General features: G+C 46.5%; 2 protein-coding genes and 4 long non-coding RNA genes across 6 annotated transcripts; all 6 read right to left on the bottom strand.

Annotated features, from left to right (window-relative positions):
* Positions 1 to 8,752: 8,752 nt before the first annotated feature.
* Positions 8,753 to 13,236, bottom strand: LOC120838090. Its single transcript, XR_005715034.3, has 3 exons — positions 13,019 to 13,236; positions 9,675 to 9,797; positions 8,753 to 9,292 (listed from the first exon to the last, which is right to left on the bottom strand). It is a non-coding gene; the product is annotated as an uncharacterized LOC120838090 (long non-coding RNA).
* A 1,227-nt stretch (positions 13,237 to 14,463) lies between these two features.
* LOC120838092 (atherin-like) lies at positions 14,464 to 22,098 on the bottom strand. Its single transcript, XM_040207847.1, has 8 exons — positions 22,074 to 22,098; positions 21,796 to 22,026; positions 18,963 to 19,034; positions 18,830 to 18,892; positions 18,716 to 18,757; positions 18,581 to 18,643; positions 17,399 to 17,446; positions 14,464 to 14,546 (listed from the first exon to the last, which is right to left on the bottom strand). Exons 1-8 carry the CDS (start codon positions 22,096 to 22,098, stop codon positions 14,464 to 14,466), a joined length of 627 nt encoding a protein of 208 aa, XP_040063781.1.
* Positions 22,099 to 22,385: 287 nt separating this feature from the next.
* Positions 22,386 to 25,416, bottom strand: LOC121834709. Its single transcript, XR_006077319.1, has 2 exons — positions 25,073 to 25,416; positions 22,386 to 22,489 (listed from the first exon to the last, which is right to left on the bottom strand). It is a non-coding gene; the product is annotated as an uncharacterized LOC121834709 (long non-coding RNA).
* A 19,003-nt stretch (positions 25,417 to 44,419) lies between these two features.
* On the bottom strand, positions 44,420 to 48,902 carry LOC120838089. The gene is made up of 3 exons (XR_005715033.3): positions 48,685 to 48,902; positions 45,342 to 45,464; positions 44,420 to 44,959 (listed from the first exon to the last, which is right to left on the bottom strand). It is a non-coding gene; the product is annotated as an uncharacterized LOC120838089 (long non-coding RNA).
* A 1,229-nt stretch (positions 48,903 to 50,131) lies between these two features.
* LOC120838091 (atherin-like) lies at positions 50,132 to 57,765 on the bottom strand. The gene is made up of 8 exons (XM_040207846.1): positions 57,741 to 57,765; positions 57,463 to 57,693; positions 54,630 to 54,701; positions 54,497 to 54,559; positions 54,383 to 54,424; positions 54,248 to 54,310; positions 53,066 to 53,113; positions 50,132 to 50,214 (listed from the first exon to the last, which is right to left on the bottom strand). Exons 1-8 carry the CDS (start codon positions 57,763 to 57,765, stop codon positions 50,132 to 50,134), a joined length of 627 nt encoding a protein of 208 aa, XP_040063780.1.
* Positions 57,766 to 58,052: 287 nt separating this feature from the next.
* LOC121834708 lies at positions 58,053 to 61,088 on the bottom strand. The gene is made up of 2 exons (XR_006077318.1): positions 60,745 to 61,088; positions 58,053 to 58,156 (listed from the first exon to the last, which is right to left on the bottom strand). It is a non-coding gene; the product is annotated as an uncharacterized LOC121834708 (long non-coding RNA).
* Positions 61,089 to 71,467: the final 10,379 nt, after the last annotated feature.

Below are 71,467 nucleotides of genomic sequence, written 5' to 3'. Positions count from 1 at the left end.
GCCTGACGAGAGACGTTTGGCGCGGTTTTACTCGTTCACCGTGACCACGATCTCGGCTATTGCCTCGGTGAAAGCGAATTATTGGAGAGAGCACGGCCTGACGAGAGACGTTCGGCGCGGTTTTATTCGTTCACCGTGACCACGATCTCGTCTATTGCCTCGGTGAAAGCGAATTATTGGAGAGAGCACGGCCTGACGAGAGACGTTCGGCGCGGTTTTATTCGTTCACCGTGACCACGATCTCGGCTATTGCCTCGGTGAAAGCGAATTATTGGAGAGAACACGGCCTGACGAGAGACGTTTGGCGCGGTTTTACTCGTTCACCGTGACCACGATCTCGGCTATTGCCTCGGTGAAAGCGAATTATTGGAGAGAGCACGGCCTGACGAGAGACGTTCGGCGCGGTTTTATTCGTTCACCGTGACCACGATCTCGGCTATTGCCTCGGTGAAAGCGAATTATTGGAGAGAGCACGGCCTGACGAGAGACGTTCGGCGCGGTTTTATTCGTTCACCGTGACCACGATCTCGGCTATTGCCTCGGTGAAAGCGAATTATTGGAGAGAGCACGGCCTGACGAGAGGCGTTTAGCGCGGTTTTATTCGTTCACCGTGACCACGATCTCGGCTATTGCCTCGGTGAAAGCGAATTATTGGAGAGAGCACGGCCTGACGAGAGACGTTCGGCGCGGTTTTATTCGTTCACCGTGACCACGATCTCGGCTATTGCCTCGGTGAAAGCGAATTATTGGAGAGAGCACGGCCTGACGAGAGACGTTCGGCGCGGTTTTATTCGTTCACCGTGACCACGATCTCGGGTATTGCCTCGGTGAAAGCGAATTATTGGAGAGAGCACGGCCTGACGAGAGACGTTTGGCGCGGTTTTATTCGTTCACCGTGACCACGATCTCGGCTATTGCCTCGGTGAAAGCGAATTATTGGAGAGAGCACGGCCTGACGAGAGACGTTCGGCGCGGTTTTATTCGTTCACCGTGACCACGATCTCGGCTATTGCCTCGGTGAAAGTGAATTATTGGAGAGAGCACGGCCTGACGAGAGACGTTCGGCGCGGTTTTATTCGTTCACCGTGACCACGATCTCGGCTATTGCCTCGGTGAAAGCGAATTATTGGAGAGAGCACGGCCTGACGAGAGACGTTCGGCGCGGTTTTATTCGTTCACCGTGACCACGATCTCGGCTATTGCCTCGGTGAAAGCGAATTATTGGAGAGAGCACGGCCTGACGAGAGACGTTTGGCGCGGTTTTATTCGTTCACCGTGACCACGATCTCGGCTATTGCCTCGGTGAAAGCGAATTATTGGAGAGAGCACGGCCTGAGGAGAGACGTTTGGCGCGGTTTTATTCGTTCACCGTGACCACGATCTCGGCTATTGCCTCGGTGAAAGCGAATTATTGGAGAGAGCACGGCCTGACGAGAGACGTTCGGCGCGGTTTTATTCGTTCACCGTGACCACGATCTCGGCTATTGCCTCGGTGAAAGCGAATTATTGGAGAGAGCACGGCCTGACGAGAGACGTTCGGCGCGGTTTTATTCGTTCACCGTGACCACGATCTCGGCTATTGCCTCGGTGAAAGCGAATTATTGGAGAGAGCACGGCCTGACGAGAGACGTTTGGCGCGGTTTTATTCGTTCACCGTGACCACGATCTCGGCTATTGCCTCGGTGAAAGCGAATTATTGGAGAGAGCACGGCCTGACGAGAGACGTTCGGCGCGGTTTTATTCGTTCACCGTGACCACGATCTCGGCTATTGCCTCGGTGAAAGCGAATTATTGGAGAGAGCACGGCCTGACGAGAGACGTTCGGCGCGGTTTTATTCGTTCACCGTGACCACGATCTCGGCTATTGCCTCGGTGAAAGCGAATTATTGGAGAGAGCACGGCCTGACGAGAGACGTTTGGCGCGGTTTTATTCGTTCACCGTGACCACGATCTCGGCTATTGCCTCGGTGAAAGCGAATTATTGGAGAGAGCACGGCCTGACGAGAGACGTTTGGCGCGGTTTTATTCGTTCACCGTGACCACGATCTCGGCTATTGCCTCGGTGAAAGCGAATTATTGGAGAGAGCACGGCCTGACGAGAGACGTTCGGCGCGGTTTTATTCGTTCACCGTGACCACGATCTCGGCTATTGCCTCGGTGAAAGCGAATTATTGGAGAGAGCACGGCCTGACGAGAGACGTTTGGCGCGGTTTTATTCGTTCACCGTGACCACGATCTCGGCTATTGCCTCGGTGAAAGCGAATTATTGGAGAGAGCACGGCCTGACGAGAGACGTTCGGCGCGGTTTTATTCGTTCACCGTGACCACCATCTCGGCTATTGCCTCGGTGAAAGCGAAATATTGGTGAGAGCACGGCCTGACGAGAGACGTTCGGCACGGTTTTATTCGTTCACCGTGACCACGATCTCGGCTATTGCCTCGGTGAAAGCGAATTATTGGAGAGAGCACGGCCTGACGAGAGACGTTTGGCGCGGTTTTATTCGTTCACCGTGACCACGATCTCGGCTATTGCCTCGGTGAAAGCGAATTATTGGAGAGAGCACGGCCTGACGAGAGACGTTCGGCGCGGTTTTATTCGTTCACCGTGACCACGATCTCGGCTATTGCCTCGGTGAAAGTGAATTATTGGAGAGAGCACGGCCTGACGAGAGACGTTCGGCGCGGTTTTATTCGTTCACCGTGACCACGATCTCGGCTATTGCCTCGGTGAAAGCGAATTATTGGAGAGAGCACGGCCTGACGAGAGACGTTCGGCGCGGTTTTATTCGTTCACCGTGACCACGATCTCGGCTATTGCCTCGGTGAAAGCGAATTATTGGAGAGAGCACGGCCTGACGAGAGACGTTTGGCGCGGTTTTATTCGTTCACCGTGACCACGATCTCCTCGGCTATTGCCTCGGTGAAAGCGAATAATTGGAGAGAGCACGGCCTGACGAGAGACGTTGGGCGCGGTTTTATTCGTTCACCGTGACCACGATCTCGGCTATTGCCTCGGTGAAAGCGAATTATTGGAGAGAGCACGGCCTGACGAGAGACGTTCGGCGCGGGTTTTATTCGTTCACCGTGACCACGATCTCGGCTATTGCCTCGGTGAAAGCGAATTATTGGAGAGAGCACGGCCTGACGAGAGACGTTCGGCGCGGTTTTATTCGTTCACCGTGACCACGATCTCGGCTATTGCCTCGGTGAAAGCGAATTATTGGAGAGAGCACGGCCTGACGAGAGACGTTCGGCGCGGTTTTATTCGTTCACCGTGACCACGATCTCGGCTATTGCCTCGGTGAGAGCGAATTATTGGAGAGAGCACGGCCTGACGAGAGACGTTTGGCGCGGTTTTTATTCGTTCACCGTGACCACGATCTCGGCTATTGCCTCGGTGAAAGCGAATTATTGGAGAGAGCACGGCCTGACGAGAGACGTTTGGCGCGGTTTTATTCGTTCACCGTGACCACGATCTCGGCTATTGCCTCGGTGAAAGCGAATTATTGGAGAGAGCACGGCCTGACGAGAGACGTTCGGCGCGGTTTTATTCGTTCACCGTGACCACGATCTCGGCTATTGCCTCGGTGAAAGCGAATTATTGGAGAGAGCACGGCCTGACGAGAGACGTTCGGCGCGGTTTTATTCGTTCACCGTGACCACGATCTCGGCTATTGCCTCGGTGAAAGCGAATTATTGGAGAGAGCATGGCCTGACGAGAGACGTTTGGCGCGGTTTTATTCGTTCACCGTGACCACGATCTCGGCTATTGCCTCGGTGAAAGCGAATTATTGGAGAGAGCACGGCCTGACGAGAGACGTTTCTTCGCGGTTTTATTCGTTCACCGTGACCACGATCTCGGCTATTGCCTCGGTGAAAGCGAATTATTGGAGAGAGCACGGCCTGACGAGAGACGTTTGGCGCGGTTTTATTCGTTCACCGTGACCACGATCTCGGCTATTTCCTCGGTGAAAGCGAATTATTGGAGAGAGCACGGCCTGACGAGAGACGTTCGGCGCGGTTTTATTCGTTCACCGTGACCACGATCTAGGCTATTGCCTCGGTGAAAGCGAATTATTGGAGAGAGCACGGCCTGACGAGAGACGTTTGGCGCGGTTTTATTCGTTCACCCTGACCACGATCTCGGCTATTGCCTCGGTGAAAGCGAATTATAGGAGAGAGCACGGCCTGACGAGAGACGTTTGGCGCGGTTTTATTCGTTCACCGCGACCACGATCTCGGCTATTGCCTCGGTGAAAGCGAATTATTGGAGAGAGCACGGCCTGACGAGAGACGTTTGGCGCGGTTTTATTCGTTCACCGTGACCACGATCTCGGCTATTGCCTCGGTGAAAGCGAATTATTGGAGAGAGCACGGCCTGACGAGAGACGTTTGGCGCGGTTTTATTCGTTCACCGTGACCACGATCTCGGCTATTGCCTCGGTGAAAGCGAATTATTGGAGAGAGCACGGCCTAACGAGAGACGTTTGGCGCGGTTTTATTCGTTCACCGTGACCACGATCTTGGCTATTGCCTCGGTGAAAGCGAATTATTGGAGAGAGCACGGCCTGACGAGAGACGTTCGGCGCGGTTTTATTCGTTCACCGTGACCACGATCTCGGCTATTGCCTCGGTGAAAGCGAATTATTGGAGAGAGCACGGCCTGACGAGAGACGTTCGGCGCGGTTTTATTCGTTCACCGTGACCACGATCTCGGCTATTGCCTCGGTGAAAGCGAATTATTGGAGAGAGCACGGCCTGACGAGAGACGTTTGGCGCGGTTTTATTCGTTCACCGTGACCACGATCTCGGCTATTGCCTCGGTGAAAGCGAATTATTGGAGAGAGCACGGCCTGACGAGAGACGTTTGGCGCGGTTTTTATTCCTTCACCGTGACCACGATCTCGGCTATTGCCTCGGTGAAAGCGAATTATTGGAGAGAGCACGGCCTGACGAGAGACGTTTGGCGCGGTTTTATTCGTTCACCGTGACCACGATCTCGGCTATTGCCTCGGTGAAAGCGAATTATTGGAGAGAGCACGGCCTGACGACAGACGTTCGGCGCGGTTTTATTCGTTCACCGTGACCACGATCTCGGCTATTGCCTCGGTGAAAGCGAATTATTGGAGAGAGCACGGCCTGACGAGAGACGTTTGGCGCGGTTTTATTCGTTCACCGTGACCACGATCTCGGCTATTGCCTCGGTGAAAGCGAATTATTGGAGAGAGCACGGCCTGACGAGAGACGTTCGGCGCGGTTTTATTCGTTCACCGTGACCACGATCTCGGCTATTGCCTCGGTGAAAGCGAATTATTGGAGAGAGCACGGCCTGACGAGAGACGTTTGGCGCGGTTTTATTCGTTCACCGTGACCACGATCTCGGCTATTGCCTCGGTGAAAGCGAATTATTGGAGAGAGCACGGCCTGACGAGAGACGTTCGGCGCGGTTTTATTCGTTCACCGTGACCACGATCTCGGCTATTGCCTCGGTGAAAGCGAATTATTGGAGAGAGCACGGCCTGACGAGAGACGTTCGGCGCGGTTTTATTCGTTCACCGTGACCACGATCTCGGCTATTGCCTCGGTGAAAGCGAATTATTGGAGAGAGCACGGCCTGACGAGAGACGTTCGGCGCGGTTTTATTCGTTCACCGTGACCACGATCTCGGCTATTGCCTCGGTGAAAGCGAATTATTGGAGAGAGCACGGCCTGACGAGAGACGTTCGGCGCGGTTTTATTCGTTCACCGTGACCACGATCTCGGCTATTGCCTCGGTGAAAGCGAATTATTGGAGAGAGCACGGCCTGACGAGAGACGTTTGGCGCGGTTTTATTCGTTCACCGTGACCACGATCTCGGCTATTGCCTCGGTGAAGGCGAATTATTGGAGAGAGCACGGCCTGACGAGAGACGTTTGGCGCGGTTTTATTCGTTCACCGTGACCACGATCTCGGCTATTGCCTCGGTGAAAGCGAATTATTGGAGAGAGCACGGCCTGACGAGAGACGTTTGGCGCGGTTTTATTCGTTCACCGTGACCACGATCTCGGCTATTGCCTCGGTGAAAGCGAATTATTGGAGAGAGCACGGCCTGACGAGAGACGTTTGGCGCGGTTATATTCGTTCACCGTGACCACGATCTCGGCTATTGCCTCGGTGAAAGCGAATTATTGGAGAGAGCACGGCCTGACGAGAGACGTTCGCGCGGTTTTATTCGTTCACCGTGACCACGATCTCGGCTATTGCCTCGGTGAAGGCGAATTATTGGAGAGAGCACGGCCTGACGAGAGACGTTCGGCGCGGTTTTATTCGTTCACCGTGACCACGATCTCGGCTATTGCCTCGGTGAAAGCGAATTATTGGAGAGAGCACGGCCTGACGAGAGACGTTCGGCGCGGTTTTATTCGTTCACCGTGACCACGATCTCGGCTATTGCCTCGGTGAAAGCGAATTATTGGAGAGAGCACGGCCTGACGAGAGACGTTTGGCGCGGTTTTATTCGTTCACCGTGACCACGATCTCGGCTATTGCCTCGGTGAAAGCGAATTATTGGAGAGAGCACGGCCTGACGAGAGACGTTTGGCGCGGTTTTATTCGTTCACCGTGACCACGATCTCGGCTATTGCCTCGGTGAAAGCGAATTATTGGAGAGAGCACGGCCTGACGAGAGACGTTTGGCGCGGTTTTATTCGTTCACCGTGACCACGATCTCGGCTATTGCCTCGGTGAAAGCGAATTATTGGAGAGAGCACGGCCTGACGAGAGACGTTCGGCGCGGTTTTATTCGTTCACCGTGACCACGATCTCGGCTATTGCCTCGGTGAAAGCGAATTATTGGAGAGAGCACGGCCTGACGAGAGACGTTCGGCGCGGTTTTATTCGTTCACCGTGACCACGATCTCGGCTATTGCCTCGGTGAAAGCGAATTATTGGAGAGAGCACGGCCTGAAGAGAGACGTTTGGCGCGGTTTTATTTGTTCACCGTGACCACGATCTCGGCTATTGCCTCGGTGAAAGCGAATTATTGGAAAGAGCACGGCCTGACGAGAGACGTTTGGCGCCGTTTTATTCGTTCACCGTGACCACGATCTCGGCTATTGCCTCGGTGAAAGCGAATTATTGGAGAGAGCACGGCCTGACGAGAGACGTTCGGCGCGGTTTTATTCGTTCACCGTGACCACGATCTCGGCTATTGCCTCGGTGAAAGCGAATTATTGGAGAGAGCACGGCCTGACGAGAGACGTTTGGCGCGGTTTTATTCGTTCACCGTGACCACGATCTCGGCTATTGCCTCGGTGAAAGCGAATTATTGGAGAGAGCACGGCCTGACGAGAGACGTTCGGCGCGGTTTTATTCGTTCACCGTGACCACGATCTCGGCTATTGCCTCGGTGAAAGCGAATTATTGGAGAGAGCACGGCCTGACGAGAGACGTTTGGCGCGGTTTTATTCGTTCACCGTGACCACGATCTCGGCTATTGCCTCGGTGAAAGCGAATTATTGGAGAGAGCACGGCCTGACGAGAGACGTTTGGCGCCGTTTTATTCGTTCACCGTGACCACGATCTCGGCTATTGCCTCGGTGAAAGCGAATTATTGGAGAGAGCACGGCCTGACGAGAGACGTTCGGCGCCGTTTTATTCGTTCACCGTGACCACGATCTCGGCTGTTGCCTCGGTGAAAGCGAATTATTGGAGAGAGCACGGCCTGACGAGAGACGTTCGGCGCCGTTTTATTCGTTCACCGTGCCCACGATCTCGGCTATTGCCTCGGTGAAAGCGAATTATTGGAGAGAGCACGGCCTGACGAGAGACGTTTGGCGCGGTTTTATTCGTTCACCGTGACCACGATCTCGGCTATTGCCTCGGTGAAAGCGAATTATTGGAGAGAGCACGGCCTGACGAGAGACGTTTGGCGCCGTTTTATTCGTTCACCGTGACCACGATCTCGGCTATTGCCTCGGTGAAAGCGAATTATTGGAGAGAGCACGGCCTGACGAGAGACGTTCGGCGCGGTCTTATTCGTTCACCGTGACCACGATCTCGGCTATTGCCTCGGTGAAAGCGAATTATTGGAGAGAGCACGGCCTGACGAGAGACGTTTGGCGCCGTTTTATTCGTTCACCGTGACCACGATCTCGGCTATTGCCTCTTTAAAGCGAATTATTGGAGAGAGCACGGCCTGACGAGAGACCCCTATCGAAAAGACCATCAGGAAAATCCTGATGGTCTGATGGTCTGATGGAGTCGTATTTTGGGACGGCTAATGGTCTGATGGTTTGATGGTTTGATGGTCTGATGGTCTGATGGTTTGATGGTTTGATGGTTTGATGGTTTGATGGTTTGATGGCTTGATGGTTTGATGGTGTGATGGTTTGATGGTTTGATGGTTTGATGGTTTGATGGTGTGATGGTTTGATGGTCTGATGGTCTGATGGTCGAATAACCTGTCGTATTTTGGGACGTCCATTTTTAATAATTGGATTATTGTGGTTTGATGGCTAATTTGAAACATTGAAGTTCGAGTTGGCCACCACTTAAACAAATGGTTGAGTGCAAAGCACGACAATATGTGAATGCATAATGTGGAAATTTAATTACGCCATGTTTGGAGCGTGACGAAATGCATGTCCCACTTAGAATTGAATTATATTGTCCACTGCACACTAGTAATCACCAGCCTGATGTATGAGTACGGCAAATGCAGCTACTAATAAGAATAAAGTCAAACAAGCTGCGTTGCTTTGATATGTTTATTATGAAATTATGACATTATACATTGCTTTGCTGGGAGCATATGGTACAGAAAAACCACAACATTTGAGGAAGTAACATCGTGACTAATATGAGTTGAAATGCCATGACGCGTGGCATGGGGTACTATCAGCACCACCTGTCAGATTTTTCAGCGAACCTCAGTGTTTGCTGAGGTTTAGGCAGATTGCTGATTGCACTCATTGCACCACTATGAGCTAGATTTTGACACGGAACGGCATAGTGGTGCAATGAGCGCAAGCGATTTGTCTCCACCTCAGCGCATGCTGAGGTTTACTGAACAATCCGAGAGACAACTCTCATAGTATCGTGCGCCACGCGTAGTGGCATTTCAGCTCGTATTGGCTGCAATAATACATTTGTTCCATTTCAACAGTATTTCCAATATATAACTTAAGCTAAATTAATATAAAAAAAACGGTGAAAAGGCTGCATCGAGTGCAAGCGATGGCAGACCTGCAGCAGCATGAGCAGTCCGTGGCGGGACCATACGTTGGGGCAGGACAGGGCAAAGGGATGAGCCTGGACATATCAAGGGCAATTTAGTGACCAATGAGACCAAACACAGGAAGATTATTGACATACGTCAACAAAAGAGTGGGCCGAGAGACGACAGAGGGACAGTAAGAGTGACATGCTTCATTGTAATTGTGTTACCATGCAACGTTTTGGGGATTAATTGAGCACAGCCTGACGGAGTAGCAATAGCAATCAAGCAACCCACAGCCTTTTCAAGTGGTCAGCTGATCAACACACTACTTTAAAGTTGTTTGCATAAATATTTAGAGATATATTAACCTCTAAATAATTTATCTATACCATAATTTAAAATAATTGCTTGTAAACTTGAGACCCAAAATAGTATGTTACTTAATTAAGAAAGTTATACTATACAAGCACATACCTTTTTAGCGATTTCTCCTCAGATCCGACAGCTTTTCGGACAGGTACCGGCGCATCTTCTGGTGCCGGGCTGCCCTTTCAGCCTGGCGGTACCCCCTCTCCCTTAGGTATAGCCAAAAGCAGCCTGGAATATGGAAAATCCAGGGTAATAATTCTTTGCAGTGCTCAGACCTAAAGGAATTTTGAACCAAAATTTGGACTTCAGAATACAGAGCAGGAGCTGTAGGCGGGACGCTACAATCCCTACAACACTACTAGTAAGGCAACATTTCGAATGGATGGCCGTATTTTTAGAAAAAGAGGTTGAGATTGAATGAGGCCGACGAGGCACGTGATGTGAAGATATCTCGTTTCCTCCTTTCTTCGCTTTGCCCCCTCAAAGCGGCGAGGCGGAGAAGACGCGAGGCCATTCCCTCTCTTTCTTGGAAAAACAAGACGTAAACATATCTGTCAAATGCGCCTCTTTTTTTTTTTTAAATACGGTCATCCATTCGAGATATCTCTGTCTGAGTGATGTTTTGGTGTTCGTAGCATCCTGTTGCACGCTTTTGCCGCCGTGTTTTGCGGAATCCAGATTTTTGTTCAGCATCCCTTTAAAACATTGTAGAACACCATACACACAGGCTGGAGGGTCATAGTTTAAGAAGACCAAGTGTAAATTAGTCTCAATGGAAGCAGTTAACTGGCAGCTGGCACCTTAGAATTTAGACAGTTCAGAGATTACCATAAAAGCAAAAGTACCGCAGCATCCTGATGCATGTTCCACTCCCACCCTGGCTTTCGTTAGATTCTTTTAAGCACAAAACAGGTAACCCATGTCTATAAATCTCACTGCTAGGCCAGTGACTTTGTAAGAAACAGGAGCTGCAACTGGAGATAAGTAGACAATGAACACTGAAAACTGCTTACATTTGGTCCTCATCTCTCGCTGTGGTAACAGCTTAGACAGGCCACAGAATTTAAAAATAGAATTATGAACAGCAGAAACAACCAGTGCAGTTCTATATAAAAACAATCTTTCACATTCCTTAAAAGATCGTCCATTCATGGCCTGGCTACAATATTTATAACCCTTTTTGGTAGCACTCTATGAGGTAGTCTACCTTATATGTTCACCTAACTTTAAATTTTAAGTTAGGTTACCCTCAGGATATTATAGCTGCTTGTTTTTGCTTAACCTTCTAAAAGACTCCAAATCATTATTTCTTTACTTAACCAATATAACAATCTGAGATCTCCATAACAAAGCAATCCTTAGGTTCGGAGTCACTTGAACAAAAAAGAGAAACTGATGGTTTAAATGAGTTCAGAACATTTACCCCCTACAGTTGGCATACATCATAAAAAGTGCATTTAACACCACGAATATACATGTCAGCAAGTCGATTATGACCATAAGAAAATTAAATGCAAATGCTAAGAGGAACAGTTTATGTTGCTTTTCTTCCCTGAAACTAATAGCCAATATAAGTGAATACCTTTCGTAGCGTAGGCTATTAAAAACAAGGGAATGTTTGTTCCTGCATTTTTGCACATTTCTCTTTTAGTTCAACATGCTGCTTTGAATTTTAATCTGATGCATGTGTCCCCACTAAGAAAAATAAGTAGATAAAGCAAAACAAACAAGTTTTCATAATGCCGAAGTTAAATTCCTCTAGGAATTAATTGGTGCTTTTCGAAAAAATGTGCTTGCACAAGAAGTTACACAAAGTCCAGAATGTAGCTTAGAGTAAATCTTAAAGGGGCACGGAAACGGAATTCCAGAGCTCATTTGCTAGCTTGGATATGGGCTAAGTTGCAGTATCACCTTGAAAACAACAATCTTTCGTTGAAAGGCACGAGAAAACTAAATTTAAAGCTAGTTAAACAGTCTTTCAATGTGCACCTGGTGGATGCCCCCAAAGCTTCGTTGGGAAGTAATCTAGCAAGGTTAGAGATCTTGTGACATAGTGGTGACATAACAGAAACCGCTACGTAGCTGCACTACACATCGGAGCAGCGCCGCTCTTTGGAGGTAACTCAACTGTTGGAGTAATCTCGCCCTGAACACGATGACCTAGACATGACTTATCTCACACGTGGGCGCTTAGTTGGCTTAGTCCACGTTGGTCCATGCAAAGCCCAAAGGTGTTTCAAATGGCTAGGCTGTAGCATGTTTACACCACCATGCAACCGAACCGCAACTTTGCCGGATAACCCACGACGCATCGCACACTCCGTTGACTTCTCTTCGAGCGCTTGCTCGAGTTTGCGGCTTAGAACGAAAAATAAAACCATCTTTTCAAAATAAAAATGTGCAATTATTATTTACGGTTATTATCTGTTATGTTTGACTTTCATTCTTGGCAGGTCACACGTCCGGGTGTTAGCGGACAACCTACTAGAGTAAAATCTCGGTGATACTAATTGGTATGAATTTCAGAATGAAATGAATTCACAAATTCCCCGGTCAAAGCGCAATGCATACAACGTGAAAATTTTCTGGTATTCCAAATACCTCGACATGCTGCAACCACTGATATGAATGCATGCCCCGCATCTGATAATGGTAAGGAGGCCACAATCGGTGACTGTAAGCTCCCAAGGCTCCGGGCAGCTGATTGCCGGCTGCTGCCAGGGATCAGCCGCACTTTGTTTACTCAAAGACGTGAGCTCAAAATTAAATGCGTTTTACAATCGGACACAAAAACTAAAACTAAACAAAATGCTAAAAGAACTGTGCAAAGTGGCCAGCCCCATCACCATCAACACATGCTTCAAATCAAATCCAATCTGAATCCAAATTCGCTGTTTTGTTTTTGCGATCTTGTGGAATCGTGGTTCAACCTTGGAAAAGCAAAACCAATTTTACTTTAAGGTTACCTCTAAAAAAAGTGATCGCACTGGCAAAAAGAGAAAACCGAGTGGTGTTGGTCGTGTCTTCGGTGTGGTCCACGGTGACATGCGAGCTTGGTTGGAAAGACAAAGGAACCGAATATCGAGAGTGTTCGATGTAGGGCTTCAATAGCACCCAGTGTGGGCACTTTCGAGTATGTGAGTTTGATAACATGCTTTCTATGAGGTGTATGTTGTTCAGCCGTCATATTTTATCTGCGCAGTAGAATCGGCACCAATTTTTTTAATATTCATGGGTTGAATATAACTGTGTGTTACTATCGGGGGCATGTTAGAATCGTGCAAATTACATACAAGATATTTTCTGCCATAAATAAATCCATGGTAATGCATTCCTTGTGCTTCAAAATATAAATTTCATTTCGCTTTTGTTGATACGAATTTAGCATGAAATATTTTACGCGACCCCGCGAGGATTGTATCAAGATTTTAAACAAAATGCTTGCTTACCTGAGAGAGCCTGCACCTTGTGCGGAGTAAGTGGGGCAAATGCTTTTTCTTGCCCCGCTGCTTTTGCTTTGTTTGAGAGGGTGCCGGTCACTGACTTCTCTAAAAGCACTTCCACTGGCCAAATGGAAGAGGCCGTGATTTTACAAAACATAGAGTCGCTCTCCGCTTTCTGCATCTCCATCCAGGATTCTTGATTGATGTAGACTCCTTGCCCAGCATGGATCTGCAATAAACAAAACCGAGAAAGTTTTACACATACCAGTCGAGTTGACACAAAGTAGTCCTGTATTCTCCAAGAAGGTGCATCTAAAAAGCACTAAATAATTACAGGTATAAAATTTAGGCCTTTAAATTTAAAACAGTACTACCTTTAAATTCTCATCCACATGGGCATCTGCAAAGTTGATGAGCCCACAAAGCTTCATGTCACTTGCATCAAACAGGTATGTAACCCCTAGTTGCATCATGTGAGCGTGACAATAAAACATTTGCAGGCCCTGGCTATAACTACAATTAAGAGCCTGGCTACAATAATGTTTTAAAGGCTTATGGTAGCAATCAATTCAATCTACTGTGCGTACACCACCCTGTTCTTTTAATGTACCGCATTAACTCGTGTAAGGGCCGCACTATTTTTTCCCGGTTTGAGGGCAAATTTTCTATGTGCAGCCCCATACACGGATTAAAAAAAATAAAAAAATATCTGTATCCACATTCCGAAATGAACGTACATGAGCACACTCGGCTGCACTGGTCAGAAACGCCTTCACTCCGGAATTCAAACTCAATCGTCAGTCGGATTTAATTAGTTTACATACTGCGCAATACGCATCTTTTTTTTTTTCCCGTACTTGATAGCATGCGCGGCAACTTTTGACTTCAATCCCGTATGACTGTTGAAGTGGTACTTGCCCATAGCTCTCAGATTGCGCGAAAAGGCAGACAAATTGCGACACTTTGACACAAATCGAAAAACAAAAGGAAACCTCCGCAAAGCATACAGTGGTGTTCGAAAACTTAGTGCACGCGCGAGCCGAGCCCGCTAAATCCCCATTCCTCGCGCTTGCCACGGAACCTGACATATCCTTTATCTTTTCTCAACGGCTTGCTGCAACACAAACGCATCCCATTTGTGCCGCCGACCATGATCGAGGTCGACAGCCATTATGCCATACGGTGATACGGATGAGTGGAGAGCAGATATCAGAGATGCGGACACGTGCTGCTATGTGCTCCGGCAGAGGCTAGTGCCACCTAGCGATACAAATTCATAGAAAACGTGGCATTACAGTCGGCACGCCTCAAAAACAAGGGGGTGCGGTGCATACGCAAATAATTTCAGTAATTCTTTTTTTTTTGCAATGCTTTGTTCTAAATATGGGGGTGCGGCCCTGACACGCGATTATACGGTATACCACACATTGCATGGAACTGCGAAAAAATTTTTATTTTACCATTTCTTCCTCATTTTGGAGGCCGATGGTGTGATCCACGATCTCGTTCTTAGCAAGGCCGTCCACCTCAGCAACTGAAAAACAATTTCACATTAACTAAAGTTATGACAGTGTAAAGCTTTTGAATTTGAACATTAATACAAATGCAAACAGGATCATGTTAGTATTCAGATTTTTCTATACTCTAGGAGCTTGAAGAAACTCTTTGCAAGAGCTTCACTAGTGGAACACGCAGTAAAACATCTAGTAGAACCCCGATAATTCATCTTGGTTGGTTTGAAATTTGTATAATTATATACATATATATCTATAATTTGCAATATTTCCATGGTTCCGTAACTTTTCATGAAAAACGTTCAGCCTTTCCACTCTCGTGAAGAGGGAAGACCAGCGGAGCTGCACTCGATACACTGCTGCAACGCGCACGCGCCCGTTTCCCGATTCTTCTTGTCCGACACGCCGCCGATCGTGGATACGTCTCCGTTGACCCAGAGTCGGTTGCACTAAAGCCTGTCTATCCTGGGAAAAGTGGCGCCATTCATTGTTGCAGAAATGCTCGAGGCATGTGCCGCACCCACTTCTGAGAAATTCATGGCGTTTGAAATCTAACTCAGTGCTGCGCTGTGCCACCATGATCTTCCCAAGGGCTGCACGTGCCTCGTGTATCGATGCACCTTGCGCTACTTTCGAAACATGAAGGAGCTTTAGGTCGCACACGGTGCACGAGACGCCAGACGGGTAATCCACGGACTCCCTCTGGAACATCACCGTCGCGCCCGGCAACTGTTTTGCCGGCGTGGAGTGCAGTCGTCGCCGGGCCTCGCACTTGCGTTTGGCCTCCGTGGCACGATCGTCATCCGTGGTGTTGGCCTGCCCACGCCCTTTACATCGCTGGTTTTGTTCTCGGCGGCGGCTTTCCAGGCAAGCGATGTGCTCTTCTTTGGCAAGGGAATCTGAAGCGCTCGACGTAGTGAAGTCGAGGCGACAGCGGCTTTGCGGTGGTTACGGACCCATTCGCACTGCTGCGTACGTCGCCGCTCTTTCCGCAGCCAGTCTTCTTTCCCCAAAAGGGCACGCGGCTGACCCATCGTAAGTCCAAACCGAAACTGACAAGAGCGTAGGAAACAGTGTGCTAAACAGACGAGGACAAAGAAACACATGTGACGAGCGCTGCGCTCGTTACGTGTGCTTCTTCTTTGTCGTCGTCTGTTTTCGCACTGTTTTCTACGATGAATTCCCGCCAACGCGCCGCCCAACAATCCATTCTTCTATGATAGCTGGAAAGGTTGCCGCCATCTACCAGCGACGGCGGCCACCAGACTGGTTGTGTGCTTGCCGCCGTCGCTTATAGATGGCAGTAGCTGTCCAGAGGCGTTTTTGTCGACAAGTGTTTTGTACCGGACACGATCCTCGGGAACCAAGCCCTTAACAGCGCCGCTGTAAAATATAATCCGATAATAAGAGCGCTCGCGCTTGCCTGCCCGGCCGATTTGGTCTTCCAGGTTTACTTTTTAGTTGCTAGGCGGCACAAGTTGGCATCCTTATCCAGCAGCAAAAACGAACATGGCACACGTCTGTTGTTTTGTTTCCTTTTTTTCTAGTCTGTGCACTTTGTTTTTTTAGCTTTGGCACGCTTACCAAAGGCGCCACTGTCATCTCGCGTAGAGTTCCTGATCTGCGTCACTGATCAGGAGGGGTTCTTGTCGTTGCGCCACAGTAGTTTGGGCCGTTTTGAGATGCACACGCTTTATAACCATTCTTAAGAACAAGGCGAGGATGGTGAAGGCATACAACAGGTCTAAAATAGACCTGTTGGTTATCGGTCTATTTCTTCTACCAGTACACCGAGCAAACGGAACCTTGTCTATTGCTCGACTCAGTGGTGCTCTAATTCCAGTGGCAACAGCTCTGCCAAGTCCTTTGGGTTCCCGAATGACGAAAGGTAAAGACGGGCTGCTATACTTTTGATTATACAGTTTCGGATTGCCGAAAACTTGCTGCTGCATGTTTCATTATGGTAGAGTTATTGTAGAAGGTCAGAAGGGACAGGGCATTTATCTTAAAATGAGCGGTGTAGGCAATATCGGTGTTAGAGCACCGCAGCTCGCTAGCATGTGCGTGGAGCAGCTGGCGCTGCAGAAGGAACCTGCGAGAGACCGTGGCGATCGAATCACAGTCGCTAACTACTGCAAAGTTAAATGGGTGATTGCAAGTCTGTGAATACTTGAATAGTAGTTTTGTGTAGATTTTGTTACTTTGTTGTGCCGTGCAGTAAAAATTTTTTTCTGTATAAAAAGCGTGCCTAATAAAAAAAGAACTTGCAAAAGAAGTTTGGACTTGTGCTCAGAATGGCGATGTGCGCACATCTTAAGCCGCGAAACAGCACCGGCTGGGCGCACTCTGCATCCATTGATTGACGATTTAATGAGAAGTGGCTGTCACTGAACATGCACTGCTGCCAAGCCGATCTCAATCGAACGACGCAAAGTCAAGTGCAATCGTTTCGGAAGCGTCAGACATTCGCAAAAAACGCACACTTTTTTTTTTTTTCTACAAAAGATTACATTGTTTTGTAGAAGAACAAGATAGGATGCAAATTCGTTTGGAGTTCGGAGGCTGCTTCGAACTCCGAACGAACTTGCATCCTTTTGTCGCCGAGGCTGAAAGAGAGGTAGAGGAGGCACAACACTTCTCACACCCTCCCCCATAACCAAGCGGTTGCCATGACGACAGCACGCGTATTGTTTTGTCTTTTTCTTATTCCTTTTGGAGAAACCCAACGCCCGTTAGGGGAGATTTGGCGCTGCCGTCTGCAATTGGAGTCCCAATGGGAGGTACAGGAAGATTCCGCCGGTTGACTAAAGTATGGGTTCTGTTAGTACGATAAACATCCGAGTACCCAAAGGTCGGGCCATAAATAACTTACGTGGTGGGCAGTCGGGCCCTCCAGCATCTCCCGCAGGTAGTCCTGCAACTGATCAAAAAGGTCGGGTCAGAGAAAGGTGTTTCCAGCAGCCCTGGCTAGTAACTTCATATAAAGTCATGAATTTTGGCACTAGAAAGGACCATATACAACAATTCTACAAGCCATCCGGTGTGCCCCCTAGCAGCATTACTCATGCGCATCGGGGTGTAGGCAGAAAGCGCGGCATTCCACATCAACAAATCATGAGGATATATTGTCGCAGGCGCCAGTTTGGGTCCTCATGCTATTTTTAGGCGATTTAGTTTTCTTTGTCTTCCTTGTAACGCCCGACTGTTCTAGTGGCCTTTGTGAAATGGAGAAGGCTCGGTAAACCGTAAAGCGTTGCGTGAATGGTGAAACAGAGCAACCCCAAGGAAGAATAAACGCTATGAACTCAGCATGACATTATGCTGAGTGTTGGCATTCGGAAGCTGCTTTCCACACTCGCATTTTCTGCACAATCGGCTCTCTTTCTGCGTCAGGTGGACCAGTTAGTTGCGACTCGTTTTGGTCGCTGCTAGCCATATCTGGCATAAGCACATGGTCACATTTCAAATCGTGACATGAAACAATATGCAAAAAATAAAAAAGTTTATGTTCGTAACTTTCTGCCAATCTGTGTCGTAGAAAACAACTTTGGCCGTGTGACTGCAATTACCTAAAGACTGGCTTTACAAATAAACACTACGATCGCAAAGCTTGTCTTAGTGATAAATGGTCTCAAGCAGTAAGCAACCTTGATTCTTACTAAATCATTCATACTAAAGCTGCAGTACCAAGCACAAAGATATTGTCAGTCTTTATGTCAAAATGTGCTTAATTTTGTCGTCACTATGCAGATAACCATCACTGCATGAACTTTTCATGAACACTGTGATGCATATTCATAGTGATTTCGTCACCATATAAAGCTGATTCAATACGATTCACTTTGCCACTTGTCCAAAAGTTTGACTAATTATCTAAAAATTTACAAGTCTGTAGCAAGCTCCCGCCAGATGCACCCAAACCCAAGTAATGCGTGCGTCAGGCAAGATCGCCAACAGCAAGATCACATGCGTCACTCACAGAGCTGAGAACAACTCATTTTTAGAAACACAAGGCACAATCCTGATAAAATAATAGCTGCTAAATGTTTCTTACCTCCACTGGCCACAGCTGCCACTGGGGCTGGGCTAGGTGGGGCTGGGACTGGCCTAGGTGGAGCTGAAAATAATCCAGTTGTTAATAAAACTTGCAGTACAATGCTGGTGATTAGTGCTACTAAATGTTTCTTACCTCCATTGGCCGCAGCTGCTACTAGGGCTGACCTAAGTGGGGCTGAAAATAATCCAGTTGTTCATAAAACTCACAGCACAATGCTGGTGATAAGCGCTACTAAATGTTTCTTACCATCTTTGGCCGCGTCTGCCACTGGGACTGGCCTAGGTGGAGCTGGGACTCGCCTAGGTGAGGCTGAAAATAATCCAGTTGTTCATAAAGCTCAGTACAATGCTGGTGACAAGCACTACTAAATGTTTCTTACCTCCAATGGGCACGGAGATCCCCGCTTGAACAGCCGCTGTTACAGCGACCCCTGGCACTTGTTCAGGAAGGGCTAAGAATAATCCAACATCCAATATCATGCCTAGCACACTAGAAATATGTATCAGTTCCATCTAATGACCTCTTTCATGGATCAAACTTCCCGCTTAAAAGGCTCAATATAATGCTATGCCGAAACAGTTTCACCCATCTGCAATAAATGCACTCTGTTTCTGGGACCAAATAATGTCACCTGAATCAATAGTAAAAGAGGTCTGTCCCACATACAATAAACCAGCAGTGGATGGCAAATTAAGGGAAGTCAGCCATTAGGCTGCTTCCCTTAATTATAACGGCTACCTGGGCATGAACTGTACATCTGCAAACAATACAAATGACGACACTAGGTACATGTTTCTTCAACAACAGCCATCCTCACAATTGTTGTAACCTTTCGGTATGTCAACAATACCCCTGGCACACAGGGAAATCAATGTCATTTTCAGCGAATGTCATTATTCTTGCAGACCGTGCTGCACATACATGTTTAACGTCATTAGACTCCATGATGATGATTGAACACCAGTCATTGTAGCAAACTATTACATTATTATATTTTAGAAAAAAAGCACTGCCTGTAGCAGGGTTCTTAAACATTTAGCAGGGTTCTCTAACCTTTTGGTCCCACGGAACCCCAGGAAACCAAAAAAAACTGCCTCAAATTTTTGCCGTCCAAGAAGCAACAGAAGCACAATCGTAGGCAATTTCGCTTGCTTCTCATATATTGCCACCATATCATTCGCAATGTTAGTACAAAGTGAGATGAAGGCGCTTTGCATGATCCTGCCGCGCAGACCACGGCGTGGGGGACGGAGGGGCAGGAAGGTCAAATTTAGGTGTTTGCGAAACCCATGAGACTAGCTCTCGGAACCCAGTTTGAGAACCCCTGGTCTATAGCTTGGAACTGTCTCCTAGATTATTTAAACACAATAATAAGCAGATCTTACGCTGGATGGTATTACTTTGTTATATTATTAGCATTATTGTAGGTTCCGGATTGGACACCAACGCAGCAATTCGAAGCCGAAGCTACATTGCGATGTAGCAACATAGCCCCTGTGGTGCCACGGCTGTTATTAGAGCGTGAACCTGGTGATTTTGCATGTGCTTGACTTCTGGCAACCGTACTAATGTGTCTACGTGCGAAAGATCGCACAGAACTGCAGAGACACAAATTAAAAGTGGGAGCTGCAAAACATGTTGCAAAACGTTCAGCACTGTTTGCTCGCGTGCTCATTTGCGGTGGCTCAAGTCTTACAAGTGTTCTTCCCCTGCTCTTACGAGGGCAAACGTCTCAGCTGCAGACCAGTGGGCTTTCTGATTTGGTTTTTCTGCCTCAGAAGCAGCTCGCATTGAAGCGGGGAGATCCATAGCCAAAACGTGATCAAAACGCCGAAACCGCCGTTGTCGACTTAAAACTAACATGGCCGACCATCAGGCGCCAAATTTGGTGGATGAGAACACGAGTAATTATTTTACATTCTGCACTCTACTGTCTTTTAGTTAAAAAAAGAAAAAAAAATGCATATCTACTAACATATGTCTGAATAACTCGTAATTTGTACCTTTTACAGCGGAGCTGTTATAGGGCTAGTTTCCCCAGGATCGTGTCCACCGCAAAAGAAATGTTAACACAAAACTCTGGTTGCCGCCGTCACTCATAGATGGCGTAGCTGTCCAGAGTGTTGTGTTTGTCGGTTGTCTGCTTGCCGCCGTCACTCATAGTTGATGCAACCTTTCGAGCCTTTCCACTCTGGCTTGCTGACTTGTGGCCGGCCATTACTTCATTCCCACCATAGTACAACTCCGCTGGTCTTCCTTCTTCACCAAAGTGGAAAGGCTAAAAGCTTTTGTTATTATTATCTCAGATTACTGCGCCCTACAGTGTCTCTGCTGTCGAGATAACACAGTTTGCATGAAAGTGACTGCGAATGAGTTCGGCATAACTCAATCAGTAGTGAATGCCATTTCCAGTAAATGTCATTAAATACTGCCGTATGGCAGCAAACGAAAGACACTTCAGGCCGAATGTCATTTGCTGGTAATGACATTATTTTTCCCGTGTGACAGCGGTATAACTCAAACACTGAATAAACCTAGAGTCCCAGACATTGTTTAGACCTGATTGTCCATAAATTTCGAGAATTACCAAATAAGCATGATATGAAGTTTGGCATCGAGAAGGACAGCATACACAAACTTTACAAACCATTCGGTATTGTTGCAATAGTATACACAGCTGTACCACACAGGAGCTTGTGCCATATAGCAGATGGCTGCATACGTAGTCGACACTCATGCATTTTGCTACCACCGACCAGGCGGCACAAGCTGCCGTCTAAAATACAAAGGTGCTCATTCGCGCCCATTCAATCAAATAATGCTGTCGCACCCACTGGCTGCTGGTGTAATTGGAATTGTTCTTGACAACTTTCTTAAAGCCGTGTTAAAGTCAAGAAAAAGCACTGTACAAGATGATCATGAGTTGTCGGCAATCTGCTGCATGAGATGGTAGCAAGTTTCACCACACCCCTAAAGTGGGGATTGCACATATCTTTCTTTTTTTAAGCTTTCATGCCTTGTGAGCTTGCCCACTCTATATTTTTCATGTTTCTCTTTTTAACCAATGTGGCCGCGCTTTCGACACCTGGCAATGTTTATGCATTTCTTTTAGATTTGAGTATCCTTTTACCTTTTCCATCAAAACACCAGTACAATCGAAATGGATGCAGGATCACTATCTACATATTGTGAACTAAGTAAACAGCATTTACCTTTTCCAAGCACTTTTGCGCAAAGAGCAAGCTGCAGCTCGTGGTTTAGTTTAAGCAGGCCCTCGTTCTCGGCCTTCAGGCGGCGAATCTTTGCTGCCCGCTTGTCGAGCTTGGCCCTCAACCTCAGCACCTCTGGGTTCTCCTCCTCCTTTTCCTCCTCCGAGTCACCCAGATACTCCACCAGCTCCTTTTCAACTTGGCTTTTTACACCGCACCTCAGATTTTTTTTTTCTGAAACGGAAAGGGTGATTTACTAAACAAGCACATACTTGCAGTACTTTGTTTCATTTGCAAGATTTCCATTAAAGGGACACTGAAATAAAAATTCTCTATTTTACTGCCGGAATGGGTCAGGTATTTTCAGGCAAAACCATTGATCGTCTTAAAACAAAGAAAATTCTCAAGAACCAGTGGGACGAAATCTTGCTCCAGTGCAAGGCTTGCTCGGGACAGTAAAAGTTGAAAAAAAAAATGCAGAAAGGAAAAAAGGTTATAGTTGTTCGTTCTGGAAGCGACTGAGACTCTCCCACAACTATATGTCTGAAGTCTCGAAATCGCAGTGTGACCCCTGAATAGGTATCATGACTCACTTTCGTCAGGGTTCCTGACTTTTCTAAGCTGGAGGACCGCTTGGCTGCTGGTTCTGATGCCCGTTCCCGCCTGGCTGATGGCTCCGACAGCTTCTCCTTGGTATCTAGTGGACATGTGATCAGAAGTCAACAAATAAATTCGAAATGCCATCTTAAATATACTTTCCTGCTGATTTTTGACAGTTGGCAGTCTGCCCATTGCAGGGGTCTCAAACACGCGGTCCGCGACTCGCTGAGAAGCGGCCCGCAGGCCCGCTCCTCAGCGATTTTCATGTCTCGAGCGCTAGAAATGACATGTGTCATAGTGATCTCATCTCGTCGATTCATTTTCGCTCGGAAAGTAGCTCCGCTCTTTTCACCTCTTCACATGGTTTATACTTTTCTCTGTTAATTTGCCCTTTGTTTCGCTTTATTCTTTGCTTCCCAGCTTTTCTGTAATGTACGAAAATTCCGCTACCTGTCTACAACCTCGAGCTATTCGTTGAAGGATACATTTCGGCTGCGCAAACTCTCGCTTAGCAGGAGCAAGTGCTAAAGATAAAGCCATGAGCTCGGGATTCTCACCTTCAAAAAAACATCACAATAAAAGACGAGTATTTGTTCAGAGTGTTATAATAAAAATAGTGAGGAATTCAAGAACTGCCAAATTAAATTATTGTTTTTTAAAGACATGTTGAGCTGGGAACGATAGATTACTTGCTCTCTTGTTCTACTAAAAATGCCAGCACGTTGGCGGGGCAGTGTAGTTTTAATTTCTGTTATCACATCAGGTCAGTGCCCAAAGTTGTCATATACACAAATCAAATTTAAAAATGTCACTGGCAAAACTGTGAGTTTACAAAAAGCATAGGGCACGAGGTCTCTTCTCATTAAAATGTTCACCCCCCCCTACCCCCCCCCCCGTCTTACGGAGGCCCTCCAACTTTCCAGTATGGGCTATCTGGCCCTCACCCTCAAACGAGTTTGAGACCACTGACCTATTGGAACTGTACTAAAAATGCCGACGAACGCTTGTATCTACGTCACTCCCTGCTCAGTGAACACTAACAAACAATTGCAATAAGACTAAGGCTATACGCACAACGTCGTGCACCTTGATCGGAAGTGGCTTTACGCACGACACGGAGACAGGGGTGGAACTCATGAAATGTACTTGGGAGCAGCCACGGGAGCAGCCGAAACAGCTGTTTTGGAGCAGGTCGGGAGTAGCTAAAACTACGTTCTGGAGCAGGCTAGGAGCAGCTGAGATCAGTTTTCATTGCACTTCAGCGCGTGTCTTAGACAAGCACGGGAGCAATTTCAATTGTGCTTAGCAGCACAGATGAACATGAGTGGTTAGGGACTTAGGTAGATGGGATAACAGTGTGGATGCTGGGGGGGGTGGGATAACCCCCCCCTCCCCCCCTGCATCCACGCCGCTCGCAAGGACAGTATGCAACTGCTGGCTGCTAGATATAAAACTATTAAACCCCCCCGTATACCCCGCTTCGAAGCATCCAGCGGGCAACCCAAGCCCCGCTGTCCCCCATGCACCTCTGGAAAGGGAGTCCCAAACCAATTAGCTGAGCGAAGTTTCGTCAAAAACATTCGGTTTTTTCAGTGTTAATCGTACAAAAGAAATGTAAATATTGCTAAATGCCTCGACAAAACACAATGTTAAAAAAAAAAAAATTTAAAAGAAAAGTAAGTTGACAATGGGGATTGAACCAGGGTTCGCTGTGTCTGAGGGAGACGCATTACCTCTATGCTATGCTACATTTCATTTTATTTATTTCTACTCGGGAGAGACGGGGGTGCGGCAGAAAGGCCAAAGGCAGCCAGACAGCCTGCAAAACCCAAACTAGATTTAAAAAAAAAGGGGGGGGGGGTAGATGAACAATAAACACTAGGAACAACAAAGAGGGGGGGGGAGATAAATAACAGCAACAACAAAAGAGGGGGAGGGAGGTAGATAAACAATAAACACTAATGACAACAACACTATGCACAGTCAGAAACGGAAAGAAACGCGAACAGCAGGCGGACGGCCCCCAGAGCCATGCCAAAGCCCGGGACCCGCCGAGCTAGGGCTGAACACATCCTACTCGAATGTGTTCGACCCCAGTCCGGCGCGCTCCAAGCTCCAGCGCAGCGCCGGCGGCGCCCCGAGAACCGTCGACCGGCCACCCCCGCCCCATCCCGCCCCGACTCCACATATACAACAAGGATTATGACAGCGAGTGGCGGAGATGACTGGCCACCTCTCGACGAAGAGTTCCATTTCTTCACGCGACGTGGGCGGGCACTGGGTGAGGCTAGTAGGCAGTGAGCGCCAGTGCGCAATGGCCCTCACCGCGAAAGACGGACGGTGTCTCTCCGTGCAACTTCGCTAATCTCGTATTGACAGCTGGTTTTATACGAGAACCAAAACTTTTCGCGTCGCGAGTCCTTTCTGGTCGAGGTGCAGGACGTCGTGCGTATAGCCTTATTTTTCCAATAAACATACTTGCTCAACACATCTTAAAACGTCAAATAACGTATCGCTAATTAATTACATGCACTTAATATTGTTTTCTGCTCTCCTTTTGACCGACCCGGTACTCTCCGCCGTGTGTGCATTCGCCCAAGACGTGCAGTGACAATTCGCATAACTGCCATACAAACGAGTGTCTAGAGGGTTGAACCACCATTGTGGATATATCACTCACCCGCCAGCTTGATGATCTCTGCATCGTAGTATCCACCTCGAGTGTTTTCGTCCCCATCCCAAAATACTTTGTAAGTCGTCCTCCTTTCAAAGTCAGCCACGTTGGCTGGATGAAAGTTCTTCACAAGAGCTGTCTGGACGATTGATACTTTGCCATCTTGCAGAAATTTCACTTTGGCGAACATGCCCACTGGGAGGGACGCGAGGAATGAAACGTACAAAAAACAAAACACACGGGAAAGATGCAGAAATACGCGGTACAGTACTACAGTAGAAAACGCGAATACGAGGGAATACACTAGGAACCGATACACAAAAGAAACTCGAATAAAATGGCCGCGATGGATCGCGTGTTTGCTTTTGGATTTGGATTTGGATTTGAGGTTAGCATCTTGCCAACGCAGTGTTGGCAGATGGGAAAAAAAAGTGAATTCAGTAGATGAGATACTAGAGAAAAATATTATTTTTGTATTCCCGACCGTTCTAATAGATAATATAACTTAATAAATGTTGCACTAATCAAGACACATAAATTATTTGTGGCATCTCCATCGTTTCCGTGACGCCGTCAAGCCTATATGCCGTCAAGCGACCGAAACCGAAACAAACTTTTTTTCAAAATATTTCAAAAAATCTAAAGGGTGCAAACGAGCTTGTAAAGGTATAACGTCATTTAAGGCAAAGCCCGAGACAATGCCGAACAATGTAAAGCCGAGCCCGCCCCCCCCCCCTTTCCCGAAACAAAATTAAAGCTAAGTTCGAGAAAGTCCTGTTTTTTGCTTTCTGCATGTTTTTCCAATTCGCAATTTCCAGAGGCCAAGTGCAGATCACATGCCTTCCAGAAAGATCCATCGTCGAAAGTGCAGTCCTTCTTTCCACGCTGTTTTATACGTATATATTTTTATTCTTTGTGGAAGTGGCCGGAGGGGTGTGCGCGTACGAAACCGTATCGGTTTCCTAAGTACACGCGTACGCGGCTGTGTTGGCTGTGTACGTCTGTGGCAACGAGGTAGTTGGTTTGTGGATGATTAGCTGAATGAATAGACGTATTGATAAATTACCCAACCATCAAGGAGAATGCAGGGATTGGTGTTCCACGCTCCGCCACACGTGCTGGCCTCAGCAGTAGTAACTTTTCTAAGGCAAACCCCTAAAACAAATGACTTCTTGCACACGCGTTCGTCAACGCTTTATTTTGGTTATTTACTTCAAATATTTTATACGGGGAAGGCGTGCGCGTGTGGCGCGTGGAACACCAATCCCTGCATCCACCTTGATGCTTGGGTAATTTAGCAATAGGTCTATTGAGGGCCACATATGCATTGGTTCGTTTTTGTTTTGTTTTTTTAATTTGCGTTTGTTTGTGAACATGAAAGCCAGCACCTTAAACTGCGTATTGTGCCCGTGAATTAATTTTTTTCTGTAAAAAATTGCTAGTAGGTTTTTCTTTTTTTTTTTCTTTTTTTTTTGGGGGGGGGGAAAGGGAAGGAGAGAATTGGCAGTCAGCGCGCAAAATCGTTCTTTGTGGTTGTGAAAAGATCGGAATGACAGGAAAGGAGCAGCAGCTTTTATTTCTTCTGTGGAGATTGTTCTCTCTTTTACCGTTCTCGGTCACCCTTGTCGATGAGCAAGTGAACGGAAAAAGACAATTAACAAAGTGAAGCTGCTGCTTCTCATTTGTAATAGTACTATAAGTCGTATAAGTCGTATAGTTGTCCCTGGAGTTGTTCAATCGTCAGACTCTGAACGATTCGCACGTCAGACCTAGAGGTAGCAATTAGCTAAGGGTGAGTTCCGCTCGTGGATTTGAAGTGGTTCTCGAGGTGAAATGTATGAATTAAAATGTTTATCTGAAGTGTATAATAGTTTTGCGGTGAAATTGCAAGTCGTTGCTTCATTTCTAATTGCTGAAGCCATGTCTCCAAACTATTCCAAAATTCAATCCAATCCAATCCGAGCCGACCGTCTGTTTGGATGTTGGTAAGCCAAGACTTTCGAGGTGCTGTGAATGCTGTGCGAGACTTGTCGCCACTAAAACTCATAATTAGGGCTGCTGGTCGTAGGCTTTCGTTTCTGGCTGGGATTGCTGGTACTCTGCAACGTGATGCTCTGGCTCTACACGCGGTACTCTGACGCCTCGTCTCCTTACTGACTTCCTCATCGTAAGCCTTTTTTGTTTTAAGCTTTAATGGCAGTTGTTTACTCTTTGTGATATCTCGATATTATTTCACCCTTCGGTATGCCTCCCGGGAGAAAACGGCACTATCGGGATTATATGGCACCAGGGGAACAATCGCCCATTCCAAGGCAAACGCTGTGCAACCGCCGCAAAAACAGTAGAGTGTCAGATGGCGATCATGATTCTGTTTACGACCGTGGTTCAACTGACGAACTTGCCCCAGCCGACGACCGTGGTTCATCTGACGAACTTGCCCCAGCCGACGGCCCTGCCCCAGCCGACGGCCCTGCCCCAGCCGACGACCCTGCCCCAGCCGACGACCCTGCCCCAGCCGACGACCATGCCCCAGCCGGTTCAACTGACGAACTTGCCCCAGCCGACGACCGTGCACTATTTGACGACAGTGGTCCAATTCACGGTCAATCTTCAGCGGACTCCACCAATGCTGATCTGACGTTGAATGGATTGGCCGAGCGGGAAGAACTTCTCAGGATAAGTGGTTCAAGCAGACAGAATGACCTCTGCACGCCGATGGCATCCGAGCTGTCAGGCCAAGGTGGCACAATGGAGGACTCATCTGCTGAAAGCTCGGTTTGTTTTGATACTGAACACGATTGCATCCAGGAGCCCTGCAGCGATGAATTTTTCGACTGCCAGGAATCGGTTGCAAGCCCAACTAGCGATGCAGCACCACCAGATGGCATCGAGGACCAAGAAGCTTGTGCTAATGATGAAGATGCTGAGATTCGAGACTACTTTGAACGGGCATCTAAGGAGGCTCTACCAAACCAGACAATGACGAAGGCACAGGCTGTGCTTCTAATCTTGTGCCTTGTAGTGAGCGGAGGATTTTCTTGGACGCAGGTTGACGGCATACTGAAGTTGATCAACACACTCTTTGGAGCCACCATTGTTCCCGACTCAAAGTATATGTTCAGGAAGCTGTGGAGACAAAAGATGAGCACCATAAAGTTTCACTTCTACTGCCACATTTGCTTCTCCTACCTTGGCATTCGGCCATCAAACAAGCCTGAGGAGAAAGTGACATGTGAGTCATGCAAGGAGAGTTACCAACCACGGACATTGATTGCAAAGGGCCACTTCTTCCTGACATTCGACATCAAGAGGCAGCTCCACAGTATGTTTTCAGCACTGGCAGAACCCCTCTGCCACACTTTGAAGAGGACCTTTTCTGATGCCTCTGGCATCTACACTGACATCTTCGATGGGAGATTGTATCAGAGCATCAGGAGACAAATGGAAATGGCTTGGAGTGACGTAACTGTGACGCTCAACACAGATGGTTCGCCAGTTTTCAAATCGAGTAAATCATCGGTGTGGCCGATTCAGGTCATACTAAATGAGCTGCCCATACATCTGCGGTTTCGAAATGTGATCGTTGGCGGACTGTGGTTTGCAAAGGTACACCCACCAGCACATCTCTTCATGAGGACGTTTGTAGAAGAGTTTGTCAAGATTGGATCCATCATCTGGAGTCATGCTGGGGATCCCATTATTTCAAGAGTCTTCGCAGTTTGCTGCTCAGTGGACTCGCCTGCACGAGCAGTGCTGCTCAACATGAAGCAGTTCAATGGTTACTTCGGCTGCTCCTGGTGTCTGGAGGAGGGGACACTCGTGAATGGTATGTACAAATTTCTTTGGAATAGAGTTAGCTTTTATTTTTCTCATTAATGGGTATGACTTAAGAACATCCTTTGTGAAGTGCAGATTTCATATCTTAAAGGGACCATGAAGGCAATTTAATTTTTTTAATAAATAAGGTGTTTTCGGAAGCATTGGGGTCCTGGCATGCCAAACAATTTTTTCTAGAACGTTGTGACTCTTATTTCTGGACCTGAAAATAAATTTGCGAAACCGAAACAAACATTCAGATTTCTTCCTTTTTTCGCCTCTGGAAAGAGAAGTGACGTCAGGGAGCACTGTCGGCATCGGTAGGATTTAGTGCCCACTCAGTGTGGTTCCTGTGGTTCGCTCTAGTGCACGGCGGTCTGTGAAGAAAACCTGGAAGAAATGGACGACAACGCCGCGCTCGCAAACGAGTTTGAGCTCCCAATCAGCGACCTCACGCCGACTGAACGGGAGATGCTGCTAAGGACGCAGAACTCTGGATTGGCGACCGATGCAGCAATGCTGCGCATTGCTGCATCGGTCGGCAGTTTATGCAAATTAACGTCGCCCGATCGACCGCATGTCTTTAGCCGACCTTTCGCACAACCTACTACTGCACATAAACGTGGCATGATTGGTGAGAGTTTGCAAAGCGAACACGAGACGACGCACAAAACCAAAACCAAAAATCCGCCGCCCCCGGCGCTCGTACCTTTTTTTTTTTTTTTTTGTCCATGGTTGCTTGATGCTTGTTACACGCCCGAGGTAGCAGTGCGGGATGCGTTCAACCAGTGACAAACGGAGGGATCGCTTCAGGTTATGCTTTTATACACGGTATGAAACCTATTAATTCCCAACTACAACTTCAAAATATTATCCAACGTTCAAATAAACTTTTTTCATCACATCTGACCACCGAAATCGAAACCAAGAGCGCGTCTATCGTTTGAACCAATCGCCAGACGAGGAGCTTGTTGTCGTCACGCTTCGGCACACTTTAGTTCACCTTTCTGCCGCCGCCTCGGTGGGGTCTCAGGCATCGTTCCCGGCGCTATTATTACCGCGCCTGTTTGCTCGATTGGTGCGGCACCCAAACTTCTGTTCGGGCTAGAACTTGGTCAACAGTATCTGAGGCGTGCCTGACATCCATTTCAATCGTCGAATAAAACTTCGAAACTGCCTTCATTGTCCCTTGAAGGTCTTACTTAATGTTTCCTGATCATTTTCTGATAATTTTTATCTCTCCTCTAGAATAGGTTTACTGTGTAAAGGAACTCTCAAAAGCTTTTATGCATGGCTCAAACGCAGCCCCACACTCGGCTCGAAAAATACATCACAATAAACAGCCAACAAGATTCCTGTGCCTCAAAAGATAAAAAATAAGAAAAATTTGTGGAGTAGTAGTACCTGAAGTGACAGCGTCTTAACATCATTTTCAATCTTTTATAGCGATTACAGGTTCGATTCCCACAAACAGTTAATTTATTTTGTCTTGGTTTTGCAAATGCAAAGCAACACAAAGGACACTCACAAAAGCACACGTGAGACATGGACAGCGTTCAACTCGCAACAGGTTTATTTCCACTTTCGGGGTGATATTCACGGCTCCCAAGTGAAATTGCATTTCATCGGCAATATATAAGTAACGGTTGTAAAGGCTAATTCCCACATTTGTGCTTTGAGAGTGAGTGACTGCATTATGATTGCCGAAGACAAGATGCTGGGTAGATCGCTATGACACATAGTGGTCTGGAGCACAATGCAGCACAGTCAGTGTCAATGTGTGAACCAACTGGAGGTGTACTTTAGCACTCACTGATTGGCCATATTCGTTTCAAGCTCGGTCTTGTTGCCATTGAGAAGAATGACATGTGAATCAGGCATGCTCAGGCCAGATTAACACACATTCACTCATTCAATCACATGGCACCTTTATAATTCAGAAAGCATTAGTTGGGCACACTAATTTCTCCGTTTTGCAAGCTCTCCTTCAAGTAGCTTGCCTACTTGATTGTGATGTATCCAATGTCATGTAGAGCCATTGGTGAGCTCTGCCTAAGCCTATGTTCTTACTATAAAATACTGGGCGAGCACCCACTCAAAGTTTAGAGATAATCGCAAAAAATGGAGGATGGGTGCCTGTCCGGTCATCAATTTTTCATATGAATGTACTTTGCATATTTTCTCAGATCTTACAAATTTGGGTATGGGCACTTAGTGTGGTATGGGCGGATGCACGGCATACTATGGTAGGTGGAGCAACTTGGCTGTATGCGAGTGCCTCAGCCAAAACCTAACGCTACGAAAAGAGTTTCCCAATATATCTTATGGAAGACTCTAATAACAGGTCTTATAATGCATATTTGTTTGTTTCAGGGACACTTCGATATATTCTTCATGGAAGCCCTGCACAGGACCGCACCCACACGGGCGTTGTTAAGGACACCAAGGCAGCCTTCCGTCAAGGCCAGCCAGTCAATGGCATCAAGGGCCCCTCGGTGCTCCTTCCTCTGAAGGGATTCGACCTCGTGTGGTGCCTGCCCCCGGACTACATGCACTGCGTCCTGGAGGGCGTCACAAAGCAGTTAACAGAACTGTGGCTGAGTGCAACTGGGGCTCCGTACTACATTGGAGGTGCAATAGATACATTGAACTCTCGCATCCTTCAGATACGGCCTCCCATCTCATTCTGTAGGTTGCCCCGGCCTATAAGTGAGAGAGCTCATTGGAAAGCCAATGAGTGGCAATACTGGTTATTATTCTACTCCCTGCCTTGCCTTAATAACATCCTGCCAGCTCGGTATCTCCATCATTATTCATTGCTGTGCCAAGCAATGTTTTTATTGCTTGGCACTAGAGTGACGGATGCTCATGTTGCAGAGGCAGAGAAACTTCTTCTCAGGTTTGTAGAACGGATTGTTCGACTGTATGGCCAATCTGCAGCCACATTTAATGTACACCAGCTTCTTCATCTTTCCAAATCTGTAGAGATGCTGGGCCCATTGTGGGGATTTTCGACATTCCCCTTTGAAAACGGAAATGGACATCTGTTGGGGCACGTCACTGCTGCGCAGGGTGTACCTCAGCAGATTGCAGAGCGCTGCATCATGCAGTCATTCTTGACAGTAGCGAAGCGTCTGGTGCATCTTTCAGACTCCCTCACTCAGAGGTGCCAGAAAATGACTCAGATTCTTCACAAGCCCGAGCTTGGTGTGCATCTGCTAGGTGCCCCCAGAGCACCTAGGTTGAGGGAGTCTGTGGAGCAAATGTTGTTCCAAAAGTATGGGGCTCTACCTCAGATATCTGCATATGACCGCCTCTCTGTAGACACGGTTGTTTTTCATACAGCTAGCTATGCCCGCCCACAAAAAACTTGTTCAGCATACCTTAAGATGATGGATGGTAACTATTGTGTGTTAGAAAGTATCCTCTCGTTTTGGGTTGCCAAAGGCATGGTAGCGCTTTTTTGGACGAGTCCTCGTCCAAAAAAGCGCTACCATGCCTTTGGCAACCCAAGACCAATACCAACTAGCCCAACACACAGCTTTGATAAACCTCTCGTTTTCTTTTTTAGTAAAGAGAATTGTGCTAGTCTGTCAGGAATTAGTCATGTCAAATTGTGGTTTTGGGGAAGTTAGGTACACCCAAAAGTGTGAGCACCCACCCCCCGATACAAATTTGTGTTCTTACCATCCTGCTGACATTGTAGATCAGTGTGTTTTCATCCAGCAGGATGGTGAAATGTACTTGTGCAGTAGACCGAACCCACATTGCCTAGACTAAACAAAAAGAAGCAAAAAAAGATTAGGAGGAACATTCAAATTTCTTTTAAAGGGCAACTCCGCTCAATTCCGAAAAATTTAGGCTTCCATGTGATTCACATTCACAAAGCACTACTAAACAACTCTACGTCTTCGGATTCGCGAAATGTGGAATATTATTTGTGTAATCCTAATTTAAACATCGGCAGATACCGAAACCGAAACTTCGGTTGCGTCAGGCAACATTGGTCTCGGGTCGTCAGAGTCATGGCACGCCACGTCGAACCACGTGGTCTTGTGACGTTCGGGAGGGAGCAAAAAACCAAGCAAGGTCTTTTTTTTTTTTTTTTTTTTTTGACGCGGGGGCGAGGGGCGAGGGGAGAAGACGAAAGAGGAGAAAAGGAGCAGAGAAACAGACCGATAAGCGCGCAGGGCAGCGCATCCCAGGCGCATCCGTGTTACGGTGATCACGTGAACGCCCGGTCAGCCAACACCGGGAGGAGAAACTCATGACGTCGTCGTCCAATTTCGCTCTGAGAAGTAAAAACAAGCAAAACGTGAAAATGACGTATGCATGGCTCTGACGTAGTGGCTCAACGTTGGCCGCTCCATCTTTGTGGCATTGACTGCGCTGGTGATTGCGCCTCGCGCCGCACGCTAGAGTTGGCAGATTTCGGCGACTTGGCTCGCTTGAAGGTTTGCTGGCCAGTTTATTAAATATATATACGGAATTAGATCGTAATATTTGACATGGGGTCTTCCTATATGATACTGAAGAGGGCTACATAGTTTTCTAAATATAAAAAATGAAGCGGAGTTGCCCTTTAAGAGGGAAAATGACTGAATTCCTTTTTGTAATGCAGGGCAATAACATCAAGACTAGTGCAATATTGTTTTTTTTATAAAGTAGGGAATGCTGCAATTGACATGGTTTTGCTCTGCATTATGATTTCATTCATACTGTTTATCTAAAAAACAAGTAAAAGTGTGTAGAATATTTGGTTGTAGAGAAAAATACTGCTTTGAATTTGAAAGCATTGATTATTTATGTTGCAAAGGAACTAAGACCTTGAGCAATATCCTAACGGCGGCTTTGAGAAGGAATTACCTAGGGTTTGAACCCCTTGTGCTTAAGAGCCTGAAACGAAATACCTGTGCCAAAGAGACAGTTATTTTAATTTCAAAGATGCATGTATTGATATAACGACTGATCTTAAATGCACATACGAGGACGAATTATAAAGTCTCTGCCCCTATTTTTATTAGCCAAAATAAGGTACATACAGGTAATTACAAATATACATACTATTCTACATACCTTACACTATTTTTTCACAAAGTCCCCGCACCGGTCTAGACATTTGTCCCATCGCAGCACTAAATTCGAGATGCCACTGTGGTAGAATTCGTCCGGCTCCCCGAATGCTCATTGTCATACAAGACTTCATGGCCTATTGTGGAGTCACACCACCACCACCTCACACTTCTCAAAGCGACACCTTTTCCTACACGTGGGCTGCATTTGCCTGTGGATTTCGATGGGTGTTCATCCCTCGCTCCATAGAAAACGAATCACACTTTGTTGCTCGTACGCCGTGGATGTGTGAAGCACAACTGCCATCTTCAACAACTGACAGCAGCGCTGTGCTGCAGAGCTACCAACAGGGAAGGCCGGGACGGTCCATGAAAGGTCCACCGCTGGGAATGAATATGTTGACTTCGCATTTATAGCCGTAATTTGGCTAAAAAAAAAACGGGCAAAGTCTTTACGATTCACCTTTGTACGAGTATCTTAATTCACTACATAAAGCCATAATTTCTTGTAATATTCTTCTTGAGGTGAAAATTAGTATAGTGTCTGATACATTTCAGTTCTGTAGTTGTCCTAACTTGCTTGCATCTTGATAGGGTGGTTTCACTTGATGCTGACATGTGGTTTGTTTTCTCATTTTTGTTGATTCTTTTTATCATGTGGCATTGCATATCTGGTTTTTCCTTTTCAACTATGAAGCCATTGGCTGTGCACTATGGGTCGCTCTGATATATTTAAGCATGCTTTCAAATGTGAAGCCCACAAGTTTAAGTTTTTTTTAAAATTAAAAATGTCTGTTCATAACTGATTTGCAAATTTTCTAGCTATATGAATGAGTCATGGCACTTTGTTTTTGTACATAGTGTGGTAAATGAAACGGCATTGACGGGTAATATAGTTTTGACATTTATTTTATTATGTATGCTCACAATTTACACATAGGGACTGTGCAGTACTTTGGATCATACAGATGCTGCCTTGTAATTGTCACCAGAAATGTGAATAGACTTGTTACCATACTACTGGTAATCTAGCTTACATTGAGTACCTATCTGCTTCAATGATACAGGCAATCTTTTTATTCATTACTTTTTATTGCATGATTTTGCTATAGTTGATGCTCAACTAGGGAAACGACTGCAAACCTGAAGGCCACTTTATGATGAAATGACTATTAGATTGCCCAAAGTCGGGTTGTTTGAATTTTCAGCATGCTGCTTTCAACTTTTATATTTTTCAAAGTCGGCATACCGTTTTCAGTTTCTGTTCTAAACAAGTTTTCGTGTCTGCTTTTTTTTGTGAGCATTTGGGAACATATAAGCTTATCATTTTGTTTTTCGTGAATGTCGCCCGGCATCATAAAACCCAAGAGGGAGGCAAAAGAGGACTGACAGATCTTGTTATTCTGTTGTCCTCCTTTCTTGCCCCGTCTAAGGTTTTAGTCTGCCGAACAACCAGCTTGCTTGCCTAATAGCTTTGTCTTCGAATATGTCGCTATCTCCATTTATTTCAACACTATATTGTATTCATCTTGATTGTTCTTTTGTGTGCTGTGGGTGACTACTAATTGATTGGGCTCAAACATTACAACAGATGTAAATAAAAATGAGATATTTTTGTTAGACATGTGTCTACTAGTATTTATTTACTTTTTTTATTTATTTATTTTATTTGCAGAAACAACCTGCAGCATCGAAGCATTATAGCAGGGAAACACAAAATAAAACACATGCTCACGAATATAAATACAATGGCAAAAATACTGTAAATACTGTTAAATAAAAGAACACATACAAACTCTTGAATGTTTTTTCTACAAAACATGGTAGAAAAAACAATGCACCTACAAGCCCAGACGAGTGAGATATCCTATCGGGTAGCATCTTATGTCTCACTGATGGCGCAATCACTTTGTCTAATTATAATTGATACACACATACTTGCACAAGTTTCCTTCGGAAATGTGCGTCCATTCTCTGTTTATCACCCTGATTTTAAAGAAAAAGACACCCTCTCGATGTTCATACTTTAGGCTGGTAAGTTGAGGAGACACAGGGCTGCAGTAGCTAACATCGGCCAGTCAATCTCATGGGAGTGCTGAAAGACAACTGACGCCACATTTTCAAGCACTGTGTATCTTGAGTATTCGCTAAACTCGGCTGTAAAGCTCGAATCGAGTCACCGTTCTCAAAGTGCTGATCCCACCGGTCTAAAAAACACTCACCTTTTCCGGTTACTGCTGAGTTTTGAATAATGATTCAGCATACTTCTATGAAAATACTTAGACGCGTCTTCTTTCAACCCAAAACGGGGCATGAGAAAAGAAAAAAAAGGGGACAAAACACTTTTTTTTTCGGTTTAAACACTAAACGCGATTACATATATATGATTGCATGTGCTTTATTTCCCTGCGAGTTTGCATTACAACAAATTAATTTCATATGTATGCTAACTAAATTCCGAGTGATTCTTTTCCATAGCTTTAATGCATACGGCTCGTATATCACAAACGGAGAATTAAGATAAATGTTGGTGAACATGCGTGGAGTTATTAAAAATAAAAGAGACCCCAAGGACGAAATGTACATATCACATCGTAAACGGCATGCTCGTCACATTTTAAAGTAGTGCCCTAAGCCCGGAAGTAAGTTCGAACGTCGCTTCATAGACTGACACTTCCACGCTTTATCGGCCTACCGTTTCGTCGGTGCGAGATTCATCGACAGCTTCTTTTTCGCGACATAGCCTGAAATCGCCTATTTTGTAGCATATGCCAAGATGCGCAGCCTCCTGGACTTCGGGCTGCTTATTCAGCGAGGCGGTGGCGCATTCCCCCGATTATTTAACCTTCGAGCGAAGTAAAGCAAAGCAATGGCCGCGCGGTCTGTTTGGAAGCCGAACTTAATTGCCGCCGCGACCGTCCGATGCGCACTACAACGGTCGCGGGGCTCGGGGATGCGGTGTCGATAAAACAAAGTGTCGGCGGAAAGTCTACCGACTTTTCGTTGGTAATGAAAGGCGTGATGAAGCATATGCGAAACGATGAACCCTGCCGTAAGTACGGGTTTCCACGGTGCGTATGATTGATTGCAGACGAACGTACAGTTGCCGGTGAATCGGGGGCACGTACGTGTGTAAAGAGAAATCGCGCGTGACATATTAGTTGTGTCAGCACGCGAACCCGCGACTCATCAGATGCTGGCAAATATGTCACGACCCATATTATATCAAATGCTATATTAAACGCCTCTGACGGCGCCGTCAGAATACCGCGAGCAACAATTAACCAAACTGATAAACATTGTGTGCAAAGAAAGTCCCGACGGCCGGGCAATAAGACGCTTTCGATGGACCCGAAGTGAAACATAAAACTTCTGATGGACCATCGGACCACCTCTGATGGCCCACCAAGAATGTCCAACAGACCATTAGGCGCCGTCAGGAACTTCTGACGAACCACCTAAACGCATCTGACGGTCCATCAGACTTTTTTGATAGTCCATTAGACCTTCTTGATGGTCCATCAGGAAGCCTGATGGGCCATCAAAGAAGTCTGACGGTCCATCAGGAAAGTCGAATGGTCCGTCAGGAATGGGCTGATGGTCCATCAGACTTTCTTGATGGTCCATCAGGAAGCCTGATGGGCCATCAGAGAAGTCTAATGGTCCATCAGGAAAGTCGAATGGTCCGTCAGGAATGGGCTGACGGTCCATCAGACTTTCTTGATGGTCCATCAGGAAGCCTGATGGACCATCAGAAAAGTCTGATGGACCATCAAGAAACTCTGATGGTCCATCAAGAAGCCTGATGGTCTTTTCGATCGGGACGTTCGGCGCGGTTTTATTCGTTCACCGTGACCACGATCTCGGCTATTGCCTCGGTGAAAGCGAATTATTGGAGAGAGCACGGCCTGACGAGAGACGTTTGGCGCCGTTTTATTCGTTCACCGTGACCACGATCTCGGCTATTGCCTCGGTGAAAGCGAATTATTGGAGAGAGCACGGCCTGACGAGAGACGTTCGGCGCCGTTTTATTCGTTCACCGTGACCACGATCTCGGCTATTGCCTCGGTGAAAGCGAATTATTGGAGAGAGCACGGCCTGACGAGAGACGTTCGGCGCGGTTTTATTCGTTCACCGTGACCACGATCTCGGCTATTGCCTGGGTGAAAGCGAATTATTGGAGAGAGCACGGCCTGACGAGAGACGTTCGGCGCGGTTTTATTCGTTCACCGTGACCACGATCTCGGCTATTGCCTGGGTGAAAGCGAATTATTGGAGAGAGCACGGCCTGACGAGAGACGTTCGGCGCGGTTTTATTCGTTCACCGTGACCACGATCTCGGCTATTGCCTCGGTGAAAGCGAATTATTGGAGAGAGCACGGCCTGACGAGAGACGTTCGGCGCGGTTTTATTCGTTCACCGTGACCACGATCTCGGCTTTTGCCTCGGTGAAAGCGAATATTGGAGAGAGCACGGCCTGACGAGAGACGTTCGGCGCGGTTTTATTCGTTCACCGTGACCACGATCTCGGCTATTCCCTGGGTGAAAGCGAATTATTGGAGAGAGCACGGCCTGACGAGAGACGTTTGGCGCCGTTTTATTCGTTCACCGTGACCACGATCTCGGCTATTGCCTCGGTGAAAGCGAATTATTGGCGAGAGCACGGCCTGACGAGAGACGTTCGGCGCGGTTTTATTCGTTCACCGTGACCACGATCTCGGCTATTGCCTGGGTGAAAGCGAATTATTGGAGAGAGCACGGCCTGACGAGAGACGTTCGGCGCGGTTTTATTCGTTCACCGTGACCACGATCTCGGCTATTGCCTGGGTGAAAGCGAATTATTGGAGAGAGCACGGCCTGACGAGAGACGTTCGGCGCGGTTTTATTCGTTCACCGTGACCACGATCTCGGCTATTGCCTGGGTGAAAGCGAATTATTGGAGAGAGCACGCCCTGACGAGAGACGTTCGGCGCGGTTTTATTCGTTCACCGTGACCACGATCTCGGCTATTGCCTCGGTGAAAGCGAATTATTGGAGAGAGCACGGCCTGACGAGAGACGTTCGGCGCGGTTTTATTCGTTCACCGTGACCACAATCTCGGCTATTGCCTGGGTGAAAGCGAATTATTGGAGAGAGCACGGCCTGACGAGAGACGTTTGGCGCCGTTTTATTCGTTCACCGTGACCACGATCTCCGCTATTGCCTCGGTGAAAGCGAATTATTGGAGAGAGCACGGCCTGACGAGAGACGTTCGGCGCGGTTTTATTCGTTCACCGTGACCACGATCTCGGCTATTGCCTGGGTGAAAGCGAATTATTGGAGAGAGCACGGCCTGACGAGAGACGTTTGGCGCCGTTTTATTCGTTCACCGTGACCACGATCTCGGCTATTGCCTGGGTGAAAGCGAATTATTGGAGAGAGCACGGCCTGACGAGAGACGTTCGGCGCGGTTTTATTCGTTCACCGTGACCACGATCTCGGCTATTGCCTGGGTGAAAGCGAATTATTGGAGAGAGCACGGCCTGACGAGAGACGTTCGGCGCGGTTTTATTCGTTCACCGTGACCACGATCTCGGCTATTGCCTCGGTGAAAGCGAATTATTGGAGAGAGCACGGCCTGACGAGAGACGTTTGGCGCCGTTTTATTCGTTCACCGCGACCACGATCTCCGCTATTGCCTCGGTGAAAACGAATTATTGGAGAGAGCACGGCCTGACGAGAGACGTTCGGCGCGGTTTTATTCGTTCACCGTGACCACGATCTCGGCTATTGCCTGGGTGAAAGCGAATTATTGGAGAGAGCACGGCCTGACGAGAGACGTTTGGCGCGGTTTTATTCGTTCACCGTGACCACGATCTCGGCTATTGCCTGGGTGAAAGCGAATTATTGGAGAGAGCACGGCCTGACGAGAGACGTTCGGCGCGGTTTTATTCGTTCACCGTGACCACGATCTCGGCTATTGCCTGGGTGAAAGCGAATTATTGGAGAGAGCACGGCCTGACGAGAGACGTTTGGCGCCGTTTTATTCGTTCACCGTGACCACGATCTCGGCTATTGCCTGGGTGAAAGCGAATTATTGGAGAGAGCACGGCCTGACGAGAGACGTTCGGCGCGGTTTTATTCGTTCACCGTGACCACGATCTCGGCTATTGCCTGGGTGAAAGCGAATTATTGGAGAGAGCACGGCCTGACGAGAGACGTTTGGCGCCGTTTTATTCGTTCACCGTGACCACGATCTCGGCTATTGCCTCGGTGAAAGCGAATTATTGGAGAGAGCACGGCCTGACGAGAGACGTTCGGCGCGGTTTTATTCGTTCACCGTGACCACGATCTCGGCTATTGCCTCGGTGAAAGCGAATTATTGGAGAGAGCACGGCCTGACGAGAGACGTTCGGCGCGGTTTTATTCGTTCACCGTGACCACGATCTCGGCTATTGCCTCGGTGAAAGCGAATTATTGGAGAGAGCACGGCCTGACGAGAGACGTTTGGCGCGGTTTTATTCGTTCACCGTGACCACGATCTCGGCTATTGCCTCGGTGAAAGCGAATTATTGGAGAGAGCACGGCCTGACGAGAGACGTTTGGCGCGGTTTTATTCCTTCACCGTGACCACGATCTCGGCTATTGCCTCGGTGAAAGCGAATTATTGGAGAGAGCACGGCCTGACGAGAGACGTTTGGCGCGGTTTTATTCGTTCACCGTGACCACGATCTCGGCTATTGCCTCGGTGAAAGCGAATTATTGGAGAGAGCACGGCCTGACGACAGACGTTCGGCGCGGTTTTATTCGTTCACCGTGACCACGATCTCGGCTATTGCCTCGGTGAAAGCGAATTATTGGAGAGAGCACGGCCTGACGAGAGACGTTTGGCGCGGTTTTATTCGTTCACCGTGACCACGATCTCGGCTATTGCCTCGGTGAAAGCGAATTATTGGAGAGAGCACGGCCTGACGAGAGACGTTCGGCGCGGTTTTATTCGTTCACCGTGACCACGATCTCGGCTATTGCCTCGGTGAAAGCGAATTATTGGAGAGAGCACGGCCTGACGAGAGACGTTTGGCGCGGTTTTATTCGTTCACCGTGACCACGATCTCGGCTATTGCCTCGGTGAAAGCGAATTATTGGAGAGAGCACGGCCTGACGAGAGACGTTCGGCGCGGTTTTATTCGTTCACCGTGACCACGATCTCGGCTATTGCCTCGGTGAAAGCGAATTATTGGAGAGAGCACGGCCTGACGAGAGACGTTCGGCGCGGTTTTATTCGTTCACCGTGACCACGATCTCGGCTATTGCCTCGGTGAAAGCGAATTATTGGAGAGAGCACGGCCTGACGAGAGACGTTCGGCGCGGTTTTATTCGTTCACCGTGACCACGATCTCGGCTATTGCCTCGGTGAAAGCGAATTATTGGAGAGAGCACGGCCTGACGAGAGACGTTCGGCGCGGTTTTATTCGTTCACCGTGACCACGATCTCGGCTATTGCCTCGGTGAAAGCGAATTATTGGAGAGAGCACGGCCTGACGAGAGACGTTTGGCGCGGTTTTATTCGTTCACCGTGACCACGATCTCGGCTATTGCCTCGGTGAAGGCGAATTATTGGAGAGAGCACGGCCTGACGAGAGACGTTTGGCGCGGTTTTATTCGTTCACCGTGACCACGATCTCGGCTATTGCCTCGGTGAAAGCGAATTATTGGAGAGAGCACGGCCTGACGAGAGACGTTTGGCGCGGTTTTATTCGTTCACCGTGACCACGATCTCGGCTATTGCCTCGGTGAAAGCGAATTATTGGAGAGAGCACGGCCTGACGAGAGACGTTTGGCGCGGTTATATTCGTTCACCGTGACCACGATCTCGGCTATTGCCTCGGTGAAAGCGAATTATTGGAGAGAGCACGGCCTGACGAGAGACGTTCGCGCGGTTTTATTCGTTCACCGTGACCACGATCTCGGCTATTGCCTCGGTGAAGGCGAATTATTGGAGAGAGCACGGCCTGACGAGAGACGTTCGGCGCGGTTTTATTCGTTCACCGTGACCACGATCTCGGCTATTGCCTCGGTGAAAGCGAATTATTGGAGAGAGCACGGCCTGACGAGAGACGTTCGGCGCGGTTTTATTCGTTCACCGTGACCACGATCTCGGCTATTGCCTCGGTGAAAGCGAATTATTGGAGAGAGCACGGCCTGACGAGAGACGTTTGGCGCGGTTTTATTCGTTCACCGTGACCACGATCTCGGCTATTGCCTCGGTGAAAGCGAATTATTGGAGAGAGCACGGCCTGACGAGAGACGTTTGGCGCGGTTTTATTCGTTCACCGTGACCACGATCTCGGCTATTGCCTCGGTGAAAGCGAATTATTGGAGAGAGCACGGCCTGACGAGAGACGTTTGGCGCGGTTTTATTCGTTCACCGTGACCACGATCTCGGCTATTGCCTCGGTGAAAGCGAATTATTGGAGAGAGCACGGCCTGACGAGAGACGTTCGGCGCGGTTTTATTCGTTCACCGTGACCACGATCTCGGCTATTGCCTCGGTGAAAGCGAATTATTGGAGAGAGCACGGCCTGACGAGAGACGTTCGGCGCGGTTTTATTCGTTCACCGTGACCACGATCTCGGCTATTGCCTCGGTGAAAGCGAATTATTGGAGAGAGCACGGCCTGAAGAGAGACGTTTGGCGCGGTTTTATTTGTTCACCGTGACCACGATCTCGGCTATTGCCTCGGTGAAAGCGAATTATTGGAAAGAGCACGGCCTGACGAGAGACGTTTGGCGCCGTTTTATTCGTTCACCGTGACCACGATCTCGGCTATTGCCTCGGTGAAAGCGAATTATTGGAGAGAGCACGGCCTGACGAGAGACGTTCGGCGCGGTTTTATTCGTTCACCGTGACCACGATCTCGGCTATTGCCTCGGTGAAAGCGAATTATTGGAGAGAGCACGGCCTGACGAGAGACGTTTGGCGCGGTTTTATTCGTTCACCGTGACCACGATCTCGGCTATTGCCTCGGTGAAAGCGAATTATTGGAGAGAGCACGGCCTGACGAGAGACGTTCGGCGCGGTTTTATTCGTTCACCGTGACCACGATCTCGGCTATTGCCTCGGTGAAAGCGAATTATTGGAGAGAGCACGGCCTGACGAGAGACGTTTGGCGCGGTTTTATTCGTTCACCGTGACCACGATCTCGGCTATTGCCTCGGTGAAAGCGAATTATTGGAGAGAGCACGGCCTGACGAGAGACGTTTGGCGCCGTTTTATTCGTTCACCGTGACCACGATCTCGGCTATTGCCTCGGTGAAAGCGAATTATTGGAGAGAGCACGGCCTGACGAGAGACGTTCGGCGCCGTTTTATTCGTTCACCGTGACCACGATCTCGGCTGTTGCCTCGGTGAAAGCGAATTATTGGAGAGAGCACGGCCTGACGAGAGACGTTCGGCGCCGTTTTATTCGTTCACCGTGCCCACGATCTCGGCTATTGCCTCGGTGAAAGCGAATTATTGGAGAGAGCACGGCCTGACGAGAGACGTTTGGCGCGGTTTTATTCGTTCACCGTGACCACGATCTCGGCTATTGCCTCGGTGAAAGCGAATTATTGGAGAGAGCACGGCCTGACGAGAGACGTTTGGCGCCGTTTTATTCGTTCACCGTGACCACGATCTCGGCTATTGCCTCGGTGAAAGCGAATTATTGGAGAGAGCACGGCCTGACGAGAGACGTTCGGCGCGGTCTTATTCGTTCACCGTGACCACGATCTCGGCTATTGCCTCGGTGAAAGCGAATTATTGGAGAGAGCACGGCCTGACGAGAGACGTTTGGCGCCGTTTTATTCGTTCACCGTGACCACGATCTCGGCTATTGCCTCTTTAAAGCGAATTATTGGAGAGAGCACGGCCTGACGAGAGACCCCTATCGAAAAGACCATCAGGAAAATCCTGATGGTCTGATGGTCTGATGGAGTCGTATTTTGGGACGGCTAATGGTCTGATGGTTTGATGGTTTGATGGTCTGATGGTCTGATGGTTTGATGGTTTGATGGTTTGATGGTTTGATGGTTTGATGGTTTGATGGTTTGATGGTGTGATGGTTTGATGGTTTGATGGTTTGATGGTTTGATGGTGTGATGGTTTGATGGTCTGATGGTCTGATGGTCGAATAACCTGTCGTATTTTGGGACGTCCATTTTTAATAATTGGATTATGGTGGTTTGATGGCTAATTTGAAACATTGAAGTTCGAGTTGGCCACCACTTAAACAAATGGTTGAGTGCAAAGCACGACAATATGTGAATGCATAATGTGGAAATTTAATTACGCCATGTTTGGAGCGTGACGAAATGCATGTCCCACTTAGAATTGAATTATATTGTCCACTGCACACTAGTAATCACCAGCCTGATGTATGAGTACGGCAAATGCAGCTACTAATAAGAATAAAGTCAAACAAGCTGCGTTGCTTTGATATGTTTATTATGAAATTATGACATTATACATTGCTTTGCTGGGAGCATATGGTACAGAAAAACCACAACATTTGAGGAAGTAACATCGTGACTAATATGAGTTGAAATGCCATGACGCGTGGCATGGGGTACTATCAGCACCACCTGTCAGATTTTTCAGCGAACCTCAGTGTTTGCTGAGGTTTAGGCAGATTGCTGATTGCACTCATTGCACCACTATGAGCTAGATTTTGACACGGAACGGCATAGTGGTGCAATGAGCGCAAGCGATTTGTCTCCACCTCAGCGCATGCTGAGGTTTACTGAACAATCCGAGAGACAACTCTCATAGTATCGTGCGCCACGCGTAGTGGCATTTCAGCTCGTATTGGCTGCAATAATACATTTGTTCCATTTCAACAGTATTTCCAATATATAACTTAAGCTAAATTAATATAAAAAAAACGGTGAAAAGGCTGCATCGAGTGCAAGCGATGGCAGACCTGCAGCAGCATGAGCAGTCCGTGGCGGGACCATACGTTGGGGCAGGACAGGGCAAAGGGATGAGCCTGGACATATCAAGGGCAATTTAGTGACCAATGAGACCAAACACAGGAAGATTATTGACATACGTCAACAAAAGAGTGGGCCGAGAGACGACAGAGGGACAGTAAGAGTGACATGCTTCATTGTAATTGTGTTACCATGCAACGTTTTGGGGATTTATTGAGCACAGCCTGACGGAGTAGCAATAGCAATCAAGCAACCCACAGCCTTTTCAAGTGGTCAGCTGATCAACACACTACTTTAAAGTTGTTTGCATAAATATTTAGAGATATATTAACCTCTAAATAATTTATCTATACCATAATTTAAAATAATTGCTTGTAAACTTGAGACCCAAAATAGTATGTTACTTAATTAAGAAAGTTATACTATACAAGCACATACCTTTTTAGCGATTTCTCCTCAGATCCGACAGCTTTTCGGACAGGTACCGGCGCATCTTCTGGTGCCGGGCTGCCCTTTCAGCCTGGCGGTACCCCCTCTCCCTTAGGTATAGCCAAAAGCAGCCTGGAATATGGAAAATCCAGGGTAATAATTCTTTGCAGTGCTCAGACCTAAAGGAATTTTGAACCAAAATTTGGACTTCAGAATACAGAGCAGGAGCTGTAGGCGGGACGCTACAATCCCTACAACACTACTAGTAAGGCAACATTTCGAATGGATGGCCGTATTTTTAGAAAAAGAGGTTGAGATTGAATGAGGCCGACGAGGCACGTGATGTGAAGATATCTCGTTTCCTCCTTTCTTCGCTTTGCCCCCTCAAAGCGGCGAGGCGGAGAAGACGCGAGGCCATTCCCTCTCTTTCTTGGAAAAACAAGACGTAAACATATCTGTCAAATGCGCCTCTTTTTTTTTTTAAATACGGTCATCCATTCGAGATATCTCTGTCTGAGTGATGTTTTGGTGTTCGTAGCATCCTGTTGCACGCTTTTGCCGCCGTGTTTTGCGGAATCCAGATTTTTGTTCAGCATCCCTTTAAAACATTGTAGAACACCATACACACAGGCTGGAGGGTCATAGTTTAAGAAGACCAAGTGTAAATTAGTCTCAATGGAAGCAGTTAACTGGCAGCTGGCACCTTAGAATTTAGACAGTTCAGAGATTACCATAAAAGCAAAAGTACCGCAGCATCCTGATGCATGTTCCACTCCCACCCTGGCTTTCGTTAGATTCTTTTAAGCACAAAACAGGTAACCCATGTCTATAAATCTCACTGCTAGGCCAGTGACTTTGTAAGAAACAGGAGCTGCAACTGGAGATAAGTAGACAATGAACACTGAAAACTGCTTACATTTGGTCCTCATCTCTCGCTGTGGTAACAGCTTAGACAGGCCACAGAATTTAAAAATAGAATTATGAACAGCAGAAACAACCAGTGCAGTTCTATATAAAAACAATCTTTCACATTCCTTAAAAGATCGTCCATTCATGGCCTGGCTACAATATTTATAACCCTTTTTGGTAGCACTCTATGAGGTAGTCTACCTTATATGTTCACCTAACTTTAAATTTTAAGTTAGGTTACCCTCAGGATATTATAGCTGCTTGTTTTTGCTTAACCTTCTAAAAGACTCCAAATCATTATTTCTTTACTTAACCAATATAACAATCTGAGATCTCCATAACAAAGCAATCCTTAGGTTCGGAGTCACTTGAACAAAAAAGAGAAACTGATGGTTTAAATGAGTTCAGAACATTTACCCCCTACAGTTGGCATACATCATAAAAAGTGCATTTCACACCACGAATATACATGTCAGCAAGTCGATTATGACCATAAGAAAATTAAATGCAAATGCTAAGAGGAACAGTTTATGTTGCTTTTCTTCCCTGAAACTAATAGCCAATATAAGTGAATACCTTTCGTAGCGTAGGCTATTAAAAACAAGGGAATGTTTGTTCCTGCATTTTTGCACATTTCTCTTTTAGTTCAACATGCTGCTTTGAATTTTAATCTGATGCATGTGTCCCCACTAAGAAAAATAAGTAGATAAAGCAAAACAAACAAGTTTTCATAATGCCGAAGTTAAATTCCTCTAGGAATTAATTGGTGCTTTTCGAAAAAATGTGCTTGCACAAGAAGTTACACAAAGTCCAGAATGTAGCTTAGAGTAAATCTTAAAGGGGCACGGAAACGGAATTCCAGAGCTCATTTGCTAGCTTGGATATGGGCTAAGTTGCAGTATCACCTTGAAAACAACAATCTTTCGTTGAAAGGCACGAGAAAACTAAATTTAAAGCTAGTTAAACAGTCTTTCAATGTGCACCTGGTGGATGCCCCCAAAGCTTCGTTGGGAAGTAATCTAGCAAGGTTAGAGATCTTGTGACATAGTGGTGACATAACAGAAACCGCTACGTAGCTGCACTACACATCGGAGCAGCGCCGCTCTTTGGAGGTAACTCAACTGTTGGAGTAATCCCGCCCTGAACACGATGACCTAGACATGACTTATCTCACACGTGGGCGCTTAGTTGGCTTAGTCCACGTTGGTCCATGCAAAGCCCAAAGGTGTTTCAAATGGCTAGGCTGTAGCATGTTTACACCACCATGCAACCGAACCGCAACTTTGCCGGATAACCCACGACGCATCGCACACTCCGTTGACTTCTCTTCGAGCGCTTGCTCGAGTTTGCGGCTTAGAACGAAAAATAAAACCATCTTTTCAAAATAAAAATGTGCAATTATTATTTACGGTTATTATCTGTTATGTTTGACTTTCATTCTTGGCAGGTCACACGTCCGGGTGTTAGCGGACAACCTACTAGAGTAAAATCTCGGTGATACTAATTGGTATGAATTTCAGAATGAAATGAATTCACAAATTCCCCGGTCAAAGCGCAATGCATACAAAGTGAAAATTTTCTGGTATTCCAAATACCTCGACATGCTGCAACCACTGATATGAATGCATGCCCCGCATCTGATAATGGTAAGGAGGCCACAATCGGTGACTGTAAGCTCCCAAGGCTCCGGGCAGCTGATTGCCGGCTGCTGCCAGGGATCAGCCGCACTTTGTTTACTCAAAGACGTGAGCTCAAAATTAAATGCGTTTTACAATCGGACACAAAAACTAAAACTAAACAAAATGCTAAAAGAACTGTGCAAAGTGGCCAGCCCCATCACCATCAACACATGCTTCAAATCAAATCCAATCTGAATCCAAATTCGCTGTTTTGTTTTTGCGATCTTATGGAATCGTGGTTCAACCTTGGAAAAGCAAAACCAATTTTACTTTAAGGTTACCTCTAAAAAAAGTGATCGCACTGGCAAAAAGAGAAAACCGAGTGGTGTTGGTCGTGTCTTCGGTGTGGTCCACGGTGACATGCGAGCTTGGTTGGAAAGACAAAGGAACCGAATATCGAGAGTGTTCGATGTAGGGCTTCAATAGCACCCAGTGTGGGCACTTTCGAGTATGTGAGTTTGATAACATGCTTTCTATGAGGTGTATGTTGTTCAGCCGTCATATTTTATCTGCGCAGTAGAATCGGCACCAATTTTTTTAATATTCATGGGTTGAATATAACTGTGTGTTACTATCGGGGGCATGTTAGAATCGTGCAAATTACATACAAGATATTTTCTGCCATAAATAAATCCATGGTAATGCATTCCTTGTGCTTCAAAATATAAATTTCATTTCGCTTTTGTTGATACGAATTTAGCATGAAATATTTTACGCGACCCCGCGAGGATTGTATCAAGATTTTAAACAAAATGCTTGCTTACCTGAGAGAGCCTGCACCTTGTGCGGAGTAAGTGGGGCAAATGCTTTTTCTTGCCCCGCTGCTTTTGCTTTGTTTGAGAGGGTGCCGGTCACTGACTTCTCTAAAAGCACTTCCACTGGCCAAATGGAAGAGGCCGTGATTTTACAAAACATAGAGTCGCTCTCCGCTTTCTGCATCTCCATCCAGGATTCTTGATTGATGTAGACTCCTTGCCCAGCATGGATCTGCAATAAACAAAACCGAGAAAGTTTTACACATACCAGTCGAGTTGACACAAAGTAGTCCTGTATTCTCCAAGAAGGTGCATCTAAAAAGCACTAAATAATTACAGGTATAAAATTTAGGCCTTTAAATTTAAAACAGTACTACCTTTAAATTCTCATCCACATGGGCATCTGCAAAGTTGATGAGCCCACAAAGCTTCATGTCACTTGCATCAAACAGGTATGTAACCCCTAGTTGCATCATGTGAGCGTGACAATAAAACATTTGCAGGCCCTGGCTATAACTACAATTAAGAGCCTGGCTACAATAATGTTTTAAAGGCTTATGGTAGCAATCAATTCAATCTACTGTGCGTACACCACCCTGTTCTTTTAATGTACCGCATTAACTCGTGTAAGGGCCGCACTATTTTTTCCCGGTTTGAGGGCAAATTTTCTATGTGCAGCCCCATACACGGATTAAAAAAAATAAAAAAATATCTGTATCCACATTCCGAAATGAACGTACATGAGCACACTCGGCTGCACTGGTCAGAAACGCCTTCACTCCGGAATTCAAACTCAATCGTCAGTCGGATTTAATTAGTTTACATACTGCGCAATACGCATCTTTTTTTTTTTTCCCGTACTTGATAGCATGCGCGGCAACTTTTGACTTCAATCCCGTATGACTGTTGAAGTGGTACTTGCCCATAGCTCTCAGATTGCGCGAAAAGGCAGACAAATTGCGACACTTTGACACAAATCGAAAAACAAAAGGAAACCTCCGCAAAGCATACAGTGGTGTTCGAAAACTTAGTGCACGCGCGAGCCGAGCCCGCTAAATCCCCATTCCTCGCGCTTGCCACGGAACCTGACATATCCTTTATCTTTTCTCAACGGCTTGCTGCAACACAAACGCATCCCATTTGTGCCGCCGACCATGATCGAGGTCGACAGCCATTATGCCATACGGTGATACGGATGAGTGGAGAGCAGATATCAGAGATGCGGACACGTGCTGCTATGTGCTCCGGCAGAGGCTAGTGCCACCTAGCGATACAAATTCATAGAAAACGTGGCATTACAGTCGGCACGCCTCAAAAACAAGGGGGTGCGGTGCATACGCAAATAATTTCAGTAATTCTTTTTTTTTTTGCAATGCTTTGTTCTAAATATGGGGGTGCGGCCCTGACACGCGATTATACGGTATACCATACATTGCATGGAACTGCGAAAAAATTTTTATTTTACCATTTCTTCCTCATTTTGGAGGCCGATGGTGTGATCCACGATCTCGTTCTTAGCAAGGCCGTCCACCTCAGCAACTGAAAAACAATTTCACATTAACTAAAGTTATGACAGTGTAAAGCTTTTGAATTTGAACATTAATACAAATGCAAACAGGATCATGTTAGTATTCAGATTTTTCTATACTCTAGGAGCTTGAAGAAACTCTTTGCAAGAGCTTCACTAGTGGAACACGCAGTAAAACATCTAGTAGAACCCCGATAATTCATCTTGGTTGGTTTGAAATTTGTATAATTATATACATATATATGTATAATTTGCAATATTTCCATGGTTCCGTAACTTTTCATGAAAAACGTTCAGCCTTTCCACTCTCGTGAAGAGGGAAGACCAGCGGAGCTGCACTCGATACACTGCTGCAACGCGCACGCGCCCGTTTCCCGATTCTTCTTGTCCGACACGCCGCCGATCGTGGATACGTCTCCGTTGACCCAGAGTCGGTTGCACTAAAGCCTGTCTATCCTGGGAAAAGTGGCGCCATTCATTGTTGCAGAAATGCTCGAGGCATGTGCCGCACCCACTTCTGAGAAATTCATGGCGTTTGAAATCTAACTCAGTGCTGCGCTGTGCCACCATGATCTTCCCAAGGGCTGCACGTGCCTCGTGTATCGATGCACCTTGCGCTACTTTCGAAACATGAAGGAGCTTTAGGTCGCACACGGTGCACGAGACGCCAGACGGGTAATCCACGGACTCCCTCTGGAACATCACCGTCGCGCCCGGCAACTGTTTTGCCGGCGTGGAGTGCAGTCGTCGCCGGGCCTCGCACTTGCGTTTGGCCTCCGTGGCACGATCGTCATCCGTGGTGTTGGCCTGCCCACGCCCTTTACATCGCTGGTTTTGTTCTCGGCGGCGGCTTTCCAGGCAAGCGATGTGCTCTTCTTTGGCAAGGGAATCTGAAGCGCTCGACGTAGTGAAGTCGAGGCGACAGCGGCTTTGCGGTGGTTACGGACCCATTCGCACTGCTGCGTACGTCGCCGCTCTTTCCGCAGCCAGTCTTCTTTCCCCAAAAGGGCACGCGGCTGACCCATCGTAAGTCCAAACCGAAACTGACAAGAGCGTAGGAAACAGTGTGCTAAACAGACGAGGACAAAGAAACACATGTGACGAGCGCTGCGCTCGTTACGTGTGCTTCTTCTTTGTCGTCGTCTGTTTTCGCACTGTTTTCTACGATGAATTCCCACCAACGCGCCGCCCAACAATCCATTCTTCTATGATAGCTGGAAAGGTTGCCGCCATCTACCAGCGACGGCGGCCACCAGACTGGTTGTGTGCTTGCCGCCGTCGCTTATAGATGGCAGTAGCTGTCCAGAGGCGTTTTTGTCGACAAGTGTTTTGTACCGGACACGATCCTCGGGAACCAAGCCCTTAACAGCGCCGCTGTAAAATATAATCCGATAATAAGAGCGCTCGCGCTTGCCTGCCCGGCCGATTTGGTCTTCCAGGTTTACTTTTTAGTTGCTAGGCGGCACAAGTTGGCATCCTTATCCAGCAGCAAAAACGAACATGGCACACGTCTGTTGTTTTGTTTCCTTTTTTTCTAGTCTGTGCACTTTGTTTTTTTAGCTTTGGCACGCTTACCAAAGGCGCCACTGTCATCTCGCGTAGAGTTCCTGATCTGCGTCACTGATCAGGAGGGGTTCTTGTCGTTGCGCCACAGTAGTTTGGGCCGTTTTGAGATGCACACGCTTTATAACCATTCTTAAGAACAAGGCGAGGATGGTGAAGGCATACAACAGGTCTAAAATAGACCTGTTGGTTATCGGTCTATTTCTTCTACCAGTACACCGAGCAAACGGAACCTTGTCTATTGCTCGACTCAGTGGTGCTCTAATTCCAGTGGCAACAGCTCTGCCAAGTCCTTTGGGTTCCCGAATGACGAAAGGTAAAGACGGGCTGCTATACTTTTGATTATACAGTTTCGGATTGCCGAAAACTTGCTGCTGCATGTTTCATTATGGTAGAGTTATTGTAGAAGGTCAGAAGGGACAGGGCATTTATCTTAAAATGAGCGGTGTAGGCAATATCGGTGTTAGAGCACCGCAGCTCGCTAGCATGTGCGTGGAGCAGCTGGCGCTGCAGAAGGAACCTGCGAGAGACCGTGGCGATCGAATCACAGTCGCTAACTACTGCAAAGTTAAATGGGTGATTGCAAGTCTGTGAATACTTGAATAGTAGTTTTGTGTAGATTTTGTTACTTTGTTGTGCCGTGCAGTAAAAATTTTTTTCTGTATAAAAAGCGTGCCTAATAAAAAAAGAACTTGCAAAAGAAGTTTGGACTTGTGCTCAGAATGGCGATGTGCGCACATCTTAAGCCGCGAAACAGCACCGGCTGGGCGCACTCTGCATCCATTGATTGACGATTTAATGAGAAGTGGCTGTCACTGAACATGCACTGCTGCCAAGCCGATCTCAATCGAACGACGCAAAGTCAAGTGCAATCGTTTCGGAAGCGTCAGACATTCGCAAAAAACGCACACTTTTTTTTTTTTCTACAAAAGATTACATTGTTTTGTAGAAGAACAAGATAGGATGCAAATTCGTTTGGAGTTCGGAGGCTGCTTCGAACTCCGAACGAACTTGCATCCTTTTGTCGCCGAGGCTGAAAGAGAGGTAGAGGAGGCACAACACTTCTCACACCCTCCCCCATAACCAAGCGGTTGCCATGACGACAGCACGCGTATTGTTTTGTCTTTTTCTTATTCCTTTTGGAGAAACCCAACGCCCGTTAGGGGAGATTTGGCGCTGCCGTCTGCAATTGGAGTCCCAATGGGAGGTACAGGAAGATTCCGCCGGTTGACTAAAGTATGGGTTCTGTTAGTACGATAAACATCCGAGTACCCAAAGGTCGGGCCATAAATAACTTACGTGGTGGGCAGTCGGGCCCTCCAGCATCTCCCGCAGGTAGTCCTGCAACTGATCAAAAAGGTCGGGTCAGAGAAAGGTGTTTCCAGCAGCCCTGGCTAGTAACTTCATATAAAGTCATGAATTTTGGCACTAGAAAGGACCATATACAACAATTCTACAAGCCATCCGGTGTGCCCCCTAGCAGCATTACTCATGCGCATCGGGGTGTAGGCAGAAAGCGCGGCATTCCACATCAACAAATCATGAGGATATATTGTCGCAGGCGCCAGTTTGGGTCCTCATGCTATTTTTAGGCGATTTAGTTTTCTTTGTCTTCCTTGTAACGCCCGACTGTTCTAGTGGCCTTTGTGAAATGGAGAAGGCTCGGTAAACCGTAAAGCGTTGCGTGAATGGTGAAACAGAGCAACCCCAAGGAAGAATAAACGCTATGAACTCAGCATGACATTATGCTGAGTGTTGGCATTCGGAAGCTGCTTTCCACACTCGCATTTTCTGCACAATCGGCTCTCTTTCTGCGTCAGGTGGACCAGTTAGTTGCGACTCGTTTTGGTCGCTGCTAGCCATATCTGGCATAAGCACATGGTCACATTTCAAATCGTGACATGAAACAATATGCAAAAAATAAAAAAGTTTATGTTCGTAACTTTCTGCCAATCTGTGTCGTAGAAAACAACTTTGGCCGTGTGACTGCAATTACCTAAAGACTGGCTTTACAAATAAACACTACGATCGCAAAGCTTGTCTTAGTGATAAATGGTCTCAAGCAGTAAGCAACCTTGATTCTTACTAAATCATTCATACTAAAGCTGCAGTACCAAGCACAAAGATATTGTCAGTCTTTATGTCAAAATGTGCTTAATTTTGTCGTCACTATGCAGATAACCATCACTGCATGAACTTTTCATGAACACTGTGATGCATATTCATAGTGATTTCGTCACCATATAAAGCTGATTCAATACGATTCACTTTGCCACTTGTCCAAAAGTTTGACTAATTATCTAAAAATTTACAAGTCTGTAGCAAGCTCCCGCCAGATGCACCCAAACCCAAGTAATGCGTGCGTCAGGCAAGATCGCCAACAGCAAGATCACATGCGTCACTCACAGAGCTGAGAACAACTCATTTTTAGAAACACAAGGCACAATCCTGATAAAATAATAGCTGCTAAATGTTTCTTACCTCCACTGGCCACAGCTGCCACTGGGGCTGGGCTAGGTGGGGCTGGGACTGGCCTAGGTGGAGCTGAAAATAATCCAGTTGTTAATAAAACTTGCAGTACAATGCTGGTGATTAGTGCTACTAAATGTTTCTTACCTCCATTGGCCGCAGCTGCTACTAGGGCTGACCTAAGTGGGGCTGAAAATAATCCAGTTGTTCATAAAACTCACAGCACAATGCTGGTGATAAGCGCTACTAAATGTTTCTTACCATCTTTGGCCGCGTCTGCCACTGGGACTGGCCTAGGTGGAGCTGGGACTCGCCTAGGTGAGGCTGAAAATAATCCAGTTGTTCATAAAGCTCAGTACAATGCTGGTGACAAGCACTACTAAATGTTTCTTACCTCCAATGGGCACGGAGATCCCCGCTTGAACAGCCGCTGTTACAGCGACCCCTGGCACTTGTTCAGGAAGGGCTAAGAATAATCCAACATCCAATATCATGCCTAGCACACTAGAAATATGTATCAGTTCCATCTAATGACCTCTTTCATGGATCAAACTTCCCGCTTAAAAGGCTCAATATAATGCTATGCCGAAACAGTTTCACCCATCTGCAATAAATGCACTCTGTTTCTGGGACCAAATAATGTCACCTGAATCAATAGTAAAAGAGGTCTGTCCCACATACAATAAACCAGCAGTGGATGGCAAATTAAGGGAAGTCAGCCATTAGGCTGCTTCCCTTAATTATAACGGCTACCTGGGCATGAACTGTACATCTGCAAACAATACAAATGACGACACTAGGTACATGTTTCTTCAACAACAGCCATCCTCACAATTGTTGTAACCTTTCGGTATGTCAGCAATACCCCTGGCACACAGGGAAATCAATGTCATTTTCAGCGAATGTCATTATTCTTGCAGACCGTGCTGCACATACATGTTTAACGTCATTAGACTCCATGATGATGATTGAACACCAGTCATTGTAGCAAACTATTACATTATTATATTTTAGAAAAAAAGCACTGCCTGTAGCAGGGTTCTTAAACATTTAGCAGGGTTCTCTAACCTTTTGGTCCCACGGAACCCCAGGAAACCAAAAAAAACTGCCTCAAATTTTTGCCGTCCAAGAAGCAACAGAAGCACAATCGTAGGCAATTTCGCTTGCTTCTCATATATTGCCACCATATCATTCGCAATGTTAGTACAAAGTGAGATGAAGGCGCTTTGCATGATCCTGCCGCGCAGACCACGGCGTGGGGGACGGAGGGGCAGGAAGGTCAAATTTAGGTGTTTGCGAAACCCATGAGACTAGCTCTCGGAACCCAGTTTGAGAACCCCTGGTCTATAGCTTGGAACTGTCTCCTAGATTATTTAAACACAATAATAAGCAGATCTTACGCTGGATGGTATTACTTTGTTATATTATTAGCATTATTGTAGGTTCCGGATTGGACACCAACGCAGCAATTCGAAGCCGAAGCTACATTGCGATGTAGCAACATAGCCCCTGTGGTGCCACGGCTGTTATTAGAGCGTGAACCTGGTGATTTTGCATGTGCTTGACTTCTGGCAACCGTACTAATGTGTCTACGTGCGAAAGATCGCACAGAACTGCAGAGACACAAATTAAAAGTGGGAGCTGCAAAACATGTTGCAAAACGTTCAGCACTGTTTGCTCGCGTGCTCATTTGCGGTGGCTCAAGTCTTACAAGTGTTCTTCCCCTGCTCTTACGAGGGCAAACGTCTCAGCTGCAGACCAGTGGGCTTTCTGATTTGGTTTTTCTGCCTCAGAAGCAGCTCGCATTGAAGCGGGGAGATCCATAGCCAAAACGTGATCAAAACGCCGAAACCGCCGTTGTCGACTTAAAACTAACATGGCCGACCATCAGGCGCCAAATTTGGTGGATGAGAACACGAGTAATTATTTTACATTCTGCACTCTACTGTCTTTTAGTTAAAAAAAGAAAAAAAAATGCATATCTACTAACATATGTCTGAATAACTCGTAATTTGTACCTTTTACAGCGGAGCTGTTATAGGGCTAGTTTCCCCAGGATCGTGTCCACCGCAAAAGAAATGTTAACACAAAACTCTGGTTGCCGCCGTCACTCATAGATGGCGTAGCTGTCCAGAGTGTTGTGTTTGTCGGTTGTCTGCTTGCCGCCGTCACTCATAGTTGATGCAACCTTTCGAGCCTTTCCACTCTGGCTTGCTGACTTGTGGCCGGCCATTACTTCATTCCCACCATAGTACAACTCCGCTGGTCTTCCTTCTTCACCAAAGTGGAAAGGCTAAAAGCTTTTGTTATTATTATCTCAGATTACTGCGCCCTACAGTGTCTCTGCTGTCGAGATAACACAGTTTGCATGAAAGTGACTGCGAATGAGTTCGGCATAACTCAATCAGTAGTGAATGCCATTTCCAGTAAATGTCATTAAATACTGCCGTATGGCAGCAAACGAAAGACACTTCAGGCCGAATGTCATTTGCTGGTAATGACATTATTTTTCCCGTGTGACAGCGGTATAACTCAAACACTGAATAAACCTAGAGTCCCAGACATTGTTTAGACCTGATTGTCCATAAATTTCGAGAATTACCAAATAAGCATGATATGAAGTTTGGCATCGAGAAGGACAGCATACACAAACTTTACAAACCATTCGGTATTGTTGCAATAGTATACACAGCTGTACCACACAGGAGCTTGTGCCATATAGCAGATGGCTGCATACGTAGTCGACACTCATGCATTTTGCTACCACCGACCAGGCGGCACAAGCTGCCGTCTAAAATACAAAGGTGCTCATTCGCGCCCATTCAATCAAATAATGCTGTCGCACCCACTGGCTGCTGGTGTAATTGGAATTGTTCTTGACAACTTTCTTAAAGCCGTGTTAAAGTCAAGAAAAAGCACTGTACAAGATGATCATGAGTTGTCGGCAATCTGCTGCATGAGATGGTAGCAAGTTTCACCACACCCCTAAAGTGGGGATTGCACATATCTTTCTTTTTTTAAGCTTTCATGCCTTGTGAGCTTGCCCACTCTATATTTTTCATGTTTCTCTTTTTAACCAATGTGGCCGCGCTTTCGACACCTGGCAATGTTTATGCATTTCTTTTAGATTTGAGTATCCTTTTACCTTTTCCATCAAAACACCAGTACAATCGAAATGGATGCAGGATCACTATCTACATATTGTGAACTAAGTAAACAGCATTTACCTTTTCCAAGCACTTTTGCGCAAAGAGCAAGCTGCAGCTCGTGGTTTAGTTTAAGCAGGCCCTCGTTCTCGGCCTTCAGGCGGCGAATCTTTGCTGCCCGCTTGTCGAGCTTGGCCCTCAACCTCAGCACCTCTGGGTTCTCCTCCTCCTTTTCCTCCTCCGAGTCACCCAGATACTCCACCAGCTCCTTTTCAACTTGGCTTTTTACACCGCACCTCAGATTTTTTTTTTCTGAAACGGAAAGGGTGATTTACTAAACAAGCACATACTTGCAGTACTTTGTTTCATTTGCAAGATTTCCATTAAAGGGACACTGAAATAAAAATTCTCTATTTTACTGCCGGAATGGGTCAGGTATTTTCAGGCAAAACCATTGATCGTCTTAAAACAAAGAAAATTCTCAAGAACCAGTGGGACGAAATCTTGCTCCAGTGCAAGGCTTGCTCGGGACAGTAAAAGTTGAAAAAAAAAATGCAGAAAGGAAAAAAGGTTATAGTTGTTCGTTCTGGAAGCGACTGAGACTCTCCCACAACTATATGTCTGAAGTCTCGAAATCGCAGTGTGACCCCTGAATAGGTATCATGACTCACTTTCGTCAGGGTTCCTGACTTTTCTAAGCTGGAGGACCGCTTGGCTGCTGGTTCTGATGCCCGTTCCCGCCTGGCTGATGGCTCCGACAGCTTCTCCTTGGTATCTAGTGGACATGTGATCAGAAGTCAACAAATAAATTCGAAATGCCATCTTAAATATACTTTCCTGCTGATTTTTGACAGTTGGCAGTCTGCCCATTGCAGGGGTCTCAAACACGCGGTCCGCGACTCGCTGAGAAGCGGCCCGCAGGCCCGCTCCTCAGCGATTTTCATGTCTCGAGCGCTAGAAATGACATGTGTCATAGTGATCTCATCTCGTCGATTCATTTTCGCTCGGAAAGTAGCTCCGCTCTTTTCACCTCTTCACATGGTTTATACTTTTCTCTGTTAATTTGCCCTTTGTTTCGCTTTATTCTTTGCTTCCCAGCTTTTCTGTAATGTACGAAAATTCCGCTACCTGTCTACAACCTCGAGCTATTCGTTGAAGGATACATTTCGGCTGCGCAAACTCTCGCTTAGCAGGAGCAAGTGCTAAAGATAATGCCATGAGCTCGGGATTCTCACCTTCAAAAAAACATCACAATAAAAGACGAGTATTTGTTCAGAGTGTTATAATAAAAATAGTGAGGAATTCAAGAACTGCCAAATTAAATTATTGTTTTTTAAAGACATGTTGAGCTGGGAACGATAGATTACTTGCTCTCTTGTTCTACTAAAAATGCCAGCACGTTGGCGGGGCAGTGTAGTTTTAATTTTTGTTATCACATCAGGTCAGTGCCCAAAGTTGTCATATACACAAATCAAATTTAAAAATGTCACTGGCAAAACTGTGAGTTTACAAAAAGCATAGGGCACGAGGTCTCTTCTCATTAAAATGTTCACCCCCCCCCTACCCCCCCCCCCCGTCTTACGGAGGCCCTCCAACTTTCCAGTATGGGCTATCTGGCCCTCACCCTCAAACGAGTTTGAGACCACTGACCTATTGGAACTGTACTAAAAATGCCGACGAACGCTTGTATCTACGTCACTCCCTGCTCAGTGAACACTAACAAACAATTGCAATAAGACTAAGGCTATACGCACAACGTCGTGCACCTTGATCGGAAGTGGCTTTACGCACGACACGGAGACAGGGGTGGAACTCATGAAATGTACTTGGGAGCAGCCACGGGAGCAGCCGAAACAGCTGTTTTGGAGCAGGTCGGGAGTAGCTAAAACTACGTTCTGGAGCAGGCTAGGAGCAGCTGAGATCAGTTTTCATTGCACTTCAGCGCGTGTCTTAGACAAGCACGGGAGCAATTTCAATTGTGCTTAGCAGCACAGATGAACATGAGTGGTTAGGGACTTAGGTAGATGGGATAACAGTGTGGATGCTGGGGGGGGGTGGGATAACCCCCCCCCCTCCCCCCCTGCATCCACGCCGCTCGCAAGGACAGTATGCAACTGCTGGCTGCTAAATATAAAACTATTAAACCCCCCGTATACCCCGCTTCGAAGCATCCAGCGGGCAACCCAAGCCCCGCTGTTCCCCATGCACCTCTGGAAAGGGAGTCCCAAACCAATTAGCTGAGCGAAGTTTCGTCAAAAACATTCGGTTTTTTCAGTGTTAATCGTACAAAAGAAATGTAAATATTGCTAAATGCCTCGACAAAACACAATGTTAAAAAAAAAAAAAATTTAAAAGAAAAGTAAGTTGACAATGGGGATTGAACCAGGGTTCGCTGTGTCTGAGGGAGACGCATTACCTCTATGCTATGCTACATTTCATTTTATTTATTTCTACTCGGGAGAGACGGGGGTGCGGCAGAAAGGCCAAAGGCAGCCAGACAGCCTGCAAAACCCAAACTAGATTTAAAAAAAAGGGGGGGGGGGGTAGATGAACAATAAACACTAGGAACAACAAAGAGGGGGGGGGAGATAAATAACAGCAACAACAAAAGAGGGGGAGGGAGGTAGATAAACAATAAACACTAATGACAACAACACTATGCACAGTCAGAAACGGAAAGAAACGCGAACAGCAGGCGGACGGCCCCCAGAGCCATGCCAAAGCCCGGGACCCGCCGAGCTAGGGCTGAACACATCCTACTCGAATGTGTTCGACCCCAGTCCGGCGCGCTCCAAGCTCCAGCGCAGCGCCGGCGGCGCCCCGAGAACCGTCGACCGGCCACCCCCGCCCCATCCCGCCCCGACTCCACATATACAACAAGGATTATGACAGCGAGTGGCGGAGATGACTGGCCACCTCTCGACGAAGAGTTCCATTTCTTCACGCGACGTGGGCGGGCACTGGGTGAGGCTAGTAGGCAGTGAGCGCCAGTGCGCAATGGCCCTCACCGCGAAAGACGGACGGTGTCTCTCCGTGCAACTTCGCTAATCTCGTATTGACAGCTGGTTTTATACGAGAACCAAAACTTTTCGCGTCGCGAGTCCTTTCTGGTCGAGGTGCAGGACGTCGTGCGTATAGCCTTATTCTTCCAATAAACATACTTGCTCAACACATCTTAAAACGTCAAATAACGTATCGCTAATTAATTACATGCACTTAATATTGTTTTCTGCTCTCCTTTTGACCGACCCGGTACTCTCCGCCGTGTGTGCATTCGCCCAAGACGTGCAGTGACAATTCGCATAACTGCCATACAAACGAGTGTCTAGAGGGTTGAACCACCATTGTGGATATATCACTCACCCGCCAGCTTGATGATCTCTGCATCGTAGTATCCACCTCGAGTGTTTTCGTCCCCATCCCAAAATACTTTGTAAGTCGTCCTCCTTTCAAAGTCAGCCACGTTGGCTGGATGAAAGTTCTTCACAAGAGCTGTCTGGACGATTGATACTTTGCCATCTTGCAGAAATTTCACTTTGGCGAACATGCCCACTGGGAGGGACGCGAGGAATGAAACGTACAAAAAACAAAACACACGGGAAAGATGCAGAAATACGCGGTACAGTACTACAGTAGAAAACGCGAATACGAGGGAATACACTAGGAACCGATACACAAAAGAAACTCGAATAAAATGGCCGCGATGGATCGCGTGTTTGCTTTTGGATTTGGATTTGGATTTGAGGTTAGCATCTTGCCAACGCAGTGTTGGCAGATGGGAAAAAAAAGTGAATTCAGTAGATGAGATACTAGAGAAAAATATTATTTTTGTATTCCCGACCGTTCTAATAGATAATATAACTTAATAAATGTTGCACTAATCAAGACACATAAATTATTTGTGGCATCTCCATCGTTTCCGTGACGCCGTCAAGCCTATATGCCGTCAAGCGACCGAAACCGAAACAAACTTTTTTTCAAAATATTTAAAAAAATCTAAAGGGTGCAAACGAGCTTGTAAAGGTATAACGTCATTTAAGGCAAAGCCCGAGACAATGCCGAACAATGTAAAGCCGAGCCCGCCCCCCCCCCCTTTCCCGAAACAAAATTAAAGCTAAGTTCGAGAAAGTCCTGTTTTTTGCTTTCTGCATGTTTTTCCAATTCGCAATTTCCAGAGGCCAAGTGCAGATCACATGCCTTCCAGAAAGATCCATCGTCGAAAGTGCAGTCCTTCTTTCCACGCTGTTTTATACGTATATATTTTTATTCTTTGTGGAAGTGGCCGGAGGGGTGTGCGCGTACGAAACCGTATCGGTTTCCTAAGTACACGCGTACGCGGCTGTGTTGGCTGTGTACGTCTGTGGCAACGAGGTAGTTGGTTTGTGGATGATTAGCTGAATGAATAGACGTATTGATAAATTACCCAACCATCAAGGAGAATGCAGGGATTGGTGTTCCACGCTCCGCCACACGTGCTGGCCTCAGCAGTAGTAACTTTTCTAAGGCAAACCCCTAAAACAAATGACTTCTTGCACACGCGTTCGTCAACGCTTTATTTTGGTTATTTACTTCAAATATTTTATACGGGGAAGGCGTGCGCGTGTGGCGCGTGGAACACCAATCCCTGCATCCACCTTGATGCTTGGGTAATTTAGCAATAGGTCTATTGAGGGCCACATATGCATTGGTTCGTTTTTGTTTTGTTTTTTTAATTTGCGTTTGTTTGTGAACATGAAAGCCAGCACCTTAAACTGCGTATTGTGCCCGTGAATTTATTTTTTTCTGTAAAAAATTGCTAGTAGGTTTTTCTTTTTTTTTTCTTTTTTTTTTTGGGGGGGGGGAAAGGGAAGGAGAGAATTGGCAGTCAGCGCGCAAAATCGTTCTTTGTGGTTGTGAAAAGATCGGAATGACAGGAAAGGAGCAGCAGCTTTTATTTCTTCTGTGGAGATTGTTCTCTCTTTTACCGTTCTCGGTCACCCTTGTCGATGAGCAAGTGAACGGAAAAAGACAATTAACAAAGTGAAGCTGCTGCTTCTCATTTGTAATAGTACTATAAGTCGTATAAGTCGTATAGTTGTCCCTGGAGTTGTTCAATCGTCAGACTCTGAACGATTCGCACGTCAGACCTAGAGGTAGCAATTAGCTAAGGGTGAGTTCCGCTCGTGGATTTGAAGTGGTTCTCGAGGTGAAATGTATGAATTAAAATGTTTATCTGAAGTGTATAATAGTTTTGCGGTGAAATTGCAAGTCGTTGCTTCATTTCTAATTGCTGAAGCCATGTCTCCAAACTATTCCAAAATTCAATCCAATCCAATCCGAGCCGACCGTCTGTTTGGATGTTGGTAAGCCAAGACTTTCGAGGTGCTGTGAATGCTGTGCGAGACTTGTCGCCACTAAAACTCATAATTAGGGCTGCTGGTCGTAGGCTTTCGTTTCTGGCTGGGATTGCTGGTACTCTGCAACGTGATGCTCTGGCTCTACACGCGGTACTCTGACGCCTCGTCTCCTTACTGACTTCCTCATCGTAAGCCTTTTTTGTTTTAAGCTTTAATGGCAGTTGTTTACTCTTTGTGATATCTCGATATTATTTCACCCTTCGGTATGCCTCCCGGGAGAAAACGGCACTATCGGGATTATATGGCACCAGGGGAACAATCGCCCATTCCAAGGCAAACGCTGTGCAACCGCCGCAAAAACAGTAGAGTGTCAGATGGCGATCATGATTCTGTTTACGACCGTGGTTCAACTGACGAACTTGCCCCAGCCGACGACCGTGGTTCATCTGACGAACTTGCCCCAGCCGACGGCCCTGCCCCAGCCGACGGCCCTGCCCCAGCCGACGACCCTGCCCCAGCCGACGACCCTGCCCCAGCCGACGACCATGCCCCAGCCGGTTCAACTGACGAACTTGCCCCAGCCGACGACCGTGCACTATTTGACGACAGTGGTCCAATTCACGGTCAATCTTCAGCGGACTCCACCAATGCTGATCTGACGTTGAATGGATTGGCCGAGCGGGAAGAACTTCTCAGGATAAGTGGTTCAAGCAGACAGAATGACCTCTGCACGCCGATGGCATCCGAGCTGTCAGGCCAAGGTGGCACAATGGAGGACTCATCTGCTGAAAGCTCGGTTTGTTTTGATACTGAACACGATTGCATCCAGGAGCCCTGCAGCGATGAATTTTTCGACTGCCAGGAATCGGTTGCAAGCCCAACTAGCGATGCAGCACCACCAGATGGCATCGAGGACCAAGAAGCTTGTGCTAATGATGAAGATGCTGAGATTCGAGACTACTTTGAACGGGCATCTAAGGAGGCTCTACCAAACCAGACAATGACGAAGGCACAGGCTGTGCTTCTAATCTTGTGCCTTGTAGTGAGCGGAGGATTTTCTTGGACGCAGGTTGACGGCATACTGAAGTTGATCAACACACTCTTTGGAGCCACCATTGTTCCCGACTCAAAGTATATGTTCAGGAAGCTGTGGAGACAAAAGATGAGCACCATAAAGTTTCACTTCTACTGCCACATTTGCTTCTCCTACCTTGGCATTCGGCCATCAAACAAGCCTGAGGAGAAAGTGACATGTGAGTCATGCAAGGAGAGTTACCAACCACGGACATTGATTGCAAAGGGCCACTTCTTCCTGACATTCGACATCAAGAGGCAGCTCCACAGTATGTTTTCAGCACTGGCAGAACCCCTCTGCCACACTTTGAAGAGGACCTTTTCTGATGCCTCTGGCATCTACACTGACATCTTCGATGGGAGATTGTATCAGAGCATCAGGAGACAAATGGAAATGGCTTGGAGTGACGTAACTGTGACGCTCAACACAGATGGTTCGCCAGTTTTCAAATCGAGTAAATCATCGGTGTGGCCGATTCAGGTCATACTAAATGAGCTGCCCATACATCTGCGGTTTCGAAATGTGATCGTTGGCGGACTGTGGTTTGCAAAGGTACACCCACCAGCACATCTCTTCATGAGGACGTTTGTAGAAGAGTTTGTCAAGATTGGATCCATCATCTGGAGTCATGCTGGGGATCCCATTATTTCAAGAGTCTTCGCAGTTTGCTGCTCAGTGGACTCGCCTGCACGAGCAGTGCTGCTCAACATGAAGCAGTTCAATGGTTACTTCGGCTGCTCCTGGTGTCTGGAGGAGGGGACACTCGTGAATGGTATGTACAAATTTCTTTGGAATAGAGTTAGCTTTTATTTTTCTCATTAATGGGTATGACTTAAGAACATCCTTTGTGAAGTGCAGATTTCATATCTTAAAGGGACCATGAAGGCAATTTAATTTTTTTAATAAATAAGGTGTTTTCGGAAGCATTGGGGTCCTGGCATGCCAAACAATTTTTTCTAGAACGTTGTGACTCTTATTTCTGGACCTGAAAATAAATTTGCGAAACCGAAACAAACATTCAGATTTCTTCCTTTTTTCGCCTCTGGAAAGAGAAGTGACGTCAGGGAGCACTGTCGGCATCGGTAGGATTTAGTGCCCACTCAGTGTGGTTCCTGTGGTTCGCTCTAGTGCACGGCGGTCTGTGAAGAAAACCTGGAAGAAATGGACGACAACGCCGCGCTCGCAAACGAGTTTGAGCTCCCAATCAGCGACCTCACGCCGACTGAACGGGAGATGCTGCTAAGGACGCAGAACTCTGGATTGGCGACCGATGCAGCAATGCTGCGCATTGCTGCATCGGTCGGCAGTTTATGCAAATTAACGTCGCCCGATCGACCGCATGTCTTTAGCCGACCTTTCGCACAACCTACTACTGCACATAAACGTGGCATGATTGGTGAGAGTTTGCAAAGCGAACACGAGACGACGCACAAAACCAAAACCAAAAATCCGCCGCCCCCGGCGCTCGTACCTTTTTTTTTTTTTTTTTGTCCATGGTTGCTTGATGCTTGTTACACGCCCGAGGTAGCAGTGCGGGATGCGTTCAACCAGTGACAAACGGAGGGATCGCTTCAGGTTATGCTTTTATACACGGTATGAAACCTATTAATTCCCAACTACAACTTCAAAATATTATCCAACGTTCAAATAAACTTTTTTCATCACATCTGACCACCGAAATCGAAACCAAGAGCGCGTCTATCGTTTGAACCAATCGCCAGACGAGGAGCTTGTTGTCGTCACGCTTCGGCACACTTTAGTTCACCTTTCTGCCGCCGCCTCGGTGGGGTCTCAGGCATCGTTCCCGGCGCTATTATTACCGCGCCTGTTTGCTCGATTGGTGCGGCACCCAAACTTCTGTTCGGGCTAGAACTTGGTCAACAGTATCTGAGGCGTGCCTGACATCCATTTCAATCGTCGAATAAAACTTCGAAACTGCCTTCATTGTCCCTTGAAGGTCTTACTTAATGTTTCCTGATCATTTTCTGATAATTTTTATCTCTCCTCTAGAATAGGTTTACTGTGTAAAGGAACTCTCAAAAGCTTTTATGCATGGCTCAAACGCAGCCCCACACTCGGCTCGAAAAATACATCACAATAAACAGCCAACAAGATTCCTGTGCCTCAAAAGATAAAAAATAAGAAAAATTTGTGGAGTAGTAGTACCTGAAGTGACAGCGTCTTAACATCATTTTCAATCTTTTATAGCGATTACAGGTTCGATTCCCACAAACAGTTAATTTATTTTGTCTTGGTTTTGCAAATGCAAAGCAACACAAAGGACACTCACAAAAGCACACGTGAGACATGGACAGCGTTCAACTCGCAACAGGTTTATTTCCACTTTCGGGGTGATATTCACGGCTCCCAAGTGAAATTGCATTTCATCGGCAATATATAAGTAACGGTTGTAAAGGCTAATTCCCACATTTGTGCTTTGAGAGTGAGTGACTGCATTATGATTGCCGAAGACAAGATGCTGGGTGGATCGCTATGACACATAGTGGTCTGGAGCACAATGCAGCACAGTCAGTGTCAATGTGTGAACCAACTGGAGGTGTACTTTAGCACTCACTGATTGGCCATATTCGTTTCAAGCTCGGTCTTGTTGCCATTGAGAAGAATGACATGTGAATCAGGCATGCTCAGGCCAGATTAACACACATTCACTCATTCAATCACATGGCACCTTTATAATTCAGAAAGCATTAGTTGGGCACACTAATTTCTCCGTTTTGCAAGCTCTCCTTCAAGTAGCTTGCCTACTTGATTGTGATGTATCCAATGTCATGTAGAGCCATTGGTGAGCTCTGCCTAAGCCTATGTTCTTACTATAAAATACTGGGCGAGCACCCACTCAAAGTTTAGAGATAATCGCAAAAAATGGAGGATGGGTGCCTGTCCGGTCATCAATTTTTCATATGAATGTACTTTGCATATTTTCTCAGATCTTACAAATTTGGGTATGGGCACTTAGTGTGGTATGGGCGGATGCACGGCATACTATGGTAGGTGGAGCAACTTGGCTGTATGCGAGTGCCTCAGCCAAAACCTAACGCTACGAAAAGAGTTTCCCAATATATCTTATGGAAGACTCTAATAACAGGTCTTATAATGCATATTTGTTTGTTTCAGGGACACTTCGATATATTCTTCATGGAAGCCCTGCACAGGACCGCACCCACACGGGCGTTGTTAAGGACACCAAGGCAGCCTTCCGTCAAGGCCAGCCAGTCAATGGCATCAAGGGCCCCTCGGTGCTCCTTCCTCTGAAGGGATTCGACCTCGTGTGGTGCCTGCCCCCGGACTACATGCACTGCGTCCTGGAGGGCGTCACAAAGCAGTTAACAGAACTGTGGCTGAGTGCAACTGGGGCTCCGTACTACATTGGAGGTGCAATAGATACATTGAACTCTCGCATCCTTCAGATACGGCCTCCCATCTCATTCTGTAGGTTGCCCCGGCCTATAAGTGAGAGAGCTCATTGGAAAGCCAATGAGTGGCAATACTGGTTATTATTCTACTCCCTGCCTTGCCTTAATAACATCCTGCCAGCTCGGTATCTCCATCATTATTCATTGCTGTGCCAAGCAATGTTTTTATTGCTTGGCACTAGAGTGACGGATGCTCATGTTGCAGAGGCAGAGAAACTTCTTCTCAGGTTTGTAGAACGGATTGTTCGACTGTATGGCCAATCTGCAGCCACATTTAATGTACACCAGCTTCTTCATCTTTCCAAATCTGTAGAGATGCTGGGCCCATTGTGGGGATTTTCGACATTCCCCTTTGAAAACGGAAATGGACATCTGTTGGGGCACGTCACTGCTGCGCAGGGTGTACCTCAGCAGATTGCAGAGCGCTGCATCATGCAGTCATTCTTGACAGTAGCGAAGCGTCTGGTGCATCTTTCAGACTCCCTCACTCAGAGGTGCCAGAAAATGACTCAGATTCTTCACAAGCCCGAGCTTGGTGTGCATCTGCTAGGTGCCCCCAGAGCACCTAGGTTGAGGGAGTCTGTGGAGCAAATGTTGTTCCAAAAGTATGGGGCTCTACCTCAGATATCTGCATATGACCGCCTCTCTGTAGACACGGTTGTTTTTCATACAGCTAGCTATGCCCGCCCACAAAAAACTTGTTCAGCATACCTTAAGATGATGGATGGTAACTATTGTGTGTTAGAAAGTATCCTCTCGTTTTCTTTTTTAGTAAAGAGAATTGTGCTAGTCTGTCAGGAATTAGTCATGTCAAATTGTGGTTTTGGGGAAGTTAGGTACACCCAAAAGTGTGAGCACCCACCCCCCGATACAAATTTGTGTTCTTACCATCCTGCTGACATTGTAGATCAGTGTGTTTTCATCCAGCAGGATGGTGAAATGTACTTGTGCAGTAGACCGAACCCACATTGCCTAGACTAAACAAAAAGAAGCAAAAAAAGATTAGGAGGAACATTCAAATTTCTTTTAAAGGGCAACTCCGCTCAATTCCGAAAAATTTAGGCTTCCATGTGATTCACATTCACAAAGCACTACTAAACAACTCTACGTCTTCGGATTCGCGAAATGTGGAATATTATTTGTGTAATCCTAATTTAAACATCGGCAGATACCGAAACCGAAACTTCGGTTGCGTCAGGCAACATTGGTCTCGGGTCGTCAGAGTCATGGCACGCCACGTCGAACCACGTGGTCTTGTGACGTTCGGGAGGGAGCAAAAAACCAAGCAAGGTCTTTTTTTTTTTTTTTTTTTGGACGCGGGGGCGAGGGGCAAGGGGAGAAGACGAAAGAGGAGAAAAGGAGCAGAGAAACAGACCGATAAGCGCGCAGGGCAGCGCATCCCAGGCGCATCCGTGTTACGGTGATCACGTGAACGCCCGGTCAGCCAACACCGGGAGGAGAAACTCATGACGTCGTCGTCCAATTTCGCTCTGAGAAGTAAAAACAAGCAAAACGTGAAAATGACGTATGCATGGCTCTGACGTAGTGGCTCAACGTTGGCCGCTCCATCTTTGTGGCATTGACTGCGCTGGTGATTGCGCCTCGCGCCGCACGCTAGAGTTGGCAGATTTCGGCGACTTGGCTCGCTTGAAGGTTTGCTGGCCAGTTTATTAAATATATATACGGAATTAGATCGTAATATTTGACATGGGGTCTTCCTATATGATACTGAAGAGGGCTACATAGTTTTCTAAATATAAAAAATGAAGCGGAGTTGCCCTTTAAGAGGGAAAATGACTGAATTCCTTTTTGTAATGCAGGGCAATAACATCAAGACTAGTGCAATATTGTTTTTTTTATAAAGTAGGGAATGCTGCAATTGACATGGTTTTGCTCTGCATTATGATTTCATTCATACTGTTTATCTAAAAAACAAGTAAAAGTGTGTAGAATATTTGGTTGTAGAGAAAAATACTGCTTTGAATTTGAAAGCATTGATTATTTATGTTGCAAAGGAACTAAGACCTTGAGCAATATCCTAACGGCGGCTTTGAGAAGGAATTACCTAGGGTTTGAACCCCTTGTGCTTAAGAGCCTGAAACGAAATACCTGTGCCAAAGAGACAGTTATTTTAATTTCAAAGATGCATGTATTGATATAACGACTGATCTTAAATGCACATACGAGGACGAATTATAAAGTCTCTGCCCCTATTTTTATTAGCCAAAATAAGGTACATACAGGTAATTACAAATATACATACTATTCTACATACCTTACACTATTTTTTCACAAAGTCCCCGCACCGGTCTAGACATTTGTCCCATCGCAGCACTAAATTCGAGATGCCACTGTGGTAGAATTCGTCCGGCTCCCCGAATGCTCATTGTCATACAAGACTTCATGGCCTATTGTGGAGTCACACCACCACCACCTCACACTTCTCAAAGCGACACCTTTTCCTACACGTGGGCTGCATTTGCCTGTGGATTTCGATGGGTGTTCATCCCTCGCTCCATAGAAAACGAATCACACTTTGTTGCTCGTACGCCGTGGATGTGTTAAGCACAACTGCCATCTTCAACAACTGACAGCAGCGCTGTGCTGCAGAGCTACCAACAGGGAAGGCCGGGACGGTCCATGAAAGGTCCACCGCTGGGAATGAATATGTTGACTTCGCATTTATAGCCGTAATTTGGCTAAAAAAAAAACGGGCAAAGTCTTTACGATTCACCTTTGTACGAGTATCTTAATTCACTACATAAAGCCATAATTTCTTGTAATATTCTTCTTGAGGTGAAAATTAGTATAGTGTCTGATACATTTCAGTTCTGTAGTTGTCCTAACTTGCTTGCATCTTGATAGGGTGGTTTCACTTGATGCTGACATGTGGTTTGTTTTCTCATTTTTGTTGATTCTTTTTATCATGTGGCATTGCATATCTGGTTTTTCCTTTTCAACTATGAAGCCATTGGCTGTGCACTATGGGTCGCTCTGATATATTTAAGCATGCTTTCAAATGTGAAGCCCACAAGTTTAAGTTTTTTTTAAAATTAAAAATGTCTGTTCATAACTGATTTGCAAATTTTATAGCTATATGAATGAGTCATGGCACTTTGTTTTTGTACATAGTGTGGTAAATGAAACGGCATTGACGGGTAATATAGTTTTGACATTTATTTTATTATGTATGCTCACAATTTACACATAGGGACTGTGCAGTACTTTGGATCATACAGATGCTGCCTTGTAATTGTCACCAGAAATGTGAATAGACTTGTTACCATACTACTGGTAATCTAGCTTACATTGAGTACCTATCTGCTTCAATGATACAGGCAATCTTTTTATTCATTACTTTTTATTGCATGATTTTGCTATAGTTGATGCTCAACTAGGGAAACGACTGCAAACCTGAAGGCCACTTTATGATGAAATGACTATTAGATTGCCCAAAGTCGGGTTGTTTGAATTTTCAGCATGCTGCTTTCAACTTTTATATTTTTCAAAGTCGGCATACCGTTTTCAGTTTCTGTTCTAAACAAGTTTTCGTGTCTGCTTTTTTTTTGTGAGCATTTGGGAACATATAAGCTTATCATTTTGTTTTTCGTGAATGTCGCCCGGCATCATAAAACCCAAGAGGGAGGCAAAAGAGGACTGACAGATCTTGTTATTCTGTTGTCCTCCTTTCTTGCCCCGTCTAAGGTTTTAGTCTGCCGAACAACCAGCTTGCTTGCCTAATAGCTTTGTCTTCGAATATGTCGCTATCTCCATTTATTTCAACACTATATTGTATTCATCTTGATTGTTCTTTTGTGTGCTGTGGGTGACTACTAATTGATTGGGCTCAAACATTACAACAGATGTAAATAAAAATGAGATATTTTTGTTAGACATGTGTCTACTAGTATTTATTTACTTTTTTTATTTATTTATTTTATTTGCAGAAACAACCTGCAGCATCGAAGCATTATAGCAGGGAAACACAAAATAAAACACATGCTCACGAATATAAATACAATGGCAAAAATACTGTAAATACTGTTAAATAAAAGAACACATACAAACTCTTGAATGTTTTTTCTACAAAACATGGTAGAAAAAACAATGCACCTACAAGCCCAGACGAGTGAGATATCCTATCGGGTAGCATCTTATGTCTCACTGATGGCGCAATCACTTTGTCTAATTATAATTGATACACACATACTTGCACAAGTTTCCTTCGGAAATGTGCGTCC

Source organism: Ixodes scapularis, unplaced genomic scaffold, assembly GCF_016920785.2.
Source record: "Ixodes scapularis isolate PalLabHiFi unplaced genomic scaffold, ASM1692078v2 ptg004242l_1__unscaffolded, whole genome shotgun sequence".
In the NCBI taxonomy this organism is placed as follows: domain Eukaryota; kingdom Metazoa; phylum Arthropoda; class Arachnida; order Ixodida; family Ixodidae; genus Ixodes; species Ixodes scapularis.
This window is presented reverse-complemented; position numbering and strand designations above follow the sequence as displayed.

Bases quoted from the DNA above. Each gene is read 5' to 3' on its own strand.
- LOC120838092 (XM_040207847.1), bottom strand. From the start codon at position 22,098: ATGGAAATCTTGCAAATGAAACAAA. The intron at 22,027-22,073 runs GTACTGCAAGTA...TTTCCGTTTCAG, and splicing joins AATCTTGCAAATGAAACAAA to AAAAAAAAAATCTGAGGTGC. The intron at 18,758-18,829 runs GTAAGAAACATT...GATTATTTTCAG, and splicing joins GGCAGACGCGGCCAAAGATG to CCCCACTTAGGTCAGCCCTA.
- LOC120838091 (XM_040207846.1), bottom strand. From the start codon at position 57,765: ATGGAAATCTTGCAAATGAAACAAA. The intron at 54,311-54,382 runs GTAAGAAACATT...GATTATTTTCAG, and splicing joins AGCAGCTGCGGCCAATGGAG to CTCCACCTAGGCCAGTCCCA. The intron at 53,114-54,247 runs GTAAGAAACATT...CTTTTTGATCAG, and splicing joins GGCAGCTGTGGCCAGTGGAG to TTGCAGGACTACCTGCGGGA.